The sequence below is a fragment of the Myodes glareolus genome, chromosome 5 (genome assembly GCF_982192425.1).
Source record: "Myodes glareolus chromosome 5, mMyoGla1.1, whole genome shotgun sequence".
Classification (NCBI taxonomy): Eukaryota; Metazoa; Chordata; class Mammalia; order Rodentia; family Cricetidae; genus Myodes; species Myodes glareolus.
The window spans coordinates 41,828,558-41,900,259 of record NC_142030.1 but is presented as its reverse complement, the minus strand read 5'-3'; the positions used below and the strand labels follow the sequence as shown (position 1 = coordinate 41,900,259).

General features: G+C 42.7%; 2 protein-coding genes across 5 annotated transcripts; one reads left to right on the top strand and one right to left on the bottom strand.

Moving 5' to 3' along the window:
• Positions 1–39,653: 39,653 nt before the first annotated feature.
• On the top strand, positions 39,654–51,056 carry Sftpd (surfactant protein D). Its single transcript, XM_048421349.3, has 8 exons — positions 39,654–39,753; positions 42,088–42,286; positions 45,834–45,950; positions 46,189–46,305; positions 46,621–46,737; positions 47,135–47,251; positions 48,665–48,748; positions 50,572–51,056. Exons 2-8 carry the CDS (start codon positions 42,091–42,093, stop codon positions 50,946–50,948), a joined length of 1,125 nt encoding a protein of 374 aa, XP_048277306.2. The 5' UTR covers positions 39,654–39,753; positions 42,088–42,090; the 3' UTR covers positions 50,949–51,056.
• Positions 51,057–64,746: 13,690 nt separating this feature from the next.
• On the bottom strand, positions 64,747–69,671 carry LOC125391721 (mannose-binding protein A-like). 4 transcript variants are annotated; one of them, XM_085687888.1, is made up of 5 exons: positions 69,514–69,671; positions 68,001–68,161; positions 67,490–67,606; positions 66,074–66,148; positions 64,747–65,203 (listed from the first exon to the last, which is right to left on the bottom strand). In XM_085687888.1, exons 2-5 carry the CDS (start codon positions 68,155–68,157, stop codon positions 64,830–64,832), a joined length of 723 nt encoding a protein of 240 aa, XP_085544014.1. In that variant the 5' UTR covers positions 68,158–68,161; positions 69,514–69,671; the 3' UTR covers positions 64,747–64,829. The 4 variants fall into 4 exon arrangements, with proteins under 4 accessions (XP_085544014.1, XP_048277211.1, XP_048277213.1 ...); XM_048421254.2 differs by having other exon boundaries at positions 69,436–69,592; XM_048421256.2 differs by lacking the exon at positions 69,514–69,671 and adding an exon at positions 68,927–69,035.
• Positions 69,672–71,702: the final 2,031 nt, after the last annotated feature.

The following is a 71,702-nucleotide window of genomic DNA, read 5'->3' as shown; positions in this document are numbered from 1 at the left end:
TGGAATTCTGCATTGAAATCATCTGGCCCTGGGCTTTTTTATGATTACTTCTGTTTTCTAAGGTTTTATAGGTCTATTTAAGTTGTCTATTTATTCTTTGTTTAATTTTGGAATGAGACAACTATCCACAAAATTGTCCATTTCTTTTAAATTTTGTGGAGTACAGGTTTTGAAGTACAAACTAATGACTCTCTGAATTTCCTTTGTGTCTGTTATGTCCCCCTTTGCATTTCTGATTTTGTTAATTTGCATATTCCCTCTCTGCCTTTTGATTAGTTTTAATAAGGGTTTGTCTAGTTGGTTGCCTTTTGCCAGAACCAACTGTTTGTCTCATTGATTTTTATATATTGCTTTCTTTGTTTCTATTTTATTGATTTCATCCTCAATTTGATTATTTCCTGAAATCTACTCCTCTTAAGTGAGTTTGCTTCTTTCTTCTTTTTGTTCTAGAGCTTTCAGATGTGCTGTTAAGTCCTTTGTTTGAGATTTCCCCAGGTTCTTTATGTAGGCATTTAGTGCTATGAACTTTCTTCCTAGCACTGCTTTCAAAGTGTCCGATAAGCTTGGGTATGTTGTGTATTAATTTTCATTGAATTATAGGAAGACTTTATTTATTTCCTTACCCAGGGGTGATTCAGTTGAGCCTTGTTCAATTTACATGAGTATGTATGGTTTCTGCAATTAATGTTATTGTTGAATTATAACTTTAAACTATTGTAATCCGACAAGATAAAGAGGTTTATTCCACTTTTTTATGTATTTGTTGAGATTTTCTTTGTGGCCAAGTATGTAGTCAGTTTTAGAGAGGGTTCCATGAGGTGCTGAGAAGGCGGCATATTCTTTTGTGTTTGGGTGAAATGTTCTGTACATGTCTATTAAGTCCATTTGCATCATGACATCTGTTAGTTCTCTTATTTCTCTGTTATGTTTCTGTCTGGTAGACCTGTAATATGAAGTATCCTTCATCATCTCTTTTGATTGATTTTAGTTTGAAGTATATTTTGTTAGATATTAGAATAGCTACACCTGCTTGTTTCTTAGGTCCATTTGTTTGAAAAATCTTTTCCCAACCCTTTACTATGTGGTTGGTTTGTGTTTCTTGTATGCAGCAGAAGGATGGATACTGTTAAAAACCTCTTTTTATAGATGAATTGAATCTGTTAATATTAAGATATATTTATGACCAGTGGTTGTTTATTCCTGGTATTTTTCAGTGGTAGTGTTTGTGTGCCTTTCCATGGGGTTTATTAGTGTGAGGTATGAGATTACTTGTCTGTGTTTTTGTGGGTTTAGCTAAATTCATTGTGTTGGAGTTTTCCTTCTAGTACTTTTTGTAATGCTGGATTTGTGAATAGATAATGTTTAAATTTAGTTTTGTCATGGAATATCTTCTTTCATCTGTCTATGGTGATTGAAAGCTTTGCTGAGGATAGTCATTTAGGCTTGCATCCATGATCTCTTAGTGTTTGCAGCATAACTGACCAATACTTTCTGGCTTTCAGAGTTGTCATTGAGAAGTTTGGTGTAATTTTGATGGGTCTGACTTCATATGTTACTTGGTCTTTTTTTGCAGTTCTTAATATTCTTTCTTTATTCTGTATGTTTATTTTTTTATTATTATATGGTGAAGGGACTTTCTTTTCTGGTCCAGTCTATTTGGTGTTCTGTATGCTATATCTTCATAGGCATAATCCTTCTTTAGGTTGGAAAAGATTTCTTCTATGATTTTGTTAAATATATTGTCTATGCCTTGGAGCTGGAGTTCTTCTCCTTTCCCTACACCATTTAATCTTAGTTTTGGTCTTTTCATGGTGTTCCAAATTTCGTGGATAATTTGTGTTAAGTATTTGTTGGATTTAATGTTTTCTCTGACTGATTAATCTAATTCCTCTATTGTATCTTCAATGCCTGAGATTCTCCCTTCCATCTCTCGCAATCTGTTAGTTATACTTGCATCTGTAGTTCCTATTTGCTTGCCCAGTCTTTCCATTTCCAGATTTTCCTTAATTTGTGCTTTCTTTATTGCTTATATTTCAGTTTTCAAGTCTTGAGCTGTTTGAACTGTTTGGTTGTTTTTTCTTGGTTTTCTTGGATTTCTTTAAGAGATTTATTGATTTCTTCCATTTTTTGTTTTTTTTTCTTCCATTTCTTTAAGAGAAATTTTTATTTCATCTTTAAAGTCCTCTATCATCTCCATGAAGTTTTATTTATGGTCATTTTCTTCTACACTTCTGGGTTAGGATGTTTAGGTCTTCCTATTGTGGTGCCACTAGTTTCTGGTGGTGCTTATCGGTTATTGTGTTGGTGGATGTGTTCTTACACTGCCACCTGCCCATCTCTTCATCCAGTGGATGTTGGTGGGGCCTGGGCTTCAGGGAGTCCTTCTTACTCCAATCTGTGAATGTGGAACCTGTGGCTTAGGTGGTAGATCTTCCTCCAGGTGCAGGTTGGTCACTACCTCTAGTAGATGCTGATAAGACTCTGGGGCTCCTCTCCAGGGACATTCTATGTCAAGGCTCTCTCCAGGGGCAGTTTGGGCCAGGCTTTGTCCAGGGGCAGCCAGGGCCAAGACTCCCATGGTCACAGACGCAGTGGATGATGGTAGCAAGTGTTTGGAGCTTGTTCAGGGTCTCCGGGGCTTGATGGGTGGGGGTGACACGGGATGTTCCTCTTAGTGCTAGGACCTAGAAAACCAAGCCCTCTAACTAGAAACCCAGATGCTTACCTCTCCAGGGGCAGTCTGGAACAAGGCCCTGGTGGTCACAGATGTGGGAGGATGGTAGCAGGTATGTGAAGGCTGCTTGGGGGTTTCTGGCTCTTGGTGGGTGGGCTGGGTTTTTTAAATTTTAACTTCATTATTTATTCTTTAGGCATTTCACATCACACACCCCAATTACACTCACCTTCCAGCCCCCCATATTCTCCCATCACCACTGTAGTACCCCCACAAAAGAAAATTTTAAAAAATCAAAACAAAAAAAAAGCAAGCAAAAAACAAACAAAAATAAGAACAAAACAAACCAAAAAAAAAAAAGAACCTCTTCACTTCTCCTTTCACACATCTCCAATACCTCTTCATTCATCCTAGTGGCATTGGGAGCCTCAGTATGTCATACAGTATACCCTTTTCTCCAATCAGCTTTACTAGCAATTGTTCATTGCAGTAAGTCACTGGGCTGGTTCAAGGCTTTTTGCTGGTACGACAGCATCATTGGTTCCTTTCCTGGGATATCGAGTAGCCACACTGATTCATGGAGATCCGTTGGGCATTAGTCTACTGGACCAGTCTTTCATGAGTTCCAGCAGGTCCTAAATGGGATAGATGTTAGGGTGGCCCAGCCCAAGGCCCAGCTGTGGGCCTGTGTGATAGCTGAACTGGTCAGTCTGTGCCACTGGGGCCACCTGCCCCAGGGAAGGGGATAAAGTCAGTTTGCCTATGCTCCTGACATCAGGATTAGTTTTCCCTTATCCATGTGGGAGGCCTCTCCCCCAAGTGCATGAGCTAGCTCTCTTGTTCCAGTGTCCAGCAAGAAGCAGGACAGCTTTCTCTGGGCCATGAGCAAATGGTGGGATTAGTTCAATATGGAAATCTGATTTTATCATGCATGGTTCTTATGGATCAGTGAGGAGACACTGGCCATAAACATAAACATAGACCCCATGAACCCAGCCATGGCCCTCGACAGCATCTTGGGCCTGGATGACATCCTGGCTCTGGGTGTAAGCACTGTCATACAGGTTGGAATGGTTCTGGCAGCAACATGGCCTCAGACACCATCAAGGACTCAAGTTGTAGCCCAAACCCTGGGCTTCTATGTGACTTTTGGTGGCAATGTGGGACTCAGACTCCAGCACAGATCTCAGCCATAGTAGGACCATGGATCCAGACATGGTCCTTGACAGCAACTCAGACTGGATGTCACCAAGTGTCAGTGCAGACCTCTCTGATCAGCATGGCTTCACCTGCAGTGTGACCGTAGGACCCCAACATGGCCACAGACTTCAGGCATGACCTTCGATGGTAACAAGAGCCTCAGACATCAACACAGACCCTGGCTACCCTAAGGCCATAGACCCAGACATGACTTTCAGCTGCATCTCTGGCCAGAACATCACCAAGGCATTGGGTATCAGCACAGGCCTCTCGGAGCTGCATGTCCCTGGCTGAATCATGGCCCTCAGACACCAACATGGACTCAGGTAGTTGATCTGACCCTGGGCATCCTCACAGCCCTTGGTGACAAGAGCCATATTCATCAATCCAGACCTTGTCCACTACAGGCCACAGACCCAGACATGACCCTCAGCAGCAGCCTAGAACCTATGACATCATGGCCCTGGGTAGCAGCACAAGCATTAAGATGTATATGGCCCCTGCTGCAGCATGGTCCCCAGACTCCAAAAAGGCCACAATCATGTGGCCTAGATCTCAGGCCCCTGTGTGGGCCCTAGTGGCAACCTGGGCCACAAACTTCAACGCAGACCCCCAGCTACAATTGAACCATGGACCCAGACATAGCCCCAGGCAGTGTCTCAGCCTGGTCAACATCCTGGCTCCAAGTGGAAGCCCCTGCCTCTCAAATCAGAATGGCTCTGGCACCAGCATGGAACCTGGACACCAATAAGACCACAAGTTACAGCCTAGACTCAGGCTACATGTGACCTTTGGTGGTAATATGGGTCATGGACTTCAACACAGACCTTGGCTGTGGTAGGATTGTGGACCCAGACACGGTCCTTGGCAGCAACCCAGGTCTGGTTGTCACCATGACCCTAGGAGGCAGCAAAGGCTAGTCAGATCAGCACAGTCCCAGTGGCAGCATGATCCCTGTAAAACAATGTAACCCCAAATGGCAGCCCAGACCACTGGAATCAGCATAGCCCTTAAAGGCAACATGGATATCAACACAGACGCTGGTTACAGTAGGGACACAGAACCAGTCAGGGCCCCTAGCTGAAGCCCAGGTCCCAAATGTCACCATGGCACTGAGTGTGTGCCACTCAGATCTCTGGGGCCCTGGCTACAGCATTGCCCATGGGCACCAACATAGTACCAGGTGGCTGATCAGATTCTGGCTGCTCTAAGACCAGGGACCCACCCAGGTGGCAAACAGACCTCCCCCATCACCCTACTCCTCACTGCCTCTGTCCACAGCACATGAGCCGTTCTGCTTCTCTTTCTCTCCCATTTCTTCACCATGTATTTGCTCATCATGAGAACCATCTGCCCCATGCCACAAGGCACTGGGTGGGCCCATGGATGTCTTTCCACCAGCAAAGACCTTGAGGGCTTTACCTGGCTGGCCCCTACCTAAAGAGAACTGCATCAACAACCTGTCTGTTTTTACGCTAATACCAAATGGATTTTAATACTATAGTTCTGTAGTAGAGCTTGAAACCAGGGATGGTGATACCTCCTGAAGTTTTTTTGTTGTATAGGTATGTTTCAGTTGTCCTGGGTTTTTTTGCCATATGGAATTTAGTATTGTCCTTTCAAGGTCTGTAAAGAATTGTGTTGGAATTTTAATATAAATTGCATTGGATCTGTGATTGCTTTTGGTAAAATGGTCATTTTTACTATGTTAATCCTACTTATTCATGAGCATGGACAATCTTTACATCTTGTGATGTTTTCTACAATTTCTTTCTTCAAAGACATCATTTTGATCATACAGATCTTTCAGTTTCTCAGTTCGAGATGCACCAAGGTATTTTATATTGTTTGTGGTTATTGTGATAGGTTTGTTTCCGTGATTTCTTTCACATTTGTCATTTGCTTATAAGAGGGCTACTGACTTTCTATATTTTTTAAAGTTGATTTTGTATCCAGACACTTTACTAAAGGATTACTTTGGGTTTGGAGTCTTGTTTGGTTGGTTGGTTGGTTGGTTGGCTGAGTGGTTGATTTAGTTTAGAGTCTTGATATTTATTCATTCTTTATTTTGGCCTTGTGATTATTTTAATATTTTGCTAAGGCCATATACACTGCATATACTGACTGCCATTTTAAACCCCTATTAAGTAAAATGACTGTATTTTTGTTAATGAAAAGTCTACTTCTATGCTTCATTCTTAAGCCTTGCTTCTTTAGTCAGGTATGGGTTCACATTCCTGTAGCCCCAGAAATCGCATTTGGAGATGGGTCTCTGCAAATTCCAGACAGCTTGGACTACTCAGTGAGTTTCTAGACAGCCAGGGCTACACAAGGGTATGGTTTCTTGGGTGTGGACAACATTGCTTACTCTGTGAATTCCCGCTTCTTATGAAAAACGTGTCCGTACTGTATCTTTCAGGTCATATATTTAGCTACCCATTGTATTCACACGTCCATGAAATAATTACGCAGGCCAAATTAATGAGAAACAAAACTGTATTGCCCTAATGCCTCTCAGGAAATGAAAATAATCATTCAGGGTGTACAAAAGAAATCAGGAAACTCACAGCTATCTTCCTCTCATGTCCTTGAAGTATAGAATTATTAGTAACCACAGAGCAGAGAAAATGACTTCCTAGACATGTTGGAACATGACTTTATTTTTAGGTGCTATTGGCCTTTGACTATACATTTTTTGGTGCCTTTTTGGGTTTGATTGGTTAGTCTGGCTTAGTTTTTTTTCAAAGTTTATTAAATTATAAAAGTTTCCATTTCTGCCCCACCTCCCAACACCCTCCCACTCCCCCCACTCCCTCTTTTCCTCCCTCTCCATCCCTAAGAGCAGTCAGGGTTTCCTGCCCTGTGGGAAGTTCAAGTTCCTTCCCCCTCCTTCCAGGTCCAGGAAGGTGAGTATCCAGACAAACTTGATCCCAAAAATCCAGTATATGCAGAGGAAACAAGTCCCAGTGTCATTGTCAATGGCTTTTCAGAAAGACTCCAGGCCAGCCACATTCGGAGAATCTGGTTGGATCACATGCTCGTTCAGTCCCAGTCCAACTGACCTTGGTGAACTCTCATTAGATCAGTCCCCTTGTATCAGTGGGTGATCGCACCCCTCATGGTCCTGATTTCCTTTTTCATGTTCTTCCTCCTTCTGCTCCTCATTTGGACCTTGGGGGGCTCAGACCAGTGCTCCAATGTGGGTCTCCGTCTGTATCGCCATCCATCATCGGATGAAGGTTCCCTCTCGTCTTGCCTTCTTTGCTCACGTTCTCTTTCCTTCTGCTTCTCGTTTGGACCTAGGGAGTTAAGTCCAGTGTTCGTCAGTAAGACAAAAAGGCTACCTTCTGACTGGGAGAAGATCTTCACCAACCCCTCATCAGATAAAGGCCTGATCTCCAAAATATACAAAGAACTCAAGAAACTAGACACTAAAATTCTAATTAACCCAATTAAAAAATGGGGTGCTGATCTGAACAGAGATTCTCAACAGAACTTCGAATGGCCAAAAGACACTTAAGGTCATGCTCAACATCCTTAGCGATCGGGGAAATGCAAATCAAAACAACTATGAGTTTTTTTTTCTGGTTCAAGTTTTTTTTATTAATTTATTTGTTTATAAAAATTTCCACTTCCTCCCCTCCTCCCCCTACCCTCCCATTCTCCCCACTCCCTCTCCTCCTCCCCCCTACTCCCACCCCTCCTTTCTCTCCAGTCCTAAGAGCAGTCAGGGTTTCCTGCCCTGTGGGAAGTTCAAGTTCCTCCCCTCTCCCTCCAGGTCTAGGAAGGTGAGCATCCAAACAGACTAGGATCCCAGAAAGCTAGTACATACAGACAAAACAAGACCCAGTGCCATTGACAATGGCTTCTCAGTCAGCCCCCATGTCAGTCACATTTAGAGATTCCGGTTTGATCACATGCTCGTTCAGTCCCAGTCCAGCTGGCCCTAGTGAGCTCTCATTCGATCAGTCCCCTTGTATCCGAGGGTGAATGCATCCCACACGGTTCTGATTTCCTTTTTTATGATCTCTTTCCTTCTGCTCCTCATTTGGACCTTGGGGGCTCAGTCCAGTGCTCCAATGTGGGTCTCCATCTCTATCTCCATATATCGTCAGATGAAGGTTCCCTCTAGTCCTGCCTTTCTTGCTCACGTTCTCCCTCCTTCTGCTTCTCATTTGGACCTAGGGAGTTAAGTCCAGTGTTCCAATGTGTGTCTCCATCCATCGCCCAATGAAGGATCTATGGTGATATACAAAATATTCATCAGTATGGTTATGGACCAGGGCCAGTTCAGGTACGCTCTTCTCTGCTGCCCAGGGAACAATCTGGGGACCTCACCTTGGGCCTGGGAACCCCTCCAGAATCAAGACTCTTGCAAACCCTAAAATTGCTCCCTTAGTTTAGATATATACTTCCCTAGTCCCATATCCATCCTTCCTCCCCCTTCCAATTCCCCCAAGCCATCCCCAATCCTCCCCCTCTCCCTTCTCTCTAACCATCTCCCCTTACTTCCACCTCCCCACCCCACCCCCCCCTGCACCCAAGTTTCCCTGGCAATCTTGTCTACTTCCAATATCCAAGAGGATAACTATAAGATTTTCTTCATGTTCACCTTCTTATTTAGCTTCTCTAGGATCACGAATTATAGGCTCAAAGACCTTTAACTATGGCTAGAATCCACTTATGAGTGAGTACATACCATTTTCCTCTTTTTGGGTCTGGGTTACCTCACTCAGTAAAGCGTTTTCTCTTTCCATCCATTTGCATGCAAAATTCAAGATGTCATTGTTTTTTTACCGCTGAGTAAAACTCTAATGTGTATATGTTCCACACCTTTTTTAACCATTCTTCTATTGAGTGGCACCTAGGTTGTTTCCTTTTTTTATATGTATGTGTGCTTTGTCCACGCAGCTGTCTGTGCACTTACATGCAATTCCTAAAGAGGCCAGAAGAGGGCATCTGATCCCGTCTGGAATTGGAGTTAACAGGAGATTGTTAGCTGCCCTGTGGGTTCTCTGATAGAGCAACAGATGCTCTTAATGTAGGAGCCATCTCTCCAGACCCTACACTTGTCTTCTGTCCTTTTAGCCTAGAGTGTTTTTCAGTTGAACTGGATCACCTGTAACCTCAGTGTCTGTTGTTATGTTCCCCTTTTCCTTTCTGAGTTTGTTAAATTGGATGTTCTCTCTCTGCCTTTTGGTTAGTTTGGATAAGGGTTTATCAATGTTTTTGATTTTCTCAAAGAAACAGCTCTTTGTTTCATTGATTCTTTCTATAGTTTTCTCTATTTCTACTTTGTTTATTTCAGCCCTCAACTTGATTATTTCCTTTCTTCTTCTCCTTTTGGGTGAGCTTGCTTCTTCTTTTTTTTTTTTTTCTAGAGCTTTCAGGCATGCTGTTAGGTCATTGATGTGAGCTTTCTCCATTCTCCTTATGTGGGCACTTAGTGCTATGAACTTTCCTCTGAGCACTGCTTTCATAGTGTCCCATAGGTTTAGATATGTTGTGCTTTCATTTTCATTGAATTCAAGAAAGATTTTAATTTCTTTCTTTATTTCTTCCTTGATCCAGGAGTGGTTCAGTAGTTGACTGTTCGGTTTCCATGAGTTTGTAGGCTTTCTGGGAATAGTATTGTTGTTGAATTCTAACTTTACTCCATGGTGATCTGATAAGACACAGTGGATTACTTCATTTTTTTTTAATCCATGGGTGTTTGCTTTGTTATGGAGAATGTGATCAATTTTAGAGAAGGTTCTATGAGGTGCTGAGAAGAAAGTATATTCTTTTTTGTTTGGGTGGAATGTTCTATAGATGTCTGTTAATTCCATTTGATTCATTAAATCTATTATTTCTCTTATTTCTCTGTTAAGTTTCTGTCTGTTTGATCTGTCCATTGTCAAGAGAGGGGTGTTGAAATCTCTTGCTATTAGTGTGTGGGGCTTGATGTGTGATTCAAACTTCAGTAATGTTTCTTTTACATATGTGGGTGCTCTTGAATTAGGGGCATAGATATTCAGGTTTGAGACTTCATCTTGATGAATTGTTCCTGTTATGAGTATCAGATATTCTTTTCCATCTCTTTTGATTGATTTTAGTTTGAAATAAATTTTGTTAGATATTAGAATAGCCACACCTACTTGTTTTTTAGGTCCATTTCATTGGGAAACCTTTTCCCAACCATTTACTCTGAGGTAGTGTCTGTTTTTGAAATTGAGGTGTGTTTCTTGTAAACAGAAGAATGCTGAATCCTGTTTATGTATCCATTTTCTTAACCTATGTTTTTTATAGGTGGAATTGAGACCATTGATATTAAGCGATATTAATGACTAGTGGTTGTTAGCTCCGGTTATCTTTTGGTAGTAGTGTTTGTGTGATTCCCTTCCTTGGGTAATGCTGGTGGGGGTTATCAGATACCTGTGTCATTGTGGATATAGTTAGCTTCCTTGGGCGTGGCTTTCCTTCTAGTACTTTCTGTTAGGCTGAGTTTGTGGATACGCATTGTTTAAATCTGGTTTTTTGTTATTGAATACCTTGTTTTCTCCATTAATGGTGAATGAAAGCTTTGCTGGGTACAGTAGTCTGGGCTTGCATCCATGGTCTCTTAGTGTCTGCAGTACATCTATCCAGGACATTCTGGCTTTCATGGTTTCCATTGAGAAGTCAGGTGTAATTCTGATAGGTTTTTTTATATGTTACTTGAACTTTTTCTTTTGCAGCTCTTCATATTTCTTTGTTCTGTATGTTTTGTGCTTTGATTATTATATGGTGAGGGGATTTTTGCTTGATCCAGTCGATTTGGTGTTCTTTATGCTTCTTGTACCTTCATAGGTATATCCTTACTTAGGTTGGGAAAATTTTCTTCTATAATTCTGTTGGATATATTTTCTGTGCCTTTGAACTGGAATTCTTCTCTTTCTTCTACTTCTATTATTCTCAGGTTTGATCTTTTCATGGTGTCCCAGGTTTCCTGAGTGTTTTGTGTTAAGAATTTGTTGGATTAAGTGTTTTCTTGACCAATGAGTCTATTTCCTCAATAAAATCTTCAGCGCATGAGATTATTTCTTCTATCTCTTGTATTCTGTTGTTTATACTTGTCTCTGTAGTTCCTGTTTGTTTACCCAGATTTTTCATTTCCAGAGTTCCTTCAGTTTGTGTTTTCTTTATTACCTCTCTTTCAATCTTCAAATCTTGAACTGTTTCCTTCACCTGTTTGATTACTTTTTCTTGGTTTTCTTGGGTTTCTTTGAGGGATTTATTAATTTCTTCCAGCTTTTTGTTTGTCTTCTCCTCCATTTCTTTAAGGGAGTTTTTCACTTCTTCTTTAAAGGTCTCCATCATTTTCATTAAGTAACATTTAAAGTAATTTTCTTCTCAATAATTATTCTATCCCAAGGAGTCCAAGTCATGTACTAGAAATGACTTGGCTAAATCATAAGAGGACAATAACTATGTCTATATAATCTTCAACCACATCAAAGACCTGAGAAGGGAGATAATATTACTTGAGTAGGCAGGAAGTGCATCAAGCAGCTTTCAAAATGTCCAGTAAATGACAGAGACAATTTGCTACCTGGACAATCACCCAAAGTCTATTTGTAATGCTGAAGCAATGTACTTTGTATAAAATCTATAGTAACTGACAGACCATTTTCAGAGGCAGGAAATCTTTAAAAATCATCTTACCTGTCTTGGCAAAGTTTGGAAGTCTTTTTTTCTTGTATCCTGCTTGTCCAGTCCAGACACCATGCATTTTGTAAGTGGTTAAGGCATGGGCAGTTACTTGCCCCAAGGCCAGTTTTGTCAAGAAGAAAATAGTCTCTAAGTGGAGTGTCTGCGGTGTTCAACATTCTCTCAGGAATACGTCAATGCTGCTAGGAGCAATCGTGTCTTGTGTCAACAGAACCCTAATTTATTTGAATGCCTTGTTCTACAGTTCTTTGAAGTGGTTGAAGATTATCTATCTATGGGGAATACAATCTCTTCTCTATGCAACTAAAGAACCTGAATAGTCTAACTATAATTATGACAAACATTGATGACTATTGATCTATAATTCTTAAAACCTAGATAACTTAAAGACTAAGACTTCATATCAGAATATTAAGCATTCCTTAATTAATTCTGCAGTCAATGGGGACAATAACCTCCAAATGTAAACAATGTATAAGTATCTTGATCAGAGGTAGAAACGTATAATGTAATATGATAAATATATCTGAAAATTGAATCAGTATACAAAATATCTTTAACAGAGGTAGAAACACGCATGCATACAAACTGACAAATAATTTTGCATAGTTATACAAATATTATAAATATAAATAAAAGCATATTAAATATAACAAATATAATTTGAGTTTATGTCAATATACAAAATCTGTACCAATGTAAATTGTCTATAAATAATAGTTCACAAATATTCACTCTATTACTCACTATTATTATTATATTATTATCCCATTGAATTTCCCTTTTTTTTCAAAGAGGTCTCTGAACCTACATAATTTTCACCCTAATCGCCAACCCTATGATATGGGATTCCCTTCTGTTTGCTGTGATTACCATTAATGAATAAAGAAACTGCCTTGGCCTGTTGATAGGGCAGAATGTAGGTAGGCAGGGAATCTAAATGAATGCTGGGAGAAAGGAGGCAAAGCAGGAGAGAAACAATGTACAGACAGCCATGTATTAAAGGGGGAGATATAATAAAATAAATATTAAAAAGTAATAGAGTAAAAATAAGCCACGTAAAGATGGAATATATGCAGAGAGTATGGATTATGTATATTATTGTGTTTTCTTTGAATTTTTTGACTTGAAGGAGCTAAATATCCAACACATACACTTTAAAGGTATTTTGTCTTCAAAATTTGGGTTTTACAAAAGGGTCTATGTTGCTTTGGAAAAGAGGTTCTGCTTTTGTTTCCACAGAGGATAAGAACCTGTGGATTCATTCCAGGCTGGTGTGGTTTGATGGACCAAGAGCCCCTGAAAGGTTGTATTGAATACCCCTCTAAAAATTACTTTGCCCAACAAAAAGAAGGAAGCAATTTGGAGATGAACTATGCTTATATTCCCAAATATTGTTTGTAAATGTTTGTTTATATTTATGTTATAGAGATTTGCATTGGTATGGATCTTGGTTTATTGATACAAATTTAAGGTCAGTTCTGTTATTTGCATATTTCTGCTCTTGATTAAGGTATTGTGTTTGTCCAGCTCACTTAAAAATGTAATGTATAATTAAGAAATATAGGTAAATAGATAATCATCTATAATAATCAAGCTTGTAGTCATGTTAGTTAGATTTTCTAGATGAACAGATATGTATTTCAGATAGATAAGCATTCTTCAAACCTTTCAAATACTATGGAATATGGCATTTTACTGACAATGAGACACATCAGCTCCTGGCAGCACTAATAACTTCAAGAGGAAAATAGGTACCTAAGGGGATCCTTATGGAGTTTGCTAGTCATTTGGGCAAGAAACTGTTCCTGTCTGGACTTCTTGATGAACTTGGCATGCAAAACCCACAGAGAATTCACTGCTGAACTTGCCTAAAGTTGAGTCAGGCCTTTGGGGTTCCTGCTACGTGAAAGGGTCTGCCAGACACTCTGCAGACACAGCAGAAACTGACTCACAATCTGCCTATATAGGCAGAATTATCTTTGATATTTCCTGCTTCATGGAAAAGTCTGCTGGATACTATGGGCCTGTAGGCTGAAGATGGATGTCCCAATAATACAGAAGAACTTTGGGTGGCTGTCCAGGCAGTGATATGTGATAACCATTGTCCAACTCCAAAGCCAGCTTTGATTTTTAAGTAAATTTATAAATCTTCTGGATAGTAGATATAAATACATATACTTATATAAAATGAAATTTTACCCTCAGATGACCTGTCTTCATAAGTCATATTCCTCTTTGCTTAATGATCATTTCTGGATAGTTATTTTTTCTTCTTTAGGCATCCAAACATCCAGGGTCTCTTGACTTTTTGAAAATGAGTATTTTCCTGAAGAGACAAAAATAGAATGTTGCCCCAAACTTATTAGGTTTTCTTACCACCTGCCTGATTGTCATCTCTATGGATGAACTGTCTTTTCTCTTTCTCAAGGGGTTTCTCCTTCTCAAATCGAATCTTTATTAATTTTGATGGTACACATAGCTTTTCTTCTCCTGTGGAAATAAGGAAAAACCCTTCCCCAATGTAGCCTAACTTCTGTTTCCATTCTGAGGTCAACACATCCTTGAAATTCACTAGTTGATTTAATTCAGAAGCTGTTTTCTAATATCCAATGTCTCTCTGCTGTCATTGTTCCTTTCTCATCAGCATTAAGAAAATTCAAGGTTAATAAAGCATTATGCAACCTATTTCTGGAGATTTTTCATCCTTTTCTGTTTATTTAACAAATCCTTTATAGTTCGATTTGATCTTTCTATAACTGACTGATTTAAAAAAATTGCTTATATATTATTTCCAATGGCTGACTTACAAAATATTGGCAGAAGGTGGGGCTATTTAGCATTGCATGTAGGAGGATCCTCCATTGATATCTCCTAGTAGGCTGAGAATTATTATAGGTAAGCACTGTGAAGGTAAATTTTCTCTTTTACTTGTAAAAGTATAGTAAAGAAACAATCTTTTAAATCAGAAACTTTGGGAGGTCATTCTTTTGGTAATAGACAAAGCAGAGCAATCCCAGATTGTAGAGGACACATAGATAGGTTGAATTACTTTATTGACAGCTCTTAGATCTGTCACCATTCTCCATTTTCCAGATTTTTTTAACAACAAATACAGGAGAATTCCAAGGGCTAGTTGATTCTTCAATATGGTGAGCATCTAGTTGCTCCTTTACTGGCTGTTCTAAGGTCTGCAATTTGTCTTCTGTCAAAGGCCATTGTTTAATCCATATTGGTTTCTCAGTTAACCATTTTAAGGGTAGGGTCATTATAACTCCTGAAGGTTTGCTAGTTGCGTTGTGTTCTTATACAGCCTGAATGGCTAATAACCATTGTTTATAATACCTTGAAATATCTTTCCCAGAAACATGTGTTTTGGGGACTGCAGGAGTGTTAATATGAGTATTCCATTGCTGAAACAGGTCATGACCTCATAAATTCACTGCAATATTAGTTACATGTAGCCTCAGCCTTCCTTTCTGTCTTTCTGGCCCTATGCATTCAACCCATCTTGTGTTTTGTTTCCCTTGAGATAGGGTTCTAATACCTAGGAAATGAATATCTGCTTCTTGAACAGGCCAATTTGGATTCCAATATTCTGGAATAATAATAGTCACTTCTGTACCTGTGTCCAGTAATTCCTTAATGACAATGTTATTTATATGTACTCTTAACTTTGGTCTTTGATCATTTATAGAAGTCTGTCAAAATTATGTTTCCTATTTCCTACAGAATTTTTGATTCATCCTCCATGTCAATTCCATCATCCAGAACACTATGGTTTGTTATAGTAGGTAATGGATTTTTAAATTTTCCTGGTGAGACATGTTTTCCACAGTGACTGGGAATACTGGACCACATTTGACATGGGAGCCTGCAAGATGGTATCAGGTTGCCTTGTCTGTCTTGTATTGATCTACACTCATTGGTCCAATGTCAGCCTTTGCCACATCTCCTACATATTTCAGAAGATTGATACCTTCTATTTTTGCCATTACCAGATAAGACATTATTTCTTGCTCTTCCTTGCCTACAATACCTTCTCAGATTCCTATTCTATCCCAATTAAATGTTTTAATTTGGCATTTTGGTGTCTCCTCATACCACTGGAAATTGCTTCTCCTACCCAAGCCTCAGCACAATACTCAAATGTCTCAACATTAATTATATTCAGGATCCATTCATCTATTGGTGTTGAGCTGACCTTTAAAATCCAAAATACCTGTTTGCATTCTAAGTTGGCATTTTCAAAAGTCAGAGATAACAATAAGTACAAATCTAGCTTCTTGGTCTGTTACTCCTACTTATACAGTCTTAGTTAATCTTTGTAAAAAGTCACTAAAGGGTTCTCTCTGACCCTGTTTATCCCTGATATATGATTCAATTCTCTTTCCTAGTTCCTGAATCCTGTCCCAAGCATTTAAAGCTTCTGTGCTGCATAGGGACAAAGTTTCTTCGTCATAGAAAGCCTGGTCCTAAGGAACAAAATAATAGCCCTTGCCAAGAATTTGATCTTGGGAAACCGCAAATCCTTTTGCTTTTCCCTGTTGTTCTAAAATTTTTGCCTTTTCTCACCAATAACACTTCCAGACCAGCTTGGGTCCATCTTCTAGGACTGCTGAGACTAACTGAAGCCAATCTTGTTGGGTGGCCTTATTGCTTGAAGCCCATGTTTTCACCATTTACCTAACATAAGATATTATTGCTTGCTTAATATCCTTTAGATTGCTCATATCTATAGCTTGACATTTACATTTCAACTACCTTAGTGTATTTTGTACCAGATGGCTTCTCAGAGGAGATTACCAGATAAGCAGTAAAAACCCTGGGTAAATCATACCTGACTTTGACCCATACTGGTGAGGCTAAATCCTGTTCTTGTACCTTTGCTCCCTGCTCATCAGTTCCAATAATTTCCTCAATTATCTCAAATCTTCTTACCACTGCCTTTTGTAAAGTCTAAATATCCAGATTCATTTAGCTTCTGGTCTTTATTCTGCACATAGGATTCCAATGTATGAAATTTGTCCAGTAAAGATAATGTCTCATCCTTGGATGTTATTTGGGTGATGTGCATACTGCCTTCCTGGAGAGATACCTTATCCTATCATGAGTTAACCTATTGTAAGTTTTCAATAGATTCCAATTGTTGAATTCAACAGTATGAATCTTTCAGATCATTTCTCAGCACCATTAAACATGGATTGAATTTTGTCTGTCAAATTGTCATCCTTTTCTCTAATACTAATGTTTTGAGCTACCTGTTCATTATTAGTCTGTAAAGACTGTATCATTTCTGAATGTACCTCATTTTTGGCTCTGTTATCAAACCATTTTCTTAAAGATATAATATAAAAAACAAAGCTACTTCCCAAAATTAAATAAATGGATGTATAAGGAAAATCACATAAGCCTTACAGAATACCACCCATAGTGTAAGCATAATTGCAATTAAATTCCTGAATGGTAATATTATCAATCATCATATAACTTTTGAATTTTACAATTTACTTACCTGCCCTAGGTAATTACAGTAGAATTAGAGTAGGTATAATAATCTTTATTGGCCAGTAGATATCATGATTGCAGCCACCTGGCAGAGGGACTGAGCAGCCGGGGCTCCAACAGGCTTCTCCAGAATCAGTGGTTTTACCATACTAGGTCCACACAGCTTCCCACACTGATTCCGTGCACACTGTCACCTACTTAGTTACTAATAAACATGCTTTGTTTAATGAAATAAGGACAGTTATTAAGGACAATTAAAGCAATTCCATACATGGAGAGAGTTGATGGAAAGAATAATAAGGGCACCCAAAGCTCCCCCACCTCAAGTCCCTTAGATGTCGAGTTACAGCAGGGAAAGTCAGGTTCCTAAGCAGCAGCAGGTGGGATGTGGGTGGGCAAGAAACATGCCTGGGCTGGTGTGGACTCAGCCCCACATTGGGAAGTCAGATGAAGTGGAACATGTCAAACGGGGGGAACATGAATCAAATCATCCCACACTAGCTCTGAATAGGGTATCCTAAGGTTTTTATTTATTAAAAGGGAAACTCAAGGATCATAATGAGGAAACAAGAATGGGATCCAACATCTAAGTGTGGCATGTGGGAAGAGGCCAAGCAGGCTTTCCCATGAGCTTTTGGTACCCAAAAGCCACACCCAAACTGATCCAGCCTCTCAAAGGCTATTGGCTAAAGGAGGTTCCCCAATACTGTAGGGCCAAAGAGGAAGAGAAATAATTCCATTGCATCCAGAGGTGTGGCATACAACAAAATAGGAGCCTCCAAATTGGCTAAAGACCTCCGACATCCTCACAGACTCTATACATACTCCATTTCTTGTCTTTAGTTGAGCATGTATTTTCTCCATGGCAGGCATTCATTCTTGGCATAAAAAGAAGCTACTCTTTTAAAACAAAGGACAGATCTACACAGAGAACACAAATATAGATACATAGCTCATTAGATTCTGGGGGTGGGTCTGGTGAGGTGGCTAAGTGAGTAAATGCAATGCAGACAAGCCTACAACCTGCATTTCTTTCCAGGATCCTACATAGTTGAAGAAGAGAACAAACCTCCCACAAATCATCCTCTGATAATTATGTAGGTAGGGGCACTAGGGCTTGACCCACAGAAGCTAGGACATCTGGTTTTCTGTTCTTCACATAGGCTAGAATTCCTCCATTTGATGTATTCGTGTAACTATACTACTGTGTGCTCCATTCGAGAAATTTGAGACTTTTTTTCCCTTTGTTTCCAAGAAGCTATAGAAACAAAAAAAGACACCCAAAAAGTTTATCATCTGAAACATTGGTTAAGGGAAAATCACCATCTGGAATTTGTAACTGAATTTGTGAGGCCCAAAATGCTCCAAAATGGGGTGTGTGTGTGTGTGTGTGTGTGTGTGTGTGTGTGTGTGTGTGTGTGTGTAATTGTCTACCTCTGATTATCTCAAAGAGACTGTACCTTGTGATGAAACACGAGCCAGTCTGTGGTCTGCTGAAGGCTTAACTAGAGCTGAGAGCCCACTTTAGTGAGGATGAATTGGCCTGGATGACGCACAGCTGGTCCAGATCATCTTCATTGCTTTATTCTGTCATCCACACTCCTCTAAGATAAGAGCAGTTATCCACCACTTAATCAAAGAATGCACAGCACTATCTCTTCTAGGTCCAGGCTGACAGTAACTGCAAAGTGCAAGGGACCTGAAGATGTAGGCATCTGCACAGTCCGTCAACAGAGGCTTTTGGAAGAGTGAGTTGCATTAACAGTAGACAATCTAATGTGAGGAGCAGGCAGAATGTTCAGTAAGGTTTCTCAGACTTATACCAAGGTTTTCCCATTGCCAGTAGCTCTTTGAATGTGGGGTTTATGCAACATAGGAGACCAATGAAAGTGGCTGTCTTGCAGGCTTTGTTCCTGAGACACTGTGCCCAGTGTGCTGAGTGTGTTCAGTGGGATTGGCAGAGGACCAGGAAGAAAGAATGGGATACAGCACAAGATCACTTTCTTTCCCCTTCTGCAAATAACCCAGGTTAAAAGTGGTGGAGTGTGACATTTTGACTCTTCTCTACCACAGTCCTTTTAGAGAATGACAGTAGGAATTGTAGACCAGCCATCAGGACTACAGCACCCTCATCATACCCCCATAAGACATTCTATGGTAGGAGTCTTAAGGTCATTCTTCTTTTAAAAAAAATAAGTTATGCTTATTTATTTGGTAGGAGGGTAGGCACATATCACAGCATGGTGTATCTGTCAGAGGACAGTTGGCTGGAATCAATTAATTACCTCCTTCCATCATGAAAATAAAATAAGAAATGGCCATTGCTGCAGTTCACTTTCTGGAGAACATACATGAGAGCCTATTTCTCTTCTCTCTGGAGTCCACAAGGATTAATTCTGTTTCTCCTGGCTTCCTGGACAGTGACATAGGAATCTGGTCCCACATTCTTGTTCTGTGTACCTCAGGTTCACTTCCCTGATAGCTCAGGTGTTCTAATTCTCTCAGTCTTGTAAGAAACAATGGTCTCATTTGTTACAATGGCACATACCTTGAATACCACGAGGGGCAGAGACACAAATGGATCTCTACAAGACTATGGCACCTCAACAATTGCTGTGGAGTTATGATTTTATTCTCAGGATCAAGTTACCCAGAGTTCATAAAGCTTGGGGACATTGGCTTCAGCTGGTAAGGGCATTCTGTACTTAGAGCAGAGAATGATGCAGATATTAACAGATACAGCGTAAAATCCAGGCCTTCATTCAGGTCCAAGACACATGAGTTCAGAAGACTAATGAATAGTCTTCCTGGAAGACTCTGCCTAACCTAACAAAAGAGATCTGAAAGTATTGGTTATGAAGAAATAGCTCCACCAGTTCATCTGCAGTGTGATGTATAGCCCACATGTGTACATGGGCCATGGGCATGGCTCCGCAGGTAGATGCTCGCTGCTGTGCTTTAAAGGGCACATATAGAAGAAAATGATTCCTCAAAAATGTCTGCCAGTCACCCTCCTCACACACAGTAGCATGAGTTTGTCCGTAGTCACACATAAAAAAAGAAAGAAAATTAAAGTTGTATGAAATTGTACTCAGACTTTACAATTATTTTTGACTCTCTTTTTATTTAGATTTATGTGAGTGGGTGTTTTGCCAGGATGTATTTCCATATCATGCGTGAACATAGTGTCTGGGAAACCATAGAAGGCACCAAAACCCCTGAAACTGTAGTTACAAACAGTTGTGAGCTGTGTGTCAGGGCTGTAAAATGAACCCAATTCCTCTGGGAGAGCAGTCAGTGCTCTTAAGCACTGAGCCATCACTCTAGACCCTTTACAGTTTTTTGTTTTGGGGTTTTTTTTTGGTTATTTGGTTGTTTTGTTGTTGTTGTTGTTTGGTTGGTTGGTTGGTTGTCGTTTTTATCTTGTTTTGTTTGCTTTGGTTTTTTGTTTTGTTTTTACTGGTTTTATTGAGCTATACATTTTTCTCCCCTCCATTCCTCTCCTTCCTTCTCCTCTTCTATCCTCTCCTGTGACCCCCACACTCCCAATTTACTGTCTTTTTCTCCTTCCTGTGTAGATCAATGTATTTCCCTCTTAATATCCTCTTGTTGTCTAGGTCCTCTGGGGTTGTGGACTATAGACTGGTTTTTCTTTGCTTTACGTCTAAAAATTTTTGGGTTTTTATTATTATTTTGGGTTTTTTGTTTTTATTTGTTTTTGTAGTGTCAGGGATCAAGCCAAGGTCATTGGCTTGATTTGCAAGTGGTTAATTCCTGATATTCTCTTCCATGCACTTTTTACCATTCCCACTCAGATAACCAGCATCAGAGATGAATAAAACCTCCAAGTTGGAAAACCTAAATTCAATTCCAAGCCCCTACATAGTAGTTCATATGCACTGTCTGTAACTCCAGTTCCAGAGGTTCTGAAGCCATCTTCTGACCTTCTCAGGCATAATCATGTCTATGATTTACACATAGACACTCTCAGAAAGCACACATAAAATAAAATATTCAGTCCAAGACTTGGAAGATGAGTGAGGACAAAAGAAGTATAGCTGAGCATCGTCGAACATGACCACAAATTCCAGCACTCCAGAGGCAACAGGATCAGCTGTTGGATGTCATACTCACCTACATATGAAGTCTGAGGCTAGCTGGGACTGTGCTTACCATGCTGTGTGAGAAGAAAATAAATAGTGCAAAATATGAAAATATGGACATAGAAAAATAAGACAGAAAAGATTACAAATTAATCCACTCTAGGAGATAATAAAAGCAGTGTGAGCAGCAGTGAAGCTTGCGGTAGTAATGCACACCTTGGTCCATGCTTAGACTCCCAGCATGAAGGAAGGATCATGAGTTCAGGGTCATCCTTGGCTACATAAGTTGTTTTAGGTCAGTCTGCACCACGTTAAGATCTTGTCTCAAAAAAAATAGAGAGTGACAGGAAAGGAGGGGAGTATTTAGAAGGGAGGGGAGGAAAGACAGTGGAGAAAATGATCAAAGAAATACTTGAACATAAAGTCCCCAAAAGCCAAGGATGTGCATTTTTTAACTGAAAGGGTCCATTGAGGCTTGGGGTGTGGCTCTGTGACAGAGCTTGTGACTAGTGTGGGCATGGCCTGGGTCTAATGTTCAATGTACATTGAATGAAAATAAGTTCTTGCCTGGACGGATCATTAGATTTTATGCTTCTAAGAGATTATCCTACAATATTCTGTAAAAGAAAGAAGAGATTGCCAGGAATTAGAGTAGCCCAGATCTCTCCATAGACACAATGCAACATACATGTATTTTGAAATTCTGAAAATTATTGTTGTTGCTGTTGTTTTATTATCAGAGAAGGAGAGGGGACATGGAGTGATGCATTCCCAACTATGGAAAATGACAGCTGCCAATCCAGACTGCTAGACCCAGCAACACCAATGGTCATAAGTGAAAAGGAAGAAAATAAGTTCACTATTAAATAACCAAAGGGAATTTATGACAACTAAGTCAGAAACTGTCTGGACAAGACACAAGAAGGCACTGTCTCTTCAGGAAGAGAGGCAGGGGCTGCTGGCCTAGGTAGAAGGGCAAGGTGGGGCTACTGTAACGCCGTAGAGCCTATGTACAGCTTTCATGTCCCTTGCTGTCCTTTTCATCTCTTGTAGTTATTGCAGACTCTTCCCCATTGTCATTCAGAGCCAGCTGTCTTGAAAGCCTCTGCTTTTGCACCACTAACTACACACGCTGGGATTTGGAGCTTGAGTTGAAATGTTTTCTGTGTTACTAGGAGAAGCAATGGCCCACTACTTGGCTGAACTCTTTTTTTTTCTCCCCTTCAGAGCAGGTCTCAGCAACTCAGGCTGGCCACTGGCTTTCTCATCTTCTTGACTCAGCCCCCTGAGTCCAGGATTAGGCCACCACAGTCAGCCCCAAAGTGCTGGATTTTGGTGCATGAGGGCTTACTTGGAGAGCCTCCATACTCAGGTGGCTCCAGCCTGACCAGTCAATAGCTTGCCACACCATTTGCTAACAGCATAATGGCTGGAAGGATCGCCTTCTGAAGAATCTCAATGAAATTTTCATCAGTAACCTCTGCCTCCCAAGTGCTGGGATTAAAGGCATGCACCACCAACACCCGGCTCTACGTATGTGATTTCAATATGCATTTCCTCTCTCTCTCTCTCTCTCTCTCTCTCTCTCTCTCTCTCTCTCTCTCTCATACACACACACACACACACACACACACACACACACACACACACACACACTAACAGCCCTGTGGATCTTTCCCAGGTTCTCATTCAATTTAGGAGACTATTCTTACCTACTCTGCCTTCATCTGGACATAATTTGTCAGTTGCCTTTTTAAGGACGGGAAGAATCACTCCTAGGCAGTGTTTGAAAAGTGCATTTTGAGTTCCCCACAGATAATGTAGTGAGAGCTTTCTCACTGTTGAAATATCAGACTGCTGAGAATCAACCAGGAGATTGAGAACTCAGGTTTATTGCACCCATGGGTACAATTGAGCCAATGATCTGATGGGCTGGGCCCCAGTCCAGAATGCTTCACAACATTTAAAGGCTATTCATCATCATTTTTTATCTTTCCTATCGTTGATGGGCTTGGATTTTAGTGTATTTGACTGAGTACCATAAACAGAAATTTCTCTTTAGAAAACGTGATTATAGGTACAATATGGCTAGAACAGCTATTTTGCAAGTGTACATTGCTCAAGAAGAAAGGGGTTTTAACTGATGCAGGAAGTTGGCAGACGTTCAGAGACAGAGTACAGCTTGTTAGTTTTGGCTGTAAATGCAGTAGGAAATTTCAACCTATTTTATTCTTATCATAAAGGGGAGAAGCAGGTCTCTTGCTTTTAACAGGAGTTGATGCTGCCGGGCTTTCCTTGTATTCCAGGAAAGGCTTCTGGAAAGGACAGCTTGGCTTCTGGTGAACAGGGGAGAGCTAATTAGTAGGGAGGTGAGGGATGTTCCCTGTTACCTGGACAGGTTGTAGGGAGCTTCCTGGAGGATGGGGACTTGATCTGGGTCTCTCAGGACTGGGGATAAAGAACTGGGTGCCTCTGAGAAGCAATCTGACTTCTGTGCTTTCTTGGTCTCTGTAGTAAAAGATTCTAGAACATTAGCTCATGTGGTCCAAGAGCTAGGAACTGTCAAGGCAACAAATGCTATGCCAGGAATTCTCTGTTCTCACTCTGGGTGGAGGAAGGAAAACAGCCAGAGTCAGGCAGGAATGAAAGATGTGTGAGCTAAGGACATCACTGTACTTCTCCCACAATGGGTACCCTCGCACATCATGGCTCTCTGACAAAACAGGGAGGGAAAATCCCCCTTGGACAAGGCCCAAACTTACAGACTTTATAACAGGAGCAATAGGAGGTCTGGAGAGACCAAAACACCACTTACTGGCAGTGTCCCTTGAGGCTGTTGATTAGGAGATGTGGAAGGTAATCAGCTATCTAATGCAGCTGAAGGGCTCCAAGAAGCAGTGGTCCTTAGGGAAAGGCCTTGAGGTGGGAACCATAGAATGAGGTGAATGTGAAGGATGAAAGGGAATAATGGGGTAAGAGGGGAGGGTGGTGGAAAGGTAAGGCACTACAAAGTCATATAAAAACCAAGTAGCTTATAAACTTCTTAAATAGGCACACACACACACACACACACACACACACACACACACACACACACACATACCTATATAATATGTTTAATTGACTTACCAACATGGGCATATTGCTTTTCCCAGAAGCTATAGGTTGTCAAATAAAAAGACCGTCTCTAGCTTCCCTAAAGCTGTTGGTCTAGAGTACCCCAGAGATCTCTCCAAACAGTACAGGCTATTGTCATTTTTGTTGATTATCTACCAGAAGTTAATGGTAAAAACCTACTGCCAAAGACACTATATATTGGTGACAGGACAGGCAGTGTAACAGACCTTACTAAAAATTATAGCGAAAAGAATATGCCTCATCAGGCAGCAATAGCCTCCTTCAGCTGACCATTGATTGGCATGGCAAAGTAAACAAAACCCTGGAAGTCCTTCCTGCTTGTCTCTTACCATTATTCACTTGGGAAAACTAATCTTTACCAGCTCTTCCAACACCCAGGAGATATCATCCCTTTGCCTATTATGTTAATAGAGACATGGGATGTTATGAGACCTCAAAAAGAATTCTGGAGAAAACAGAAAAATCAGAGCAACGACGAACTGCCTTCTTAAAACTTTTTCCCATTAAATTCCTGAGTCTACCTTCTTCAAATATGGAGAAGATTTTTCTGTGAGGCATAATCTCTACCTTATTTTCCCAAGCAAGACTTGAATTGAAATGTCTCTTCCACCAACTCCAGTCTCCTGGTTTGGTTTGGGTAGAGGCGTCTGGTAGTAGAACCCTCAGGCACAGGTCATAGTATTAATGTAGAGACTTCCACCTGGCTAAACTACATAGTACTGAAAGTTGCTATGCAGTCTGATTGGGGGAAAAAATCAACTGTGAACCATGGGAGTTGTAGCAACAACTAGCCTGGAAAATTTGCCCAAGGGGGCAAAAGTAGCATGGATGTTATAAGATGAACCAGAACATAAAGTCTGTTCCACTGGAGGAAACTCATTTCTAGTTTTGTAAGTCTGGCCAACAGTCTGTGGCTGGGATATCTAGGGAATAGGCATAGAGGTGAATATACTACTATAGTAGTAAACACAGAGTGATTTTACATTTTCTGACCACAAGGACCCAAATAATCACACACAAACTACATTAATTAATTAATTTGGCCAATGGCTCAGGCATATTCCTAGCTAGCTCTTATATCTTAAATTAACCTATTCCTATTATTTTATCTTTTACCATGAGACTCCTGATTTACTAGTAAGATTCTGGTGTCTTTCTCCTTCAGCAGCTACATGGCATCTGTCCAATTCTGTCTTCTTTCTCCCTACATTCAGTTTAGTTTTCTTGTATACCTACATTCTGCCCTGCCATAAATCAAAGTGATTTCTTTATCAACCAATGGTAAAGGAAAAAACCATATTCACAGCATACAGAGGGGAATCCCACATCATCTCCCTTTTTTCTATCTAAATACAAAAAAGATTTTTAACTTTAACATAGTAAAGTTACATATAACAAAACAGGCACCAAGCAAGAATTACAGTTACAATATTTCTTTGTGAATCTAAAGTTTCATATCTAATTTGCCTTTTATCATAAAAAAGGAAAACTGTATCTCTATCTGTCTTCCTCTCCATTAAAGACCTCAGAAGGATATACGATTACCTAAGTTAACAGGAGATACATTGTAAGCAACTTCCAAAACTCTAGAATTGACAGAGAAATCTCACTGCCTGAACAGTCACCCAAAGTTCTTTTGTAATATTGGGGCATTCATCTTCAGCTTATAGGCCCATAGTATCTGGCAGACTTTTTCACAAGGCAAGAAATTTGAAAGACTGTTTAACCTATATTGGCAGTTTATCAGTCACTTTCTTCTACGTCTTCAGCAGAATGTCTGGCAGACTATTTCATGAAGCAGGAATCATGAAGGACTGTCTCATCTTTTGGAAAGTTCAGCAGTCAATCACTTTTCTGTGTCTAGTTTTTACAGCACACCATCAGCATTCCAAGCAAGGACAGTTTCTTGCCAATATGGCTAGTCTTGTCACATTGAAGGCAAATTTCATAACGAGTTTCTTCAATGCCCATCAACCTCTCTGAAGTAATTGGTGCTTCCAGAAGCAGACATGTCTCACTGTTAATAGAAGTCTAAGTTCTTAAAAATTGTAAATACCATATTCTGTATGTTTTTCAAGTGTTGAAGATTATCGTTCTACACAAAATATGTCTGTACATCTTGAAAAGCTAATATGACTAACAGTTTGACTCTCATAGATGACTATTAATTCTTAATTTCTAATTATATGTTACATTTTTAAATGAGTTGTATTACATAATACCTTGAACAAGAGTAGAAATGTACATATACAAAATTGATCTTAAATTTGTATCCATAAATCAAAGTTCATACCAACGTAATGTTGTCGGGTTTCTGTCCCACCTGGTCCCCACAGTTGTTAAGTCCCAAAGAAATCACAGAGCAGTCTACATTAGTTATAAACTGATTGATCCAGTATCTCAGGCTTTTTATTAGCCCTTATAACTTGTATTAGCACATTATTCTTATCTATGTTAGCCACATGGCTCGGTACCTTATTCAGCGGGGCAGTCACATCTTGATTCTTTTGTGGCTAGGTCACACTGCAGAATGGAACCTCCTTCCTCCCAGAATTCTCCTGTTCTTCTTGGCCCACTTCTACTTTCTGTCTGGTTGTCATGCCTGTACTTCCTACCTGGCTACTGTCCAATCAGCATTTATTTAAAATATAATTGACAGAATACAGACCATTGTCCCACAGCAATGTAAAGTATTCACTCCAATATCATATCCCTCTGTATATATAGATTATATATAAAATGAAAGCAAACATTTATAAACACTCATTTGGGGGATTTGGGTGTAGTTTTCTACAAACTTCTTCCTGCTGTTTGTTGAGCTAAGTATTATTTAGGGTTCATGGAGACCTTTTGGGAGGTCTTGTTCCATCAAACCACATTAGCCTAGAAGGAATCCACAGTTTCTCATCCTCTGTGGAAACAAAAGCAGAACCTCTTTTCCAAAATAACATATTCTTAAACTCAAATCTTTAGGTCAAAAATATTTTTAAAATATATATGTTGGTTTAGCTTAGCAGCCCCTAGAATCAAACGACTCTCTGCAGTCAAAAATTTCAAAAAAAAACACAATAATATCAAGACTCTCTATTCCATCTTTATGTGGCTTATTTTTTTACTCTATTACTTTTTAATATTTGTATTATTATCTTTGCTCCTATGACTGCCTATACTCTTTCTTCTCTCTCTCCTAAGCCCATGTACATTTATCCAACATTGTGACTCTGTCAGAGGTCTTTTTGTCTGAATCTGTTTCATTGTGTATCTGTAATCATTTTCTGACGAGGAACACTTTCAAATGGTAAACAGTGTGGTCACAGCAGCCCTGGATGCTGGCTCTGCCTCTCCCAGCCTTTAATATAGTGAGGGCATGATTACCACCAACTCTAGGGCCACTAGGTGGGAGCTTTGCTTATCATCTCAATTCTGGGAAGCAGAATGCAGCACATGAACCTTTTTTGTCTGAATAAAAGCTAAATGTGCCATGCAGCACACTGCACAGCCTGGAAATATGTCATGTTCTCAAGCCTCTGCATGCCTAGCAGACCCATCAAGCTGCATGCCCAGGCAGAATACAGAGGGACAGGAATGCCCTGGACATGAAGTAAGTAGAGGGCTACATGGGATAGCCCCAAACGCTTGGAAACCATTATGTAAATGGAGACTGCTTTTACAATTTCTGGCCACTCAGACAAAATAATCACACACAAACTATATTAATTACAACACTGTTTAGCCAATGGCTCAAGCATATTCCCAGCTAGCTCTTATATCTTAAATTAACCCATTTCTATTATTTATATTTTACCACAAGGCTCGGATTTACTGGTTAGGCTCCAGCATCTTTCTCCTTCGACAACTACAAGGCATCTGCCTGACTCCATCTTCTTTCCCCCTGCATTTAGTTTAGCTTTCCATCCAGTTTAGCATCACTATGATCTGTGCTACCATAGGCTAAAGCAGATTCTTTATTAAGCAATGGTGATAAAAAAATATTCACAGTACACAGAAGAGAATCCACATCATATCACCTTTTCTTTTTTTTCTTTTTTTTGATGAGAAAGTAATTTTATTAAATTATAAAAGTTTCCATTTCCGCCCCTCCTCCCAACACCCTCCCACTCCACCCACTCCCTCTTCTCCTCCCTCTCCATCCCTAAGAGCAGTCAGGGTTTCCTGCCCTGTGGGAAGTTCAAGTTCCTCCCCCCTCCCTCCAGGTCCAGGAAAGTGAGTATCCAAACAGACTGGATCCCAAAAATCCAGTATATGCAGAGGAAACAAGTCCCAGTGTCATTGTCAATGGCTTTTCAGAAAGACTCCAGGCCAGCCACATTCAGAGAATCCGGTGGTTGGATCACATGCTCGTTCAGTCCCAGTCCAGCTGGCCTTGGTGAACTCTCATTAGATCCGTCACCTTGTATCAGTGGGTGATCGCATCCCTCACAGTCCCGATTTCCTTATTCATGTTCTTCCTCCTTCTGCTCCTCATTTGGACCTTGGGGGGCTCAGTCCGGTGCTCCAATGTGGGTCTCCGTCTGTATCGCCATCGATCGTCAGATGAAGGTTCCCTCTGGTCTTGCCTTCTTTGCTCACGTTCTCTTTCCTTCTGCTTCTCGTTTGGACCTAGGGAGTTAAGTCCAGTGTTCCGATGTGGGTCTCTGTCTCTATCTCCATCCATCGCCAGATGAAGGTTCTATGGTGATAAGCAAAATATTCATCAGTATGGTTATGGGCCAAGGCAGGATCAGGCACCCTCTCCTCTGTCCAGAGAACAATCTGGGGATCTCTCCTTGTACCTGGGATCCCATTTATAATCAAGTCTCCTGTAAACCCTAAAATGACTTCCTTAGTTGAAATATATTCTTTCCTGATCCCATATCCATCCTTCCTCCCTCCCCCCCATCCAAGTCCACCGAGCTTTCCCCTTTCCTTTCCTACTCCCTTCTCTCTAACCCTCTCCCCTTCCAACAACCCTCCCACCCCACCCCCATGCACCGAGGTTACCTGGGGCTCTTGTCTATTTCCTATCTCCAGGAGGATAGCTAAGTAATTTTCATCAGGTTCACCTTCTTATTTAGCTTCTCTAGGATCACGAATAATAGGCTCAAAGACCTTAAATTATGGTTAGAATCCACTTATGAGTGAATACATACCATATTCCTCTTTTTGGGTCTGGCTTACCTCACTCAGTAAAGCGTTTTCTATTTTCATCCATTTGCATACAAAATTCAAGATGTCATTGTTTTTTACCGCTGAGTAAAACTCTAATGTGTATATGTTCCACACCTTTTTTAACCATTCTTCTATTGAGGGGCACCTAGGTTGTTTCCAGGTTCTGGCTATTACAAATAGTGCAGCTATGGACTATTATAGTTGAACAAATGCTTTTGTAGTATGTTAGGGCATCTCTTGGGTATATTCCCAAGAGTGGAATTGCTGGATCCTGAGGGAGGTTGACTCCCAGTTTCCTGAGAAACCGCCACACTGATTTCCACAGTGGCTGCACAAGTTTGCATTCCCACCAACAATGGATGAGCGTTCCCCTCACCCCACATCCTCTCCAGCATAGGCTATCATTGGTGTTTTTGAGTTTGACTTTTCTGACAGGTGTAAGATGATATCTCAAAGTGGTTTTGATTTGCATTTCCCTGATCGCTAAGGAGATTGAGCATGACCTTAAGTGCCTTTTGGCCATTCGAAGTTCATCTGTTGTGAATTCTCTGTTCAGTTCAGTACCCCATTTTTTAATTGGGTTAATTAGAGTTTTAGTGTCTAGTTTCTTGAGTTCTTTGTATATTTTGGAGATCAGACCTTTGTCTGATGAGGGGTTGGTGAAGATCTTCTCCCAGTCAGAAGGTAGCCTTTTTGTCTTACTGACAGTGTCCTTTGCTTTACAGAAGCTTCTCAGTTTCAGGAGGTCCCATTTATTCATTGTTTCTCTTATTGTCTGCACTCCTGGGGTTCTGCATAGTAAGTGGTCTCCTGTGCCTATATCTTGTAGACTACTTTCCACTTTCTCTACTATCAGGTTCAGAGTGGTCGGATTAATGTTGATGTCTTTAATCCATTTGGACCTGAGTTTTGTGCATGGTGTTAGATATGGATCTATTTTCATTCTTCTACAGGTTGACATCCAGTTATGCCAGCACCATTTGTTAAAGATGCTATCCTTCTTCCACTGTAAACCTGTAGCTCCCTTGTCAAAAATCAGGTGTTCATAAGTTTGTGGGTTAATACCTGGGTCTTCTATTCGATTCCATAGGTCGACTTCTCTGTTGTTATGCCAATACCAAACTGTTTTCAACACTGTTGCTCTGTAATAGAGTTTGAAGTCAGGGATGGTAATACCTCCAGAAGTTCCTTTATTGTATAAGATTGTTTTGGCTATCCTGGGTTTTTTGTTTTGCCATATAAACTTGATTATTGTTCTCTCAAGGCCGGTGAAGAAGTTTGGTGGGATTTTGATGGGAATTGCATTGAATCTATAGATTGCTTTAGGTAGAATTGCCATTTTTACTATGTTGATTCTCCCAATCCAAGAGCAGGGGAGGTCTTTCCATTTTCTGGTATCCTCCTCAATTTCTTTCTTCAAGGACTTAAAGTTCTTGTCAAATAGGTCTTTCACTTCCTTGGTTAGAGTTACCCCAAGATATTTTATGCTATTTGTGGCTATCATGAAAGGTGATGTTTCTCTGATTTCCCTCTCTGCTTCTTTGTCCTTTGTGTATAGGAGGGCAACCGATTTTTTTGAGTTGATCTTGTATCCTGCCACATTACTAAAGGTGTTTATCAACTGTAGGAGTTCTTTGGTAGAGTTTTTGGGGTCGCTTATGTACACTATCATATCGTCTGCAAAAAACGAAAGTTTAACTTCATCCTTTCCAATTCGAATCCCCTTGATCCCCTTATGTTGGCTTATTGCTATTGCTAGAACTTCAAGCACTACATTGAAGAGGTATGGAGAGAGTGGACAGCCTTGTCGTGTTCCTGATTTTAGTGGAATGGCTTTGAGTTTCTCTCCGTTCAATTTGATGTTAGCTGTCAGCTTGCTATATATTGCTTTTATTATATTTAGGTATGATCCTCATAAACCCAATCTCTCCAACACCCTTACCATAAAGGGGTGTTGAATTTTGTCAAATGCTTTTTCAGCATCCAATGAAATGATCATATGGTTTTTTTCTTTCAGTTTATTTATATGATGGATTACATTGTTAGATTTGCATATGTTGAACCAACCCTGCATCTCTGGGATGAAGCCCACTTGATCATAATGGATGATTTTTCTAATGTGTTCTTGGATTCGGTTTGCCAGTATTTTATTGAGTATTTTTGCGTCAATGTTCATGAGTGAGATTGGTCTGTAATTCTCTTTCTTGGTTGTGTCTTTGTGTGGTTTTGGTATCAGAGGAACTATAGCTTCATAAAAGGAGTTTGGCGATGATTCTTCTGTTTCTATATTGTGAAATACATTAAGGAGTATAGGTATTAGCTCTTCCTGGAAGTTCTGGTAGAATCCTGCATTGAAACCATCTGGTCCTGGCCTTTTTTTGGTAGGGAGATTTTGATAACAGCTTCTAATTCTTCACGACTGACAGGTCTATTTAGATTGTTCACCTGGTCTTGGTTCAACTTTGGTATATGGTACTTATCTAAAAAAATGTCCATTTCTTTTACATTTTCCAACTTTGTGGCATATAAATTTTCGTAGTAAGATCTAATGATTCTCTGAATTTCCTCTGTGTCTGTGATTACGTCCCCCTTTTCATTTCTGATCTTATTAATTTGCATGTTCTCTCTCTGCCGTTTGATTAATTTGGATAGGAGTTTGTCAATCTTGTTGGTTTTCTCCAAGAACCAGATTTTTGATTCATTGATTCTTTGGATTGTTTTCTGTGTTTCTATTTTGTTGATTTCAGCCCTCAGTTTGATTATTTCCAGTCTTCTAGACCTCCTGGGTGTATCAGCTTCTTTGTTTTCTAGAGCTTTCAAGTGTGCTGTTAATTCTCCAATGTGTGCTTTCTCCGTTTTCTTTAATTGGGCACTTAGTGCTATGAACTTTCCTCTTAGCACTGCTTTCATAGTGTCCCATAGGTTTGAGTATGTTGTGTCTTTGTTTTCATTAAATTCAAGGAAGACTTTTATTTCTCTCTTTATTTCTTCCTTGGTCCAGGGGTGATTCAGTAGTTGACTGTTCAACTTCCATGAATTTGTTGACTTCCTGGGGGTAGCACTGTTGTTGAATTCTAACTTTAATCCATGGTGATCTGACAAGGCACAGGTGGTTACTAATATTTTTTTGTATCTGTGGAGGTTTGCTTTGTTACCCAGTATGTGGTCAATTTTCGAGAAGGTTCCATGAGCTGCAGAGAAGAAGGTATATTCTTTCCTATTTGGGTGGAATGTTCTATAGATGTCTGTTAAGTCCATTTGATTCAATACCTCCAATAATTCTCTTATTTCTCTGCTAGGTTTCTGTCTGATTGACCTGTCCATTGGTGAGAGAGGAGTGTTGAAGTCTCCTACTATTAGTGTCTGTGGATTGATGACTGCCTTGAGTTCTAGAAGTGTTTCTTTTACATAAGTAGGAGGCTTTATATTAGGGGCATAGATATTCAGGATTGAGATTTCCTCCTGATGAATTGTTCCTGTTATGAGTATAAAATGTCTGTCTCCATCTCTTCTGATTGATTTTAGTTTGAAGTCAGTTTTGTTAGGTATTAGAATGGCCACACCCACTTGTTTCTTAGGTCCATTTGCTTGGAAAACCTTTTCCCAGCCCTTTACTCTGAGTAGATGTCTGTCTTTGTGGTTGAGGTGTGTTTCTTGTAAACAGCAGAATGTTGGATCCTCTTTTCGTATCCAATCTCTTAGTCTGTGCCTTTTTGTAGGTGAATTGAGTCCATTAATATTAAGTGATATTAATGACCAGTAGTTGTTGACTCCGGTTATTATTAATTTTTGTTTGTTTGTTTAATAGAGTTTGTATGTGTCCCTTCTTTGAGTTAAGCTCGTGAAGGGTCGCTAGATGTCTGAGTTATTGTAGGCAGTGTTGGCAATGTTGGATTCCTTGGGTTGCGATTTTCCTTCTATTACTTTCTGTAAGGCTGGGTTTGTGGCTATGAATTGTTTAAATTTGTTCTTATCTTGGAATATTTTGTTTTCTCCATTGATAGTGAATGATAGCTTGGCTGGGTATAGTAGTCTGGGTTTGCATCCATGGTCTCTTAGTTTCTGCAGTACCTCTATCCAGGACCTTCTGAATTTCATGGTTTCCATAGAGAAGTCAGGTGTAAGTCTGATAGGTTTACCTTTATAAGTTACTTGACCTTTTTCCTTTGCAGCTCTTAATATTCTTTCTTTAATCTGTATGTTTTGTGTTTTGATTATTATATGGCGAGGGTATTTTTTTTTTGATCAAGTCTATTCGGTGTTCTGTATGCTTCTTGAACCTTCATAGGAATATCATTCTTTAGGTTGGGAAAGTTTTCTTCTATAATTTTGTTGAATATATTTTCTGGGCCTTTGATCTGCAGTTCTTCTCCTTCTTCAATCCCTATTATTCTTAGATTTGGTTTTTTTATTGTGTCCCAGATTTCTTGAATGTTTTGTGATGAGAATTTGTTGGATTTGCTGATTTCTTTGATCTGAGCATTTATTTTCTCTATGGTATCTTCAGATTCTGTGATTCGTTCTTCCATCTCTTGTATCCTATTGGTTATGCTTGATTCTGTAGTCTCTGTTCGTTTACCTAGATTTTCCATATCCAGCCGGCCCTCGTTTTGTGTTTTCTTCATTGCCTCCATTTCAGTTTTCAATTCTTGAACTGTTTCCATTACCTGTTTGATTGTTTTTTCTTGGTTTCCCAGTGTATCATTCACGGATTTACTCATTTCTTCGAACTTTTTGTTATACTTCTCATCCATTTCTTTACTCATTTCTTCAATCTTTTTGTTGTACCTCTCATCCAGTTCTTTAAGGGAGTTATTCATATCCTGTTTAAGGGACTCTATTGCTTTCATAATGGCACTTTTTTCCACTTCTTCTGAATTAAGAGGTTCAAGTCCTTCTATTGTAGGGTCGTTCAGATCTGGTGATTTCATGTTGTTTTTTAGATTGTTGGAGGAGTTCTTGCCTTGGCACCTGTGCATCTCTTCCTTCAAATGCTCTATATTGGATCTTCTGGTACCAGGTCAGGTTCCCTTGTTGGGCAGGGACTTCACTGACAGAAGGTCTACCTTTCCTCAGGCAGTCTATTGAAACACAGGTACTCCCTCCTGCCGGGTTGCAGTAACAGCCCAGGCCCAGCGAGCAAGGGAGCTGCTCTGGGGAGATCTTGTGGCCCCAGGGGGAAGGGGGGAAGAGAGGAAGTTGTACCTGGATGATGGCTGGGATGGGATTCGAGAGAGCTCCGCAGGGTGGAGCTACCACTGCAGGGTGACCAGAAAGTCGAGGGGGGCGGGGAAAGTCTGAATTCCTCCTAGCCGAAGCCCTCGGGCCAGGAGCAAACTCACCCCTCCTCCAATGGATGTCTACTAGAAGTTCACTGTCTCTTGCTGGCCAGGAATGTGGCTGAGCTGACACATAGCCTGCCTGTACTTAGGCAGGCTCTCAAAGCACAGGAACTGCCCCTGCCGGACAGAGCCCACAGCCCAGGCCCAGCGTGCAAGGGAGCAGCTCTGGGGAGATCTTGTGGTCCCCAGATCAAGGGGGAAGGGGGGAAGAGAGGAAGGTGTACCTGGATGAAGGCTGGGATGGGATTCGGGAGAGCTCCTCATATCACCTTTTCTATGTAAATAAAACTTACATAAAATAAAGTAAAATAGAAAAATGTGTGTTATCACTGCCTGGTCTGTAAGGCTGCCCAGTTGAACTGTTATACTCTCTGATCTTCAGGCATGCTTTATTTATTAAAATAAAAATGAAATGCCACTACTGTCTCTTTAAAAAGTGTGTGTGTGTGTGCGTGCATGTGTGTATGTATGTGTGTGTGTGTGTGTGTGTGTGTGTGTGTTGTGTTGTGTTCCTAGGAGCTGGAGTCACAGGGAGTTACCACTCATCTTACTTGGAAACCTGAAAGCAAACTAAGGGCTTCTGTAGATCAACAACAGCTCTTAACCACTATGCTGGCCCCTAACTACGGCCCCTAACTATGTTGTTTAGGCAACGGGTGTAGAATGCTGAGCTTAGAAGATGAGCTTTGAAACAGGTTGCTCAGGTGATACCATGATTATTACAAAATGAAGATTAAAAAATCATATCTAGTTAATTTTTATTCACTTTAGTAATGTTAAGAACCAAACCCAAGATGCAAAGCAAGGACTCTACCACTGAGTACATCCTCAACCCTTCCTGTTTACAGAATCTTGCCATGTAGCCCAGGCTGACCTCCACCTTTGATCCTCCTGCCTCAGACTTCTGAAGGCTGGCACCATAAGTGTGTGCCACCTTGCCTGGCCTATGGTTAAGTGTTAAATATTAATGCTATTGGGTATAATTCATATGCAGAAAATATGACCAAAAGGAATGTACTATTTGAAGAGAATTGACTAATATATATATATATATATATATATATATATATATATATATATATATAAAGCTTCTGTAACCATCACCACATCCATCTGGATTATCCCTTTACAGTACTGTCCTCCAGCACTGAGGCCAAGACCCACTCTTCTGTTCTCTTAGTAAAGAAGGCCTGTCTGTTTCCAGAGGTTCGCGGCATTATGCAGAATATCCTCTTGCTTGTTATTTTATTTTAATTACAAAATGATGGGATCCATTGTGCTGTACCTTTTACTCAGCCTGTTTCTCAGGTTATTTTTGTTGTACCTGCCCGTGGTTTGTCCTTCTGACACTGCTGAGCAACATTCCATTGCTTCTATAAATAACAATTTATCCGTTCATGAATTGTGGCTTGAGTTGTTTCCAGGATGAGCAATTAATACACCTAGAAACACTCTATAATCCAGCTCAAGTTAATGCTCGTGCAGAGTAAATAAAAGTTGAGATGATTACTTTTTTGCAACCGTTTCCCATCTGGTGTTCTGGTATCAATTACCAAAGTATCTTACCACCTTTAAATAAGACCAAATGAATGATACATATTTGGGGTCTGTTTGGGGACTGTATATTCCACTAACTTAATAGATATCCTTAGCAAACTCTCCATTCTAATTACTCTAGCTTTATAGAGAATCTCAAGATTATCACAGGAGCTCAGACACACATGTGGAAGACTGTAGTAAGAGGTTTGCAAGTTTGAAACCAGTTTGGGATACACAGTGAATTGCAGGCTAGCCTCAGCTATACGGTATGACCTTGTTTCAAAAAGAAAGAAACGAAGAGACAGAGAGACAGACAGACAGACAGAGAGAGAGAGAGAGAGAGAGAGAGAGAGAGAGAGAGAGGAAGATGGAAGGAAGCAGAAGAAAGAAAGAAAGAAAGAAAGAAAGAGAGAGAGAGAGAGAGAGAGAGAGAGGAGGAGGAGGGGAGGGAGGGAGGGAGGGAGGGAGGGAGGGAGGGAGGGAGGGAGAGAGGGAGGAGAGAGATAAAGAAAAAAGAAAAAAGACAAACCAAAACATACAGATACAAACAAGCATATCTTCTAAAGTATGTTCTAGACAGTCTGTACTTTCATATGAATTGTAGAGTCAGATTAGTTTCTATATAAAATCGGCTGAGATACTGATAAGTGTTGCATTGACTCTGTGGTTCAATTCATGGAAAACTGAATTTGCAATACCAAATTCTTTAGTCCACAAATATACCTATTTAACATTTAAAATGCGCATGGAGTTTTTTTAGGATTCCAGTGTGCAGAGCTTGAATATATCTTAAATTATTTAGGAGTAGTACCTGTTTGGCTACTGTTGTGCCATTGAATTCAAATGCTTGTTACTAAATGTGTGTAACATGTAAATGTAATTGCTTTTTGTATGCTGACCTTGCATCCTGTAACCTCAGGAGACTGTTAACTGAAGCTGCCCTGTGCATGACCTTCACGACTTCCTACACTCACACACCAGTGAAAAACAAAGACAGTTTTATCTCTTTTTAATCCAGTGTCGTTTTCCTTTATTTTTTTGACAGTTTTGTTGTTATTGTTTGTTTGTTTTTTCGGAGTATTTGGTTTGAGGTTTTTTTGTTTGTTTGAGATTTCTCTGCGTAGCTCTGGCTGTCCTGGAACTAGCTCTGTAGACCAGGTTAGCCTCAAACTCACAGAGATGTCTGCCTCTGCCTCCCAAGAGCTGGAATTAAAGGTGTGCGCCACTACCAGCTGGCTGCATTTTTCTGTTTCCATGTCTTATCATAGGGGCCAGGACCTTCAGTAGAATGGTGAGTGAAGCTGATGACCAGTCCAAAGGAAGGCACCACTTTTTCTTCAGTAGTGGTACTACATTTTCCGTAGTGTCTCACCGCTACAGTACAATGACATCATTCAGAAAACTGACCTAGGTCCAGTGCTACTCGGGAATCCAAGGCCTTTCTTCAAATTCTCTAAGTTTCCCCTCTAATGTTATTATTCGGGTCTAGGGTACAGTCTGTAATCCCACATCTTCTTTAGTCAGTGTTTCCTTAGCATAGTTTCACTTGGCACAGCTCATGGCTTTGACCCAGGTAATGCGTTACTTTGCTTTGTTCCTCAACATGGGCTTGTCTGGAATTTCAACAAGATTAGACTAAGCTTATCCAGTTCTGACAAAGAGCCCCACAAAATCACTTCATACCCCCTCTCAGAGCATCCTGTCAAGGACTGACGTCAGAAAGTCAACACCGTGATATCAACTTCTGTTTTTCATGGCTTACATTTTGATTTTCTGACATGGAAGCATGCATACTACAAACCGCATATACTGGGGGTAAATAAATGAAGTGTAGGCACTGTACCCACAATTGTAAGAGGAAAGTAAGCGAAAAACGATGCCTCTGACCAGGTTCTCAGAGATAATAAAATTCCAGACCGAGACAGCACCTGATAAGGGGAGGCCAACACCATTCTCTGAGAGTTTTCAATAGCTTCTTGGGTCTAAGTACCAGCACTTAAATTTGGAAGAAAAGGCACCTTGGTTTTTACAGTGTGGCTGCTTTACACAGAGCACCCTCCTGACCAACATGGAGTTCAGAGTCCCTGGTCAGTTTGCCCGGAATGACTGTGGGAGGGATTGAGTTAACTGGGTCCCACTGCAAGGGCATTTCTACAATCAAGCACTTCAGAGAACTACTGATAATCTTAGTACTGTGGATACTGTAGTCATTGTCTTTACTGTCAACTGTACTGACTCTCTTTCCCTTCCAGAGAAGTGTGGCCAGCAGTAAATGGTCCTGGCAGACTTGCTGTCTCCATGGTTATGTGTGTTGTGTGTGTGTGTCCCTCAGCTGTGTCTGTTGTAATTCCTTGTTTTCTACTAAAGAAGGAAATATCCAAATTATCTTCCATCAAAATGGAGTTTTGATTAAAAAAAAAATATTGTGCTAACTCTGGGATCAGGAGATAAAGTCACCTTGACCTTGAGATACCTGGAGCTTGAAAAGGCAGAGGTGGGGAGGGAAAGGGAGGGAGATTTGAAAAAAATCTTCAGTCATGGGAATCTGGAAACAAATATAGCAATGACAGTAGAGTTGACAACTTCCCAATAGAACCTGGAAGTTAAGAGCTGCCAAAAGGGCTGTTACCACTGAATAACAAGATTTCAAGTCTTCCCTCTAACAACCAGGGCAACATACAAGTCAAATACTTGCTAGGAAGATAAAAGAACAAGGACCAAGATGCCACTTGCTCAGGGAAGTTCATATCATGGAGGAAAAGTGATGAGCTCCTATAGTGTTCACTTCCAAGCTGCAGCTGCCTGAACTACAGTCCCCATAGGTGGCTGCCTTTGCAGCCTCCTTGTCTGCCCCGCCCTTCCTGGCTATGCCAAGCAGCTCCCAGCTCTTTCTCAATATCTAGGCAAGGCTTTTGAAATGAAAGGGGGAGTAGACACAGCAGCAGATCCTACCTCTGGAGAAACTCAGATATGTACATGAAGGTTTCCTTTTTCTTCAATCATTGTAGGTCTTTGTGTAACCTGGATGGGCTCTGGACATCAGATTCCTAGACATCTCCAATAGCCAGACACTGGGGGTGCCTCCTCACTCCCAGAGGGTAAAGAGGTCCCTGGCCAACAGTGCAGCACTAAGGGGCCAGGTGTACGTAGTGTTGGGTATATTGGGGGCAGGTTTCCAGAGTGTAGGTGGGGTAAGTGTGAGTGAATCAACAGGAAGAAAGTGTGTGTGTGTGTGTGTGTGTGTGTGTGTGTGTGTGTGTGTGTGTGTCACTTTTCTCAGAAGACCAATGCTGGGCGGCTCTACTTATAGGGCTGGCATAAATAAATAGTGGGTGACTGGCAAACAGAGCTTCATTTGCCTGGAGTTCCTGGGGCGGAGAAGAAGCGTTCTGTGAGTGTCTCTGCCTCCCATTTCTTTTCCCTATCTGCTGTAGATACCCTTTTGTCCAGATGGACTATTTATCCCGCTGGTTTTGAGTAAGGGGAAACTAAATTTTGGTTCTAGGTTCTGGATAAGGAGCTGTAGGGGTTGGAGGTGGAGGACATAGTGAGGGTAAAATATCCTCTTTCCCTAGGTCACTTTCCTTGGTTTGGTGGAAGATTTGTTTTCTGAGTGGGGTCAGTAAGGATTAATACTATGCAATGTCTCCCCAGACCTACACAGATGGTATGGAGAATACAGGTGGGATCTTGGTTCCCAATTCCTTTTTTCTTTTTGCTTTTTTTTTTTTTTTTGGTTTTCCAAGACAGAGTTCCTCTGTGTAACAGTCCTGACTGTCCTGGAACTTTCTTTGTACACCAGGCTGTCCTCAAACTCACAGAGATCCACCTGCCTCTGCCTCCCGAAGTGCTGGGATCAAAGGTGTGTGCCACCAGACAGAGGACACCAGAACTGGGCTGGGATTTTAAACTCAAGATGCTATCAATAGCACAGAAGCAAGGACAAACGGTGTTCCCTCTTAGCCTCAATCTCTATGAAACAACAAACTTAGCTGCACAGGGTCTCTGATTCGCTGCCACCCAGCATTAGGAAGAACCACTGTCCTCAGTGAACTCTTACTGTGGAAGCACACAGATTGGGCGCTCTGCCCTCTGGTTCCACACACTCCGTCCTCTTCTCAGCTAACTTGCCTATCTCGGATCTGAAAGCCTGTGGATCTGCTCCCTGCAGGTTTCCTTCATGCTCAGGCGAACAGGTGGTAAAACAGAAAGCCTTTTGTCTTGACTCTTCCTCAGAATGAGGCACCTTAACCCTAAAGTTAAGGTGGCTCCAGGTCAAGGAACAGTAGCTTTGCTCTGATTTGGGCTTATCATTCAGTACTGATAAAGGAGCCTCTGTTAAAACAAGGGTAATGAAGGGGCCCTTGAGTTCATTAAGGCATTTCTAGAGAGTCCCAAGGGACCAGAGGAAATTGTGAATGAGAAATGGACAGAAGTTTGAGCCCGTAACCACCAGCAGGTGGAGAAGCGCCTCTCTGGCGGGGAAGCCCTGGCCTTCATGTACCCCACCCCTGGTTATGGTGAACCACTTCATTGTTCTGGCCCCTTTGTCTTTGTTCCCAGCCACTGTGCTACCCACTGGCTCTTTCTTCTCTAAAAGGAAAGATGTTAGCAAAGTTTGGATCTTGACTGTCCCCTGGCAGCTCCTGGTTGAAGGCATACAAGGTTGCCAGCCTTGTGGCACTACTGAAAAGTGCTGGTCATGTTGGGAAGTTAAACTCTTGAGAAAGGTGGCACAGGTACCCTGTGTAGAGAGTGACCAAAGTCTTGGATCCTGTGGCCAGGTCTTAGCCAGACTAAGGCCCTCTCAGACAGTGGCTGAATACTTTTATTAATGTCTTCTCTTGGTTCCTCCTCAAACAGTTCTCCAAACTGAATAGACTTTCTAGAATGCCCCCTTCCCACACCAAGGCTTTCTCTGGATCCCTCTCAGATAGTCCAGTAGACTTCTGGGTGTCTCTGGGTCTCTCCAGCTGTTAACTTAATATCTATGAAACTTTCTGTTTTTGTTTTGTTTTGTTTTTCAAAACAGTGTTTCTTTGGGTAGCCCTGACTGTCCTGGAACTAGCTCTGTAAATCAGGCTGGTTTTCAACTCACTGAGATTCGCCTGCCTCTGCCTCTCGACTTCTAGGATTGAAGGCATGTGCCACCACCGCTCCAAAATTCTTTAGCTATGTTTCCTCTGGAATCTTCCTCATGGACTTGGAGCCTGATCCAGGAATACTAAATTGCCTGGCAAGCACGCAGTCACACTCCAGTCTGAGCTTGGTGCAAGCATCTAGAGGCGCTCAGATGCAGGTGCATGTATGGACCAGTGCTGTGAGCTGTTGGTGCCGATCCAGGTAGCAAGGGAGGTGATGCTGACGTGGCCTCAACTGAGTTGAGCCAGTTGTCCTAGGACAGACAGAGAGAAAGGGTACCAGGAATGAGGATAGTCATCAATGCGGCTCATTAGAGACAGGCAATATTCTCATTGGGCTCCAGGGGATTGGTGGACAGTATTGTCAACCCCTATCAGCATGCTAACCAAGCAACTCACTCCCTCGAAGTCAGAATATGTACCCACCTCCATAGACTGCTTTTGGAATCTTACTGTCTTACTGCTCTGAACCCTCGTCATAGATGAAGGTGTGGGCATGGAGACTTCTCACCCCCAGACTCAGCAGTCACTACCTAACCCACATTCTAGAATCCCCATCACCTCTTTTCACCTCTTCCCTGCAGGCCATGCTGCACCTCCTGTCCATGCTTGTCCTGCTCGTGCAGCTCCCGGGGAATGAGGGAGCAGAAGTGAAGACCCTCTCAAAGAGATCGGTAGCCAACGCCTGCACCCTCGTCATGTGCAGCCCCGCAGAGAATGGCCTGCCTGGCCGTGATGGACGGGATGGAAGAGAGGGTCCTCGTGGCGAGAAGGGTGATCCAGGTAGAGCTAGGATCATGGGCTCAGTCTAGTGGGGTGAGGGAGGGACAAGAATGGGACCCAACTTCAGATGCTCTGTGATGAACTTGGATGTGGGCTTCTTCCTTCCAGGGAGTGACTTTCCCCTGGTGTCCAGGCTACCTACCAAACACATGTCCTTTTTTCATACAACATGTGTTTCCTCCCATCACCCAGCCGACCTGATGCTTCCCTTGGGATCTCTGGATTCTTCTTGTCCCAAGAATGGGTAAACCCATTCTTTTAACCCCTCTGATATTGGGGTTAACCTCTTGGGCCCTGTTCCAGCAATTAGAAATTATTCATTTTGATTAAATGGTGCCAATGAGACAGATTTAATATTTAAACTCCACTGCAGATATTCACAGTCCTATAAACAGATCTTATTGACAGGAGCTGCCTAAGGCATTACAAGGAAAGATTGGAATTCATGGTTTGTTTGTTTTTTGGTTTGGTTTTTTGGGTTTTGTTTTTTTTTTTTTTTAACAAATCTGTGCTTGGATGAGTTCCCACTTGAAAATCCATTAAATCCTTTCAAAACCCACAGGAAACATACCAAACTTCTTTAACACATAAAGTGGGGATGTTAAAATTGAAAGAACACAGGCTTCTTCACTAGAAAGATCTTGACTACTAGCTGTGACCGTGATGCTCAGAGACACCTACACAGTGCCACAGTCTCAGTGTGCCTATCTCCAAGTGAGAATAAATAGCATGTGCCAAATAATCCTTGACAAACGATGGGACCAAAGATTTTATTTTATATTGAGTCTTCTGGGTAAAGTTCCATTTTCCTGCTGACTGGGTTGGTGAAGTTTTGATGGGGCCAAGTACTATGTTTCATACCCCAGTTTGCTTTTAGTTGGAAGAAAGACCATGACACTTAGAATAAATACTGTTGCTAGGCTACAAGGGTAAAGGGCAAGAGAAGATATGTCTCAGGTAAGAAGCAAACAAGACAAAATGGACTCAGAGTGGCAGCTTGCTCTCTCAGAGATCCCCATTTCTTTCTTGATCCCAGAAGGAGCTATGGATTGAGTGTTAAGAGATCCCTTTTCTTCCCTGCTCCCCTCTCCCGCTCCAGGTCCTAGAACTGGCCTTATCCATGGATTTTTTTTTCCTGGTCTTTGGTTGGGTCATGGGCAGAGGAGGAGCTTAAGGCAAAGAATGGCTTTTTTTATTTTTCTGGCTCTTCCATTCCAGCCACTCACTCCCCAGTCACTTTTGATGACTAATCTATTGAGTAGATTTTGAAGCCCAGAATTTGTTGAAAAGGTCAGTTGGGGCTTAAGAGGAGACACTCTTGAGCAGGTGATGTGGCAGGGGGCCAAGGATTAGATCTGGGGTCACTGTAGTGAGACCTCAGACTAGGAGATGTTCCACCTGAGTCAAGGTATGTCTGTCTTAGCTGGGTACATATGTGATGTGACTCAGTCATGCAACCCCCAATACTGCATACATGGGACGAAATACAAAGGTAAATTCTTCCAGAAAATTCACAGATGCCCGATCCCACCTGCACTTACTGCCCTGGGAAGGCCTCTCTTGTCAGAGAGCAGTCTTCAAGCCTGGGATTTTATCTGTTTTCTCTCTAAAATAATCTACATAGGGTTTAGTTTCTAAACCCCTTCTAGTCCTGCTTCCTCTGAGGACACGGTGTGCAGGGCAGTACTCTGTGAGGCAAGAAATATATCGCACTTCCTCTTCTTCAACAGTTACCCATGTCCCGTGGTTTGTTATGAGTCTCTTGAAGACCACACATGCAAAGTAGTCCGACCTGACCCCTCTTATCAGTGCCCTCTCTTGACAACTGCTTTGACTAATCACTATTTCACGTTCAGATTGGTGTATATTCTAGTATCCACAGAAAACAGAACATGGGACACTTGTCTTTCTGTGTCTTGTTTTATATGATGTTCCTTGCAACCACCTACTTTTCTAAAAATGATAGGATTTTATTCTTCTTTATGCCTGAATAATATCCCACTGTGGGCATATACCGCTTTACCCATTCATCCATTAGTAGGCATCTAGGCTATTGGCATTTCTTAGCAGTGGTGAATGGTGCTTCAGCAAACATGGGTGCGCAGGTATCTGTTTGGTTTGTTGATTGCATATCATTTGAATATATTCCCAGGAATAGTAGGATTATATGGTAATTATAGTCTAGCTTTTCTTTAGAAAACCTAACACAATTTTCCACAACAGCTGTACTAATTCATTTCCCTGTATGAGGCTTCCCTTTTCTCTTTATCATCACTACCAACTGTTGTTTCTGTGTGTAATACACACACACACACACACACACACACACACACACACACACACATGGAGTTTTGAGATTTAGAGACACATTCACATTGTAGCCCTGGCTGACCTGGAAGTCACTATGTATACCAGACTGGCCTCAGAGATCTTCCTCCTGAATGCTAGGAAAACACGTGGTTTATTTTGTTTTGTTCTATAATAGTCATTCTAACTGGGGCAAAATGAAATTTGCTTATAGTTTGTATTTACATTTCCTTGATGGCTACTGAAATTGACATTTTTTTAAAATTACTTTCTGACATTTTCTTTCTTCTCCTGAAGAAAGCAGTCTGCCCAGATAATCTGTGAATTTTTAAGTTAGACCACTTGCTTTTTATTGTTGCTTTTCTTAATCCCTTAAAAATTCCAGTTATTAAAGCTTTATCATGTGAATATTTGGCAAGTGCTTTGTCCCCCTCAGTAGGTTTTCTCTGCACTCTGTTTGGGTATTTCCTTCATTGTACAGAGGCTCTTTAGTTTGCTACACTCTATTTTTTTTTTTTTGTTTTTGTTTTTGTTTTTTGAGACAGGGTTTCTCTGTGGCTTTGGAGCCTGTCCTGGAACTAGCTCTTGTAGACCAGGCTGGCCTTAAACTCATAGAGATCTGTCTGCCCCAACCTCCCAAATGCTGGGATTAAAGACGTGCATCACAACTGCCCAGCTTTTTGTTGGTGTTGGTGTTGGTGTTGTTGGATTTTTGTTTTGTGCACTCTCATTTTTAAGTTTTTATTCCTTGTGCATCTGGGGCTCTTCACAAATAAACAATGATCAGGTAGATCAATGAATAAACAAGTTATCTATGCAGTGCAATTTCTGATTCATAAAAAATAGTTGGCTCTTCTGACACACACTCCCAATACACACTCCCCCACATATGCACACACAGTTATATACAAGTACATATACATCTGCACACTTGTCCTGTGGTCATTGATCAATCAGTGCTGACTGAATGCCTTCTGCTGACACAGTGGCCTTGGGGCAGGGGCAAGAGCTCTTCATAGAAGGAAGCTCTGCTTGAATTCACCTCCAAGACAAGGACTTTATTTCTTCTAAGTGGAGACACTAATTTCTATTTTGTGGGTCACCAAAGGACCAGGGTGTGTGACTATAGGCTGTCCATGCTTAGCATAACCCTGAAGAAATTCCAAAGACTTTGTCTTGTAGACACTAATCCCTCCTGAGCCTAGGACTAACTTAGGATTCATTTATCTTGTTTCTAAAGGTTTGCCAGGACCCGTGGGACTCTCAGGGATGGCTGGTCCTGCAGGTCCAGTTGGACCCAAGGGGGACAATGGCTCTGCTGGAGAACCTGGACCAAAGGGAGACTCTGGACCACGTGGTGAGCCATGGGCTATGGTATTTATCTGGTGCCTACAACTACTGCTTCTATCACAAGGCTATGCAAGTGGCCACCACAGAACCTGTCCCAGGTTAGGGAAGGAGGATGCTCTGAGGAAGACACTGTGCCAATTCAGGATGGACTATTGCCTCTTTGACCTCTGCTTTGACATTCATCTTATCCGCTCCCACTGCCAAAGGAGTCAGTGTCACTTACAGAGCTGTTCCTTTTCTGCCAGGACCTCCAGGACTTCGGGGTGTGCCTGGACCAGCCGGGAAAGAAGGCCCTTCTGGGAAGCAGGGGGACATAGGACCTCAAGGCGTACCAGGTCCTAAAGGAGAGGCTGGGCCAAAAGGTAGGTGACAGGTGTGTCTAGCCAGTGAGGTAGAAAGGAGGAACGACAGTGGAGGCCCTAGGTGTGATCTGAGGCACGGTCAGATGGCCAGGAGGAATCCAGGGTACGAACACTGTGAAGACGTGCACACCTCTCTCACATCTCGCTGCGCTGACAGAATTTTTCCGTCACCCTCCACAGAGGAACCCCAGGCAGAAAGAACAATGTTCCCAACTCTCTACCTAACCCCACAGTTCTGTGAAAAGGCCTCCTGCTGAGGAAAGGGTGCACACTGAACATCTTCCCAGTGTTTCTCACTGTTCGTTCCCTTCTCAGGAGACGTAGGTGCTCCAGGCAAGCAAGGATCTGCAGGGGCAAACGGCCCTATAGGCCCCAAGGGAGAAAGAGGCGGCCCTGGTGAGCCAGGAGCCCCTGGAATTGCCGGGGCAGCAGGTATGTGATGAATCTACGGGAGGCTGAATGGAGTCCTACTGTGTCCCCTGAGAGCTGCCAGGGCCTCTATCCCCTCTTCAATTCACCTATTAAGTCAAAGCTAGGCTGTGGAAGACCCTGCTTCCAAGGAGGGTGAATGCGCGATCTCTGGGACTGCTTGTCTGTGGGGAGAGGGCTGTTTTAAGGCATGGGGAGTCTTTTTCATGGAAGTTATATTTATACAAAGTTGATTGCCGTGTCATAAGGACAGCCAGACACAGAGTGGGCATGTGTCTGGGTTCTGGGGGAGCCTGTATGTGAGAAAGATACATAACTGGGATTAGGATAGACTATGTCCAGTGAGGTGAAAATGTTGGAAAATGGGCACACGGCTCAGCCAGTTCTTCTTGGATTCCAGGCCCTACAGGAGCTGTGGGTCCACAGGGAGCTTCAGGACCCAGAGGGCCCCCAGGACTTAAGGGAGACAGAGGTACTCCTGGGGACAAAGGAGCCAAAGGTGAAAGTGGACTTCCAGGTAAGGCAGATGCTTCAGGTACTGGGACCCCACACACACTGTGATGTAGCATCCTTCAGATAGGCATGGTGACCTCATTAGGACAGGTGGTAAATGGAACTTAAGGTCAGCAGATAGATGGAGGGCCAATTAGGTTCTGGCTTAACTGTCTAAGTCGTGTGGGAAAGCAACTTGGTAATTTCTTTATCTGACCATGGGAAATAGGTGACAACAGCTGACTTCCTGGTTTATATGCCAGGTTTGTGTATCTAACCGCCCAGTGGGTGAAAAATATATAAGGAGTGTGTATTTCTACCCAAAAATAGGGTTGTCATCATATTTCCTGTGGCGGGATGCCATCTGGTTTGGCTTGCCATCTGGTTTAGACTTAGTTAAAGTTCAGAGCCTAATTTAGGGACCATAAAAAATCCCTGAGCAGAAGTTGAGTGTCATGGATTGTGCCATGAGGGCCGGCTTGTTGGGGTTTCCGTCCCGCCCGGTACCCCAACAGCCGGAAAATCCCAAAGAGAAATTATACATAGGACTCCATAAGGTTATAAACTGATTGGCCCATCAGATCAGGCTCCTTATTAGTCCTTGTAACTTACATTAATCCATTATCATTATCTATGTTAGCACATGGCTCCGTACCTTTCTCAGCTGGGCAAGTTACATGTTGCCTCTTCACTGGTCTATGCAGGAGTGGCGAGAGAGCTTCTTGTGTCCCAGAAAACTCCCAGTCTCTTTGCTCCACCTCTACTTCCTGTCTGGCTTTCCCGCCTATACTGCCTGCCTGGACAATCAGTGTTTTATTAAAATATGATTGACAGAATACAGACAATTCTCCCACACCAATGGATCATACTTGTAATCCTAGTACTCAGGAGGCTGAGACAGGAGGATCACTGAATTGCATATCAGTCTAGACTACATTAAACCGTCTCTTGAGAACAAACAAAAACACACTAGGGAGACAGATCAGCCAGACGAAATGATAGCCATACAAGTATGTGTTCCAGTGTTCAGGTCCCCAAATTGTGGGTGGCCATGGCAGTCTGCCTGTAATCTCAGCCCTATATGGGCAGAGATGTGATCCCTGGAGCTAACTGGCTAGCTAGACTAGTCTATAATCAAGCAGGGTGTTCAAGTGAGAGACTCTGCCTCGATATATAAGATGGTAGGTGATGGAAGAAGATGTCCAATACTATTCTTGAATTACATGTGCATACACATGTAACATACATACGCACACAACAATATTTAGAAAAAAAGAAAAACCACTCGCAGCTAGAAGCTATTCCTATAGATGTTAGTCTTGATGGAAGTTAGCAAGCTCCCCACCTTGGCCCTTTCCCTCTTCTCTTGAACCCAGGATGAAGTTATTCTTAGGTTTGCAGCATAAGCTTTACATTTCTCTTTTTTCCTTCTCCATAGATAGTGCTGCACTGAATCAACAGATGGAGGCCTTAAAAGGACAACTACAGAATCTAGAAGCTTCCTTCTCTCGCTATAAGAAAGGTGAGTTCCTGGATCCAATCAAAATCTGTCAGTGATGCGTTCTGGTCCTTTTTGAGCTAGGGTCACTCATTTGGCTGAGCTTGGCTCTAGGTCTAAGATGGGAATGAGCAGAAACTAAGTCTAGGGCTAGACTTGCAACTGGAGTGACACAGTCAACATCCATCAACACACATGAGCGCCAAGGGCTTTGGACGATGAGTGGGTATATCCGTGTAGCACATGCAAGCTCAGCCAGGATCATAAGCCCTGTGGGACAGCACATGTGTACTGCACCACCTGTTCAGAGCTGTTCTAAGTACCATCCTGAGCCCATGGAGGCTCCTCCCCAAGATCCTTTTATAGACAATCAGAGAAGAACAGTGGGGGGGGGGGCACAGCTTGGACTCGGAGCAGTCTCACACTGTAGGACCTCTCCAGAGGACAAGCCCTCTCCAGAGCCCCGGAGAGTCCTTTGCAGACGTTCCATGCATGAGTACAAAAGCCACAGGAATGGGGGCCCATTGAGTAAAAGAGATATGATGTGCTACTCAGATGAAGTTTTGTGATGTGACCCGCCACTTCAGAGTCAAGGAAGTGGCAAGGGAAGTGACTTTGTCTTGCCTCAGGTAGTCATTAACAGCTGGTTTGATTCTGATTTGAGTTTCACCCTTAACCCCACACCCAATTTCTTTGAACACATGCACCTCTCAGATGTACCTCACCCTTTCTCTAGCACTTCCAAGGCTAGGAGGCTGAGGCCAGCCTGGGACTTGATCCAACTATCAGATGACCCACTCTTTCTTTGACTGTTCCCTAACCCCAGAACACAGTGAAGACCCTGACTGCCAACCTGTGTCTTCGGTACTCTCAAAGTAATTCCCCAGAAAATGTTGCTCAGTTCTGTGTAACAACTGTCATGCCTTGGGCCAAACAAGAAAAGTTGGAATTTCCCTTTGAGGGTAACTGTTTCTCTCTCTCTCTCTCTCTCTCTCTCTTTGTGTGTGTGTGTGTGTGTGTGTGTGTGTGTGTGTGTGTGTGTGTGTGTGTGTGGTGGGGGGGGAGATTGATGTCAAGTATTCTTTACCCCTTTATTGATTCATTTATTTTAATTGTGTGTGTGTGCATGCATACCCTATATGGCAAAGTGTACCATGATGTTCACCAGGAAGTCAGAGGACAACTTTGTGAAGTCACTTCTCTCCTCCTACCTTTATGTAGGTTCCAGGAATTGAACTCTGGTCACCGGGTTATGCTGCAAGAGGCAAAACCCTTAACCTCTGAACCATCTTCCCAGCCTCCACCTTGTCTTATTAATTTGTTTGTTTGTTTGTTTGTTTGTTTGAGGTAGGATCTCTCATCTCACTAAACCTGGTGCTTACTGTTTTAGTAAGGTTGGCTGGTCAGTGAGGCCCTCCATGCCACCCTAGGTTCCACCCGCCTCTCTTTCCACTGCTGGGGTTCCAGATTCCCCCCATGTTCAGCTTTTCTATGGATGTGGTAGATCCAGACTCAATTCTTCATATGTGCATAGCAAGAGCTTTATGTATTGAGCCGTCTCCTGGCCTGTGTCTGAGATTTGGTGTTTGACTGGGGGCCTTGTATTTAATTGCTTTAAGCTCCAGTAGGCTTGCGTGTGAATGGGGGGATATTGCACCCACTCATGGGGTACACCATGAAACTAGGACTCCTCTAGAATGGAGTGCCTTTGCTTCATCATCTCTGGTTCCCTAACACCCTTCATGAGAAGGTTGGGAGGAGGCTTCAGCTCCAGCAGGATTCCTCACAGCCCCAGAACTGTAGCTAGGAGCTGCCCCCACTTCAGCCCCCCTTCACTCCTCTTTCAGCCGCTCTCTTCCCTGATGGCCAAAGCGTTGGAGACAAGATCTTCAGGACGAGCGGCTCTGAAAAGTCTTTTGAGGATGCCCAGGAGGTGTGCAAGCAGGCTGGAGGGCAGCTGGCCTCCCCACGTTCTGCTGCTGAGAACGCTGCCATACAGCAGTTGATCACAGCCCACAACAAAGCTGCCTTTCTGAGCATGACAGACGTGCGCACAGAGGGCAAGTTCATTTACCCCACTGGAGAGGCCCTGGTCTATTCTAACTGGGCTCCTGGGGAGCCCAACAACAATGGTGGAGCAGAGAACTGTGTGGAGATCTTCACCAATGGCCAATGGAACGACAAAAGTTGTGGAGAGAAGCGTCTTGTTGTCTGTGAGTTCTGAGTCTCTAGGGGCGGAGACGAGACATTACTAGACCAGGGGCTTGGCCACTGGGGTATGGCTCAGACCTGTGTGTTGCCAACATCCTAATAAAATGTGACTACCTGCCTAGCTTGGGTTCTCTATAAATATCAGGACAAAGGCAGGGTAACCACAGTGCACAAATCTCAGAGTAATGTGCATGGATGCCTTCCCATGCTGAAAAACTCTTAGTTGAAAGAGAGACCACCCTGTTTTTCCCATTGTAGGAGATAAAAGTCCATCTCTATGACCTGCCACAGAGTGTGATGCCTTCTTCTTGGCCCTGAGGCTTTTTTAATCTTCAGCTGTGTTTGGCCTGACTAACAGCATCCTCTCTAAACTTTCTTCTTTGGACTTTCTCCACTCTTGCCTGAGGTTCCTGGTGTCCTGGCTGCTCCTGATGGCTTTGTCTTACATACCTGTTGTTCTCCTTCACCATCTAATGGGTACACACAGGCCCTCATTCTTTTCTCATTCATTCCAGCATGAGATCACCCTGGCTCCTGGCTTCATTTTCCATCTGTGGGCCATTTCTGATCAGGATTTCTTTCTTGATGCCCCCAAACTAAAAAGTGATAGGCTAGAGAACTCTAACTGCCTGAAAGCACAGCAGAATGGCCAGGCAGGAAAGGTCAGTTCCCCTACCCAGTGTCATGGCTACACCTAGGATAATGTTCCTCACAAGCCCTACCAGTGGGGCTGAGAAAGACCTCTGCACCACTGTAATCTCATCTGGAATCTCAGGTAGGTAGGAGCAGAGGGGCTAGCCATGCTCAAAGTCATCTAAAGCTTCTGTTGCCAGACATTTCCAGAATATTCTATCCCTTCCACTTCAAAGATAACCTAGTTAATATTTCTTATCCATTTTAAAGTTTATTTTAATTATATGTATATAAATGTTTTACTGGAATGCATGCATGTGAACCATGTACACACATCTTGGTTCTCTAGAACTGGGATTGTGGATGGTTGTGATACATACATATAGATGCTGAGAATTGAACTCAGGTCCTCTGCAAGAGCAACAATTGCTGTTAACTGCTAAGCAATCTCTCCATCCCCATCCTCCTTATCTTTCAAATGTGGAAAGTGGGTCCAGGGAAGGGAGGGAACTCAGACAAGGATGACTTGGGATGGTAGGGTTGGTGGGTCATGAGCAAATTTTTCTTGACCTCAAAGCTAATAATTCTATGCATTTGGTTGATTTTGACTCAATCTTCTAAAATTTATTTTAATTATACCTGTGTTCAAGAAATGGGAAGGAAGGACACCTGGGTGGACCACAGGCCCTCAAAAAGGACACAAATAACCCCTCTCTAGTCAGGAAGCCTCACTTCTCCTGTCCTAGAGACCAGAGGGAATTGTCCTTTCTATATAGTCTCCCCGACCCAAACTGAACCCCTCTTCCAAGAAGTCCCTTGGCATGACTCGTAAATAAGATACTGTGTTTTATGAGAAAAGCCCCACACTTTCAGACAATGTGAAGCCAACTCCCAACTGAAATTCTTTTTTCCTTGTTCCTGGGAAAGAAAATTCCCAGCACCTTCTGAAAAACAGGTCAGTTGCACAATAAAGAACAAACAGTTCGTGGCAGAGGCCACACCTGGGCACACAGGTGGAGGGCGCTGAGAGAGGCTCCTTTAACAGACAGGATCAGGAAGCAACTGGATCCTGTTTAAGGCAAAGTGGAACCTTTCCTATAAATAGATGGCTCCATGTATGTGTAAGAAGCGCGGGGGAACAGGTGGGGCTGAGCTGTCCCCCTGGGCCCTTCATTCATCCATGTCTCTCTTGCACACACCTTCAAGCTTCCTGTCTTGAGAGTGCTGATTCTCCACCTGTAGGCACGACCTCTTGGGCTCCCCTTTCAGATATTTACATTATGATTCATTGCAGTAACAACATCACAGGTAATGAAGTAACAACAAAATATGGTTGGGGGTCACCACACCGTGAGAAACTGTATGGCAGGGTCGCAGCATTAGGAAGGTTGAGAACCACTCTTCTAGACTGTTCAAGGGCAGGAAACAGATACACACAGGAAACAGATAGACACAGATCACAGAGGTTTAAAAAAAAAAAAAAGCACTGGCCCACTACCAATCCAAAACTCCTAGGGAAACAAGTCTGCTTGTCTCCGATGCCCATCCTGGTACTAGCAGCTAAGTTTGGAGGGCTAGGACCACACAGAACAATACTGCCACTGAGATTCCATTAAGATCATGACAGCCTTGGGAGAGCCTCTCAAAGGAACTAGTGCCTACCCCAATAATGAATTCCAAATCTCTTTCTTTTTCTAAATGTATTTTTTATGTGTATAAGTGTTTTGCCTGAATGAATATATCTGTGTATCACATATGTGGCTGGTGCCAGTAGAAGCCAGAAGAGGGTGACCAGAATTCCCTAGAACTGGAGTTACAGATGGTTGTGAGTTATCATGTGGGTGCTGGGAATTGAACCCAGGAATTCTGGAAGAGCTGCCAATGCTCCTGACCACTGAGCCATCTCTCCAGCCCTCCCCAGCTCATTTTTTCAAAATAGGAAGGAAAAAACAGCAGAACTCTCTAAAGAGAAAAACAACCTCCTATCATGCTGAAGGTCTAGGGTGTTGATACCCCCAACCCCTTTCAGAGGCTGTAGACCTAGCCTGATTAAAGAGAAGACTGAGCAAATATTTTGGAAGTTCAAATTTTACGTTTTGGCGTACCTAGGCACCCCCTGCTCAACACACAGGTAAAGGCCAAAGTGGTTTTAAATCATTCATCCTACCCTCCGGCATTTGAACCAAGGTCCCTTTGTAATTAGCATAAACAAGAGCTGGGATTAGATGACTCTTAAACTCTTAGGAGATAATGATAATCTACCCACTGCCACCTGGAGCAAGAGAGCCGCTGGCATCCCTTTATACATGTCTGCAGTGGGGGTCTTCCACAGCAGATGCTTTGGGAAGCCCTAATTAGTTTAATAATATTTTATTTTTAAAATGTTCATTTATTTCTTTTCCTACTTTAATTTTTTTTTTGAAGCAGAGTCTTTGTATGCAGCTCAAGTTGGCCCCAAACTCTCCATGCTCTTACCCTCAACTTGTGGAGTCTGGGATCCCAGGTGTATGTCACCATGTCCAGCTAGCTTAAAGTGTGTTCTCAAGGTTCCTCCTACTTCCTGATCCTCCTGTCACTAAATCAGCCCACATCTCATAATGCACAGCCTGAGAGGAGCCCTCTGATGTTTTCCTTCTCAGGGATCCTATTTGTGCTCTGAATCCTTTTTGACACACACCACTGACAATTGAATTACTTGTTTGGGGGAATTCTCAACTGGTCTTACCATCTGGAAATCCTCCTGATTCAAGTTCAAGGGCGTTTTTGAAAAACAAAACAACCCCACCCTGAAAACGTTTCCCATCAAGGGAAGAAAATGTTAGTTGAGATATCAAATGCTTATCCAGAACTGGATGGGTACGAAGATGGAAACACTTGATTGGGTGCTCTCGGGTCCCTCAGGAGGCAGCAAAGTAATCTCTAGGCCTGGATTGCAGCAGCAGTCAATAGAGGTGCTTAACAGTAGATTTAGACTGAATAGATGATCTGAGGCTCTTAGCCAGGACCAGAGAGGGGAGCCTCTGCTTGTGTTATTGCCGAGCTGCTCAGAGACCAGGACATGTTATTGCCACAGGGCTTCATCCGTGGCTGCCAGGCTTCTTTCTGTGAGGACTCTCACAGTAGATTTTCTGGATTTCTCTAATGTTTCAGAGAAAGCCCTTATGAAAAGGTATAAAGCTCTGGCATATGTCACTTACAGATGGCCAGAATGAGAACTGTGCCTATTTCTCTCGTGCCCTCTATTTTGTTACCACGTGATCGTGAAAGGGTTAATGGACATGAGGTTGTACATTCGAACATTCTGGAACCTTACACACTTGCACGGGAAGTAGCCACCTTGAGGATCAGCTGACTCCACTTGGACTATGAGTGACTGGAGTCCATAAGTAGACATTTTTCTGATATTAACATATTTTATCTGCATTCACTTAGGAGTCCCTAGGCTGTCACCCTGTTTGTCTGAACCACCTTTGTGTCACAGAGGGACTTTCCTGAGTGAAGTGGTCTCTTCTCTGTTTGTTCAGTAAGAAGAGTAAATGCAATGAATGATCCGGGGAGCCAAGGGAACGAGACCCTTAGTTCCTTTTTAAAAGGACCAAGTGGAATGTTTTCAAGATGTCGCCAGTGCCTTTGATCTAAAGTAAGAGAGCAGTGACATCACTGCTCATTCTTCAGCCGATTTGTTTCCCTTAGCACTTCAAGTACGAGTGGCAGGGCTTAGGCCAGGGCTGAAATATCAGGAGGAGGCAACTTCAGGAAGCAGATACCTTCTGGGACAAGAGGGCTGGGTGGGCTATGGGGCAGAGCAGGGAGGAGAGGAAAGTGGGTGGCAGGTTTGGAGCAAACCTGACCCCCTAGCTGGGGAGAGGCTACAAGAGCAGAATGAGGAAGAGAGGGTTCCTGAATTCTTTAAAAGCTCTAGAAACTCAATGCCTAGAAGATGTTCCCCAGGCGGAAAAAGTGACTTAGGGTAGGAAAATCTCCTGAAATGACTCCAGTGCTCTTAGGAAAGAAAGATAGCTAATCGAGTAGGGGAAACTAAGCAAAATGGTGTAATTTGGTAGGATTTTATGTTAAAGGCTTTTTTGTAAAACTAACATAATAAAATATACACTAAACAACATATGAATAGATATAGATAGAATAATAGAAAAGAATAGTCTAAAATTGAACCAGTTCAGATACCATATACATCTGATTAAAAAAGGGGGGGGGGTACCAAAATGACTTGTCAGTTAATACTGTTCAGTTAAACAATCAAGAACTTAGGGGAAAAATAAAAGTTCTTTAGTTACATAGAAAAATGAAAAGCAGGCCTGGTAGTGCAATGGTAGAATGATTGATTTCCTGGGATATGTGAGTTCCTGGTCTCTACATCCAGCAGAGAGAGAGAGAGAGAGAGAGAGAGAGAGAGAGAGAGAGAGAGAGAGAGAGAATTAATTAAAATTAAAAGAAAATCAGAAGATATGAGTATAACATCAAATATTTTTGGAGAAGAAACAGCTATCTAAAAATCACTGCTAGAAATGTGCCTTACCCTCTCTGAGGAGTGGATGGGGGTGGGGTGGGAGGGAAGGCAGAAGAAATGAGAGGAGGGGAGGGAGTGGGAACTGGGGTTGGTATGTAAAATGAAAAAAGATAGTTTGTTTTCTTTTTTTAAAAAATTATAAAAAGAAATCACAAAAAAGCACTGCTAGAGAGGAAGACTTGGAGTGATAATGCTGGCGTGTGTGACTACATGAAAAATGAACAAAACTGAGGAGGAATAATGCATGATATTCTATTAAAAGAAGAGGGCTGGTACTGTATAGATAGCTCAGTTGTCAAACACACTGACTACTCTTCCAGAGGACCCAGGTTCAATTCCCAAAACTTACTCTATGGGAATTACCAACTGTAACCCCATTTCCAGGGGATCTGGCACCTTCTCTGTCCTCTAATGGCACTATGCAAGCATGTGGTACACAGACATACATTTAAGCAAAACACCCATAGATATAAAATAAATAAACAAACAGACAAATGAAAATAAGTTTTTAAAAAGGGTGCTGGTGTGTTGACGATGTACATAACAATAAATCAATGTGAAAATGATAAACCACAAAGCAGGAAAATGATCTCAGAACGAGAGGAAATTCATCAACGTCCATCGTCACTGAAACATGGGGAAGAGTACAGTGTTAGTAACAACTGACACCAAAAACCAGTCTCCCCAAGTCTGTGGAGATTCTAAAAAAGTAAGTACTAAAAAGTAAAGCACAGATTCAGGGACAGCTACGCACGGTGGCTCTGACCTGTACAACCACCATTTGGCAGGCTGAGGCAGGAGGATTGCTGCAAGTTCAAGACAGGCATGGGTTAAATAAAAAGACCTTTTCTCAACAAAACAGAACAAAAAATAAATCATCTCATCTTGTGTGGTGTGGTGTGGTGTGGTGTGTGTGTGTGTGTGTGTGTGTGTGTGTGTGTGTGTGAAGGTACAGTTGCCTGGATGCATGAACACAGAGTCAGAGCTCTAAATTATGTGCTGTCCTTATTGCTTTCCACCTTACTGCATAAAGACCGCGTCCTTCAAAGAACCTTGAGTTCTCCATTTTCGCTTGACTGACTGGCCAATGATACCCCAGAATCTGTCTGCCTCCTCCTTCCCAGCCTCAGGGTTGCGGACAAGCATCCCACTGGGCTTTCTCTATGGATGTTGGGGGTCTGAACACAGGTCCTCATGATTACACAGCAAGCACTTTACCTACTGAGACATCTCCTCTTCATTATTTTTGAGGTAGTGTCTTTCTCTGCTATCTAAACTGGCCTTGAGTTTGCTGTGCAACCCAGGCTGGTCTTGAATTTATGTCAGTCTTCCAGGCCATGCCTCCCAAAGCCTAGAATTACAGATATGCGTTATCATGTCTTGTTAGTACTCATCTTTCTAAAACACGTTTCAGGCTTGGTGTGCTCGTACCCTTCTGCCTGTAACCCCAGCACTTGAGACAGAGAAACAGAAGGAGTAGACGCCCAGTGTCGTCTTTATTATATTAAGAGTCGAAGGTCAGCATGAACCAAGGTTTTAAGCTCAGATCAATAGACATGTCTTGTCTCTAAATGGCCGACTGAACAAACAATAATGACAAAACTCCCAAAAGTAAAAATGGAAGATAGAAACACGGTTTTGAAATAATAAAAAGAAATAAATATTAAAGTTGAGTAAATGAAAAGCCAGCAAAAATGATAGAAATAATGAATTTACTAAGAGGCCAAAATTTTTTGAGGGTTTCTCTGCATAGCCCTGGCTATCCTGGAACTTACTCTGTAGACCAGGCTGGCTTCAAACTCAAGATCTCCCTGCCTCTGCCTCCTGGGTGCTAAGAATAAAGGCATGTGCCACCACACCTAGCTGAGGTCAGACTTTCTAAGAATTACGTTTAAAAGACTAAATCCTTATAAATCTATAAAAAAAAATTTCACCAACCTAGTAAGATGCTTGTTGAATTATAATGAAATTATGCCCCTGTAGACACACTGTAAGTTAAACGTGGTGGTGCATGCCTTTAATCTCAGCACTCGGGAGGCAGAAGCAGGCGTATCTCTGAGTTCGAAGACAGCCTAGTCTACAAGAGCTAGTTCCAGGACAGACTCCAAAGCTACAGAGAAACCTATCTCGAAAAAAAAAAATCACAAATTGAAAATCCATTTATTTAAAACTCCTAGGCTATGGAGCATCCTGGCATAATAATAATAATAATAGCAATAATAGTAATAATAATAATAATAAAAATGATGACTGCCACATATACAAAAGCAGGTATGTATTTTGTAATGAGATGTGAAAATACAATACCCCCAAATATGTCAGTCCCATTTGTGATCTCAAGGGTTCATGGACAACTAAAGCTCACTGGTGCTTCCCAGCATCTTGAGAGAGAAACACAGCTGAGCAGTTCCAACCTGAGAAAGTCCACATCCCAAATATGATTTTTTTTCACTGTTATAATGTTGAAAGTTAGAAGTCAAACCATTTAAATTCAGGGACCATTTGAAGTAGCAACAAGACAGTGCAGATATTCTAGAGGTCTGCCAGAACTGAACGAGGCAAGGATGAAAGGATCTTGGTTGTCATCCTTCCCCACTCTGCTTTGCTTTTGTCCTCTGGCCTGAGCTCATATTCTCTGCCTGTTGCCCAGAAGTTCTTGGTGGTTTACAGCTCTGTGAAATGCTGTGTTTTCTCTGTGTGGAACTGAGCCTGCATCCTTTCTTAGGTGCCAACATGAAGCCATGAGAGAGACACTCAGCTCCCCATCAATTTTCTGACAATTCAACTGGTAGAAGGACCATGATTCCATAAGAGGTCCCTGAAAGTATCTTCCCAGGGTTCACTAATTAAGCTCAAAGTGACCTCCTTAGTTAGGCCCCTCCATTCCCTGGAGAAGAGCAGTGCCCTTTTTAGCAAACATGGGCACAGGTGCGCCCATATCCTTCACATCGTCAGTAATGGGAAAACTGACTAACCAATGGCGGTGTCTGACTCCACTTCAAAACTCTCCTTTCCCTTTGCAAAGCTGAAATACATACCACTTTTTTTTCAAATTATGAAATTAAGTTAATTTTAACTTAGTTAATTAATTTAATTTAAATTAACTCTAATTTTAATAAATAATTTACCCATGTTAACCACTGAACAGAGAAACACCTGATTTCTGATTCTTGTAGTTTATCCATGTACTAGGACACAGAAATAGCTGTGAAAGGCTTAAATATGAGAAATGGGCAAGGGTCATAGTTCACATGCTTCTCCATCATATACTGGGTGGCCACACATGACTGCATGTGTCAGTGAGAAGAGGCACATGCAAAAGAGGGTGGCCAAACACCTCTTGATGTGTGACAACCCATTATTAAGCTACCTAGTCCAGTCCTGAGAGACTTCACTCATTCCTGTGAGGTGAGCATTGATCCCTTCTGAAGGCATATTCCTATCAGTTGATTGTCCCCTAGTAGGACCTAACTCTTAAAGTGTCCACCATGGCTCATTGCTATTATCAGGGACCAGCTTTCCAAAATAGGAGCCTTTCCTAACGGACAAATGATATTCAACCCCTACCCCAAGATATGGTTAGAACTGATCAGAGATCTACCAGGCTGTTCCACCTTTTCAGATTCCTGCCTTGGGAGTCCTTGGGAACCAGTGTCCGTCAGCATAGGTGACATGGGTTGGCAGGGTGGGCACAGTGATCTCTGCACAGTCTGGCATTTGATTCTGGCAATACTTTTTGATGATTGTAGCCATAGATTCTTACAGAAAGAGCTGGGCATTTCAGGGGCACTGGGTAGAACTGGACCATGCTATGTGGGCTTCTTCATAATTATTACAGTATTAAATGATTTTCAGGGTCTCGGCCAGGCAGTGTAGGAAGTGGCTAGTTACTGTATCTGTCACTGACAAGGGTTAGGAATGGGATAGATGTACTGATGTCCACCATCCTTGGTTTAAGAGGACACCACTCAGCAGTCTGGAAGACATTTATCAAGAGAAATGTCCCTGAATTTCATTAGTGAGACAAGTAAAGACACTGCCTAGAACCTCTGAAAGAATCCTGGTGCTTCCTCAGTTTGGGCTACAGGACCAAAAGCAAGGACAATGCTGAAGTGCCTAGCTTCAGCTGGTGCCACAATAAGGCCCTTTTCTTGTGAGCTATGGAAGATATAGTCACTATCCCCCTGTGCACTGGCCCTCTGCCTATGGGTCCCCACAGGCTGTGTAGAGTCTTTAGTTACAGGTCCCCAGTGGAACATCCCCTCACTGTTGAGATTATTTGGAGTCCCTGCAAATGTCACAAGTAAATGATTTGTTGAGTCCCCATAAAGAACCTGTTCCAAAGAAAAGTCCACAGTTTTTCGCCACTGTTACAGAGCAAAGGAAAAAGGCACTCCACTCGATCCAGCAAACCACACCGCAGCAATAACATCCTGTCTTGAGGAAATATGTAGTCTCCCGGGATGTAAGTATGTGGGCAGGAAAGAGGGTGCAGGTGGGTGGCATAGGCATCCTTCTCTAAAGATCTGAAATGGAGCAGACACTAACGGAAGGAATTGGGGTATCCTTGCAGAGCCTTGGCACACCGAGGATCTATGGTCATCTATCTATACGAGATATCTATAGATGTCTACCTGTGGCCTGAAAGGTAGACACACTATCTAAGTGGGTGCAGCAACCAGGACAGCAGAGGCAAAGCAACAGGACCACCCCCAAGTTGCAAGCAAGAAGCCTATGGGAGCAATGGGAGGGAGCCTAAGGCTCTCCTGAGCTCCCACTCCCACAACCCACCCACCCCACTGCCCCTGCCTTGTGAGACTCTCTGAGTTTTCTGGCCCTGCCTACAAGACAACCAGCAGAGGGCAGCACGAAGTCACTGCTGATTAGGCTAGGGATTTCTAGGCTCCCTGGGAATGTAAGCTATCCCCATAGCCATCTTCCAAAGTGAACAGTAAGCTTTTCTGGAATCCAGACTGACCCCAAGTTAATCTCTGGAGATAAATTGGATCTCACATCTTGGAGGTGAATTCATTAATTCACTCATCTGTTCACTCATGAATCCACTCGACAGCCATCAGTTGAACTTGTAAGTAGCTCCCACCCTTTTCTGGATACTAGGTCTGCTGAGGTGAGCTCACTGAGGCTGGGCCACTGCTAGTCTTGCATTATTTGTAAGCAAATGTTGTCATAATTGCTTCACTAATAACAGCCTATCTGTCCCTGGTGACAATCTTATGAATTATGCTCAAGTGTTATTCCAACTTCACCAAAGAGAGCACAAAAGCACAGAGACTGAACGTGACCTGAAAAGGGTCGCACAGCTGCAACACTGTAGTCAGAATTTAAACCCATCCTTAACATTGTCACACTGTTGTAACTTAAACCAAATAAATGGTCAAACTGACACCAAATATCTACAGTTGTTGAGAGGAAAAGACCTTAAGGCTGGAGTTGGGACCACCTTAGCATCACTGGCCAGATGAATTGAATGAAAGCAATACTGGCAAGATCTAAGAGTCACATGTAGGCCCCTTGCTCCCTGGGATGCAAATCAAGGACTGTTTTGGCTAACCAGCTAAGCTTCCTGCTAAATTCTCTGCTCCACTCTGCTAGCCTGGTGAATTAGCCATAGGGCCTTGTATTACTTTGGAATGGTAATTTCTTAACCTGCCCGGGAGAGCTCACGGCGCCAAGGTCCCTCTCACCTGTCTGCCACTGCCCTGCACCTCTCGCCCACCTGCCTGCGGAGAAGTTCTCACACGACGCCAGTTCCCCCAACCCCCTCTGGCTGGAAGGGGTTCTGTTACTAGGGAAAAAGGTATATTAACTCTGAATAAAGCTAAATAAATTGGCATTCACCTCTTGGCGAATGACCCGATCTCTGTGTGTGTGTGTCTCTGTTTAATCCCTAGGCCCTTGCCCAAGCTCGTGGTGGTATGGAGCCGCGGTCCATACCGGGAGGGTGGTGATTCAACATTTACACAAGACTCTACTAGTGTCTGGACAGCCACTGCTGATTCCATGCCTTTCTAGACACACATAAAGTCATTTGTAGGTAGTGTATACAAGACCAACATGAATACTCTTCACTCAGAGCCTCTGGAACATTCCAAAAAGAAGAGGAGGCAGAGAGAGGCCTGGATACGGGTGGAAGAGGGCTGGAATGAATTACTAGCAACAATTTATTGGTGTAGGGAGTTCCAGGTTTTGGGTCTGTTGGTTGTCATACAGACACATGACATATAATTCCATATGTCCATAAATATGCATAACAGCCTGAGCCTGGTCACACAAGTACTTACATGAGCCTCATGAACCCGGCACCAACCATGTTCTGACAACTCAGCAAAGCTGTTCCAATCTTAGCCCTATTCTGTAAAATCACAGAGGTGGTAAGAGCTTGGGTTGTGTCAGGATGGGTTTGGAGCAGCGCTGGTTGTAGCCTGGGGTGGGTTGGGGAAAACTGTTGATGGATATATTCTATAAATAAAACAGGACCTTTTTACATCATGAGGGACTTCCAAAGAATGAAGAAATTCTGCCTCCTGGCATGGGTGAGCGGTGTACACAAGCCACCAGGGTGAATACTATTTCTTGGATCAGTCATTTCCAAACTTTGTCAAATGTCTAGAACACTTGATTAGACTTTTGAGATTTTTAACAGGGCCCAGCAGAGGACCAGAGTCCTCAGACAATGTCATGGTTCTCGTCAATTCTGCCAGTCACTGCTCTGAAGAGCCACATGAAGTGCACAAACCCATGGGCCACCAGGACAAGACAGGCTAGGCCACATGCTGCCAGTGGCTAACCTAGCCCAAAGTTGGTGCTTAGTTTGTAAATGCCTACCTGAATTCCATTTCTTTTCAACGCAACAACTGTATCTGCCAGGACCTGACTAGGTCTGGCTTATGGACTTTTGCCCTACACAGGTCGTTGCTTCCCAATTGGTCTCTTGTCAGGTAAAGCTCTCATTTTCCTGGCAATCCACCAGCCACTCAGGGTTACTAAGGTAACGTCTCTTGATAAAACCCAATTCCCAGCATCTCTAGCCTGGGCCGCAGACGACAGCTGATCCTTTCCTGGCTAATGGTGTCGGGGGGGACCCCAATTCCTGGCAATTAGGAAAGGACAGATTGTTTACCTAACAGTGAGCAAACAGGTCAGAGGCTCAGCAAGTTGATCTGTAGCCCAAAGCATGGGCCCTGGTGTTGGTTGACCTCTGACAGCCACAGAGAAAGGAGGGTTCTTGGACCCAGTCAGGAAGGAGGTTATTTGGTGTAAGCTGGAACTTTATGTCCCCACCTCTGGTTGGAACACAGCTGGAAGTGTCAGCAGCAGAGATGAGGGACTCCAGAGAAAGACTGTCCTGATGAGCAGGCTCATCTGTTCTATCATGCCGAATGTGGACAGGAACCTGGACCTGAAGTATCCCAATCTTTTAGTGCCTTTTTCCCCATTGTCACGTGAAACAAACCATGCCCCCAATGGCTGTGTCTACATTTCTGCGGAAGGAAACTGACTCACGGACATAATTCAAACCCCAAGTCCCCGTTTCCTAGATAATATGCATTATGATTCTTATGATTCTAGCATATCCTGCCTAGGTGCTTCGGAATCTTAAGCAGTCCCCAGTGCCTGTGGTTAAGCATCTGGAATCATTCTGTTCTACACCATCAGTGCTTATAGTCTGAAGGAATTTCAGGAATGTGACAATGTAGGTGTGATAAAAAAAAAAAAAAAAAAAAAAAAAAAAAAAAAAAAACAAGGCACATGGTCCTGGCACCTACTTGGCCTGGTGCCTTCTTTAGGCCCCACAGCCACTGGAAAGAAGTCCACCATGACACTGACTGCTAACTATAGGGTTTTCCTCCCTGTGCGCTGACAATGGGCTTACTGTTCCCTAATGAGAGGGTGTGGTGTAGCAGTGAAGGAAAGGGATGCTGGGCAGTGGGGACCGACGTTGCTGAGACTTGAATGGCCATGTCTCCTTCCACATTGCTGGCACACGGTATCAAACCAGTCCCATACAGTGATGCTGCTGTTCACTCTCTGGGAGCAGTAAGTAAAGAGAGGATGCAGCTACCTGACGTGGGTTTCTCAGGACTGATATCAGTTACTCATGTAGGATATTGCCCTTTGTTATGACCGTGTAAACAGAGGTGGCATGGAGCCATCCATGAACCCTAAAGGCAACAATCTTGTCACAGAAAGCACCTAGCTAGCATAGTAGACCTGGGGTGTAGTAAGAATCCAAAAGTGTGAACTCTCTTCCACCCTCCACCAAAAATAGCTCTCTGTGAAGGAACACACAAGATGCAAGAACACCTTGTAGACCAGGGATGGCTTCGAACAGGCAAGTTTGGCACCACTTGGTGCCAATTCATGGAGAGAAGGAGTCGGGTGTTCTGACGGCTGGGATCAACTCCACTGACACAGGTATGGTCCACCTGTGGTCCTTCAGTGTGAAAGGAGGGGACTTACTGTAGCTTTTCCACAGTTGACACTGACTCGGCACTGTGCCCCTAGCAAAACAGATGTGACTTTCACTCTCTGCTTGTCTGGATCATGGTGCCCCATGGTCAGCTTCTTATATCCTCAGGCCACAACCAAATACATCCACTCCCCTGAAACGAATCAGCTAACACGAAGCTTGGGAAACCAGTACTGAATTTTCTTTGGGAGCAACTGGGAGTCCAGAGAGGAGCCAAAGAGAAGATGGAGGCACCAGCTTCCTCAGGCTGGGAACTCGCAGACGGCAATGAAAGAAGATTGGCAGGAAATATCATTCCAGACCCCGTCATCTACAATGACGACACAGTCCTCCCCCGAGCCATAGTCATTGGGCTCGTTCTTTTTCCAGTTGCTGTAGGTGAGTCTTCCCCCTGTCACGTACATGAATTGACCTTCAGTCACCTCGTCTGTGATGCCTATGAAGGCGTTGCCTTTGGCCACTTCACGGATGGCCTTGTTCTCCTCAGCGTTCCGGGGAATAGCCACAGTGCCTCGGAGCCCAGTGCACAGAGCCTTCACTTTGGAAAAGGGCATAGCTTCATGGTTGCTTACGAAGAACTTCTTCCCAGACTTTTTGCCCATTGAGAAGGCGTGCACTGAAATCAGAGCAGAGGAGGCTTTACTCGGTGTAGAGTCCAGTCAGGACCTGTTGAAAACGTCCCGTGAGAATTCAAGTCTCAGGTCTGACACTAGAAAGAGGGTATGACCAGGAACTACCGAGACAGGGAAGGTGTCCACAACCTTCTGAAAACAGCCTGACCCTCCTGGGATAGCCCACTAATGACATCAACGTCAATCAGAGTCAGACAACAGCACAGGTGAGCACAGGATGGCACACGTGGATTCCACCACCCCATTTGGGCACCAGAATAAGGGAAAGGAACAAATAGTCAGGTAAGAACAGTAAGTGAGGAGCAAACTGCAAAGAAGTTGGAGAAAAGAGACTTCCACCCAACCCTTTCTTGCTGCTGTCTGCAAGCTGTATGATATGCAGTGAGTTATTATACTTCCTGGATTATATCTTTTAAAAATTATGTGTCTTTGTGTGTATTTTTCTCCCCTCCTGTCTATGTATCTGTGTGTGTGTATGTGTGTGTGTGTGTGTGTGTGTGTGTGTGTGTGTGTGTGTGTGCGCGCGCACCACAGTGTTTGTGTGAACGTCAGAGGACAACCTTTGGAAGTTGGTTCTCTTGTCCCGCTCTAGGTTCTGGGGATTAGATTCAAATCATCAGACTTGTGTGGTGTGTGCTTTTATTTACTGAGCAACCTCTTCGGTCCCAAGGCAAGTATAATATAAGGGTAAGGAAACTGAATGAAATACTACAAGGAAATATATTACAAGAAAGCAGCAAGCCTTCACAGAACTGTAGCAAAGTAAGCGATCAGAAAGGTGACCTATCTATCACTCTCCCCAACCCTAGATCCCTCTGTAGGAAAACCACCCTGGGGGCTGAGGAAATACTTACACTTCTTGGCGTACTCCAGTTCTGATTTCAAGGTCCTGATCTCTGCCTCCAACTGCCGCACCTTTGCCTCAATCTCTACAAGAGCATCAGGAAGAGGGCATTTAGTGACAAAACTTTAACCTGGAGACTCAGACACCGGGGGTAAGGAGGTAAAAAACTCAGAACCTGGAAGAAAGCTCAGCAGGCAAAGTGATTGCCATGAAAATACAAGGACCTGCTTCATTCCCAGAACCTGCATAAAAGCTAAGCGTGGAATCCCAGTGCCAGACCGTTACAAACAGGTGGATCTCTGGGGCTGGCTCTCCAGTTAGTCTAGCCTACTTGGTAAGTTTCAGGCCTGTAGGAGACCTTGCATCAAAAAAAACCCATGATGGATTCTATCTTAAGAACAATACTTGAGTTTGACCTCTGGATTCCACCCACATGCAGACACATATATACCCCTCACAAATCTATTTGCACACATATAAATATGTATGTACATGAGTGTTTTTATACAAACACATGCTAAGGCTAACTAAAAAGTAAGATTATTTCAGAAAAATATGACAAAGAAGCAAATGGGAAAAAAATTATTACTGCTTTCCCAGGTGTAGGTTAATTACCCTAATGACCTGTTAATGTAGCTCTCCTACTTTCTCTCTGCTGTTTGTATACATGTGTTCATGTGTGTGTAGGCATATATGTGTAAAGGTCAGAGATCAACCTAGGGTGTCATTCCTTGGGAGCCATCTTTGTTAGAGACAGGCTCTCTAGTTGGTCTAGAGTTTGCAGAGTAGGCCAGACTTGCTGGTTGGCGAGCCCCAAGGATGCGCCTGTCTCTGCCTCCCCAGAACTGGGATTACAAATGTGTGCCAGGATGAGGGAAACTTTCGTTCTTTTGTTTTCAATATGGGCTCCAGGGGTTGAGTTTAGGTCCTCATGCTTCTATATCATTTTACCAACTGTGGCCTCTCCCCAACCTCCAGGTAAACTCTTTAATACATTCGATACCTTTGGCAGAGTGATGAACAGATATTAACAGGAGGGCTGCCCATTTTCTTTCTGTCCATACCAAATTTTCTGTGTTTCACTCCGGCACAGTTTCTCTGCTAGTACATTCCTCATTACTGGGGAGTCTGATGAGACAGACCTTTTTCATGCAACTCTTCTGACAGTAGACATGGGGAGGAGCACATTTCCTCCCACATAGCCTAAAGTACACGCTGGACTTTCATCTGAGGGAATGCTAATGCCATGTCCTAAGGAGAACTGATGGGGAAATGTCCTTGGAGGGTACATGATACCAATAAGTCCCAAGTGACACTCAGTCAGGATTGAGCCTCTCCTGGGGAGGTATCAGGACCAGAGGCACCTCCACATGGCCTTCTGCTCCTAGGACCCCATCAAGTCAGTAGTACTGGAGTATTCTCATACCTGCATTGTGTCCAGAGTCCCCTTTTTGGCCTTTTGGTCCTGGACTTCCAGGAGCTCCTACATTTCCTGGAGGCCCCAATTTTCCTGGAGGGCCCTGCAAGCCCCTGAGCCCTTGACCTGTTGGGAGATAAAGGTAGCAGGGCCTGGTGACTCTTCCTCTTTCTCTTTCCCCACACATTCAAGTCTTGATTCCTATCAACTCAAGGAAAGAGGTAAAGAGCTAGCTATTGGTCACTCAGAGTAAACAGATCTTTCTAACTCCCAGGTCTGGATATCTGAGGAACAATCTCTCCTCACAGATCCCTGTATGAAAGTGAGACTCAAGGAAGCTGTTAAGCACAGGTTTTTGATTGGGAATCAGTGACACTATAAAGAGATCATTCTGAAGGGAAGAAAACCTGCCATAATGAAAGCCAAGTCTCCCCAGGTCCCTGAACTCCATCCGTGAGGACACAGAACTGTCCTCCACTGGAAGGAAAGGTGTAGAAAGCCAGAGTGCAGTGCTACATACCTGGTTCTCCCTTCTCCCCTTTGGGTCCATCTCTCCCATCTCTGCCACAGGCTACGACAGAGCAAGTCTTCAGGGCGTCCTCACAGGTTTGTGACTTTGAAGAGGATATGCCTGTCACACACAGGAGAAGGACAGGTAGCAAAGGAAGCAGGAGCATGGTCCTTAGAGGGAAAAAAAAGTCAAAAAGACAATTTCTACCACGATTTGGTTCATGGCACTTGTTCTTAGTTATGGCACCCTACACCCTGGGCTGAGGACAGCAGATGTGAGGGATATCACCCGGTCTGGCTCTGACCTACTTAATGCAGGTGACACACGAGGCTACTGCAACAAAAGTAAGAGTCAGATCAGGGCTAGAATCAAGAAAGATGCCCAGGGACAAGGGCTTTTTCTCCCAAGAAGCCCAGAGTCCCTGTGGCGAGGTGAGGCGCACTTCACTCTGCGGCTCTATAGACTGAAAATTATAAGCCAGCCTTGTTAGTGTGCTCTGGCAGGAATATAGAATACCCAGCACCCAAGAGACCATAGACCTCTGTCTCTTGTCTCCTCTTCTTTTTCACAGGATTCCCAATTCCCCACTTTTTCCCTTCCCCAGGGAGCCTCAAACTAGACTTAGAGAGAGTACATAAGGGCCCGCAATGTCTATTTCTCAGTCAGATATGACTTATGTTCAAATTAAAATGCCTAATTTACATGCTTAAGCCTCACCTTACTCTCAAATTTGTGGTTATTTTCCCAATATTTGGTCAGTAGCATGTACAAAGTCTCTGTTTTGTGACAGGTATTTATTTGCTGGACACAGAACACACTCAAAGTGGCGTTTTCTTGGATCACGGACCCTTTACACAGGAAGTCTCCAGGCTTGAGATCACACCAGAAGGCCATTTCTGCTAGGGAGAGCTCAGGGTCCTATAATGCCTACTCACACAGGCCTGGAGGGTGCACCCACATGCTGCTTCTCCCAACAGAACAATCTGTGCCGTCCAGGTCCCACTCTGAGTCTCTGGCCTCTCAGGGCTGTCCCTCTGCTTTGTCCCAGCCTCTAATCCCAGAGTCCTTGATCCTGGCTAAACAACTGTTGCACCTGTGCTTACTTAACCTGATCTGTCACTTCCCGTAACTGTTGCTTTCTCCAGCACACATCCGAGGTGACCAGATTGAAAACACCTTTAATGATCACATCCTTCTCCATCTTTCCCCTCCTAAATTCTGTAGATATGTTTTAAAGTCCTCTAATCACACTGGAGACCATCCACGGTCACACATGGATTGTACATGTGGTGACACCACCCCTCCTTTCTCTTCTATTTTTTCCTCACGAAATGACTGCCCTTTAGTTTGCATACGGTCACATAGATCTAGAAAGAGCACAGAGAGCCCAGATATGAAAAAGATGCAGGGCTAAATGGGCCTTTTGACCCCCCTAGACCCTTACCAGGACCTTATAAGGTTCAAGCTCAGCATCCAGACTCCAAACCCAGGCTCCCACCACTTTCATCCTGAAAAGACTTACTAGTGTTTCTTTAAGGTGAAGCTCTAGTAGAAGGAAAGTTCCCCCTCTAGTCTAGCTTCTGATCGCTGCTTCCTCAGTGCTGGGCCTATTAACCTGGTGACCAGGGGCCAAGCTGGACTGTCCTTCAACTCCAGATTAATAAGCAACTATCTTCAAAGATGTTGTAACTGGGCAGCTGTTCAGAGATGTTAGTTGTATCTTGGCTCAGTGCTGTGCAGTTCTCTGCCTTAATACTCTAAAATCTTCCTACCACTGTGTTCCCTCTCTGATCTCCACCCATACAGCTTCGACACTCTGATCGTCTAGAACTGTGGGCTCTTCCCAGGGCTCCGTCAAGATAGTCTTTTCACAAGAAACACTCATACATTTTGTACTAGACAAAACATTCGCAATCAGGTGTACACAGATATGGACGCATGTGCACAGAAGCACATAACTCTTGTTGGTTGCTGTGACTAGTTTGCCCCTCCATCTGTTTTTTGTTTTGTTTAATTTTGTTTTGTGTCATTATTTTATTTGATTTAATTAAAATTTTCCCATTTATTTTATATAACGACACAGTTTCCCCTCCCTCCTGTCCTCCAAGTCTCCCCTTCACTTCTCCTCTCCCCTTCCACTTCTTCTCCATCTCCATTAGGAAAGGAGAAGACCTGCCATGTAGTATCTCTGATGACAATTAGTTACCCCTTCATTTGTGTTTCATTTATTGTAGAATTAGATGAGGTCCTGCGTCACTTCCCTCCTTCCTCTTTATTCAGAACATGTATTAAATGTCTCCTTTAGGCATATTCCAGACCTAGGCATAAAAGGGAAGGAATATAGATTTTAAAATTTTCTTTTATTTTTTGGGGGGTATGAATATTTTGTCTACATGTATGTGTATGATCCTGTGCATGACTAGTCCTGAGGAGGCCAGAAGAGGGCATCAAATGACTTGAAACTTGGTTGCCTAATTATTGATTACCCCACATCTCTTTTGTTGTTGATGTTTGTTTGTTCACTTGTTTGTTTGTTTGTTTGTTTGTTTGTTTTGAGACAAGGTCTCTATAAAGTCCTGGCTATAATAGAGCTCAGTATGTAGACCAGGCTGGCCGTGAACTCTCTGAGATCCTTTTGTCTCTGCCTACCGCGCACCTTTTAAATGATTATGAACAAATAGGAGTTTTGTTTTCTTGATGCTATGTGCATGAGATAGAAGGACCAACCTCTCCCTGAGGCACTGGGCAGAAGGTAAACATTGTTACAGTATTGTAAATACTGTTATGTTATAAACACCACCTTCATTGTTTATTTTTTATTTTAAGTAAGCTAAGATATTGGGGAGTAGGATGACTTGATTCTCTAACTGGCAGGTCTTCCCCTCCTGTGGTTGTTTCTTAAGCCAAGTACCATAAGACAAATGACCAGAATTTCCATGACACCAGCATCATCTTTGAACCCTTTGTTCGAGGAAGTTACATTACAACCACAGCCGCCTGCTGCTGAACCAAAATTCTGACTTTCAAGGCATAGTCTTAATTATGAATGTTTCAAATAGCTTACAGTGGCTATTTTTTGCTGTAAGTCTTGCTGATAGCCTATAACCAATTTTACTCAGGCCAAATGGGGACCATTTTCCATGGTGATCCAGTAGAAGGCCTGTGATAGTGTAAATGCAGTCTTTCATTTATATTTAGGACCATTGTGATTGAAATAAATGTAATCCCTTATCTCTATGAGGGATTGTGCTGATTGCTGCAAACCACAGGTTTCATTTGTGTTAAAAAAATTGTTGTTGGTACAAACACACCGTTCGACTATCTAAGCCAGATTTGTGAGACAACCGGAAAGAACTCTCCTTCACTGCCTTACTGCCTCCCTACAGTCTCAACAAAGGCTCCAATCCAATGTTCTTTTCTTGCCTACTTTTCATGTTTATCATTAATCACTACAGTGTGCTGAGCTGGTAACACAGAGGAAGAAGGCGAGGACAGGGGTGAAGGTAGCAACAACTGCCACATTGATCGTGGTAGCAGCCATCACAACAGGAGGCAACTGGAGCAATCCAGAGAGGAGCTAGGGAAGAGACAACTGGGAGCAGAGACAATGTAGCCAACTAAGTCTGTGAAGAACTGAAGAGGAGCAACGGCAGGCCCCGGTCATTGGGAGAGTTTCAATGAACTACCAAGCCTTCGTGGCCAAGGGTCTCA

Bases quoted from the DNA above. Each gene is read 5' to 3' on its own strand.
- Sftpd (XM_048421349.3), top strand. From the start codon at position 42,091: ATGCTGCACCTCCTGTCCATGCTTGTCCTGCTCGTGCAGCTCCCGGGG. The intron at 45,951-46,188 runs GTGAGCCATGGG...CTTTTCTGCCAG, and splicing joins GGGAGACTCTGGACCACGTG to GACCTCCAGGACTTCGGGGT. The intron at 47,252-48,664 runs GTAAGGCAGATG...CCTTCTCCATAG, and splicing joins AGGTGAAAGTGGACTTCCAG to ATAGTGCTGCACTGAATCAA.
- LOC125391721 (XM_048421254.2), bottom strand. From the start codon at position 69,464: ATGCTGAGCTTGAACCTTATAAGGTCCTG. The intron at 67,607-68,000 runs GTATGTAGCACT...ATCTCCCAACAG, and splicing joins AGGGGAGAAGGGAGAACCAG to GTCAAGGGCTCAGGGGCTTG. The intron at 66,149-67,489 runs GTATGAGAATAC...ATGCTCTTGTAG, and splicing joins GGACTCTGGACACAATGCAG to AGATTGAGGCAAAGGTGCGG.